The following is a 69,296-nucleotide window of genomic DNA, read 5'->3' as shown; positions in this document are numbered from 1 at the left end:
AACCTGGAGGAGACATCACACCCCTCCCACACACCCTCCCCACCGTCCCCAGACGCTCTGTGAGGCCCCCCCGCCGCCTGACCTGCGCTCACCGCTCCGGCCTCTAGGGACCCCCGAGGGCGCCCCCCATGCCGTAACGCCAGGAACTCCGGCCTTGAGCTGTACATGTCCAACGGACAAGCCCCGCCCCCTCGCTGTGAAGCAGGGGCCCCGGCCAGGAGCCCATCAGGAGGGAGCGTAACCTGCGTCCTCAGCTTAGACAGACATGCCTGGGGCAGGACGTCTCCCGCGGCCCATCGCTGGCCCACCCGGACCTCCAGGTGCCCACGGAGAACAAGCCACGGCGCTCAACCTCACGAAACCGCAAGAACACAAGCTCCAGAACCCGGCGGAGCTCAGCGTTTCACCTGCCACAGTTCCTACCACTGGCTGAGCCCCAGAGAGGGCGGCCCCAGCCGCTGGGCGGCCCTCTGCACGCACAGTGAGCGCCGTGTACACCGCTCCACCCTCTCTGCCCCTCCCACCTTTCCAGGTCCTCAGCCCCGACTCAGCCCCACGGTGCGCTGCTCCTCCAGGCGACCTCACGCCCGAAGTGCCGTGCTGCTGCATCTTATTTCTGAGAGGATCCAGTGTGGGAAGAGGCCTCAGCCTCCTCTCCATCCCACTGCAGTGGGACAATCTGGGAGACAGCTGCACCAGGCCGTTCCGCCCCACCCACGGGTGGCCAAGACACAGGTGTGTACGACCCCACGAGCCGAGGTCGGGGGCCCGCATGCCTGTCAGTCAGTCCCCCGGGTCCCTGCCCATCCCGGGTGTCTCATCACTGTGGTGCCTGGCCTGGAGTCTTCAGCTCAGCCTCAGCTCCTCCAGGCCCTTGGTTTCCATCCCAGTCTATAGAGTCAGCTGGTCCCCAGACACCTGCAGGGGTGGCCCCGAGTCTGCAGAAAACCATCCCGTCCACGTCCCCAGAGTTAACTTCTCTCAGCGACGTTCTTAGCGCTCAGCGTAGAGACAGTGTGCGGCCTTTGTTAGATTTATTCTGGAGGCACCTGAGGGGTTTTGGTGCTCTTACACGATCGGGACTATTCTTAAATTTTTATTTTCCAATCGTTGCTCCAACAGAGAAATACAGTTGATCTGTGTTGGTATATGCAGCAGCCTTACTAAACTCATTCCTTTCTAATTGTTTACTGAAAGACCACTCTGGCCTCCGCACGTGGACAATCAAGCCGTCCGAGACAGGTCACAGCTGTGTTTCTTCCGCTCCCGGCTTTCTTCCTCTGCTCCGTTCACTGCCACCGTGCGGAGGGGGTGCCCGCAGGGGCCCCTCCTGCAGATTCCACTCCCTCGGTTACTACGAGTAAAAGGCACCCAGCGGCAGAGAAAGAAAGTGCCCATCTAGTCCTCGTTCTCATTTTCATTAAATAACAGGCATGCCTCTTGTGTTTCCCCTCAACATTTTATTATGAAAGTTTCACACATTTCAGAAAAGCGGGAAGAGCTGTGTGCAGGGAGCCCCACACCCTGGCTGCCTGGGTCACACAATTTGCGATTGCTTTGTTCTGTTGCACAGCTGCGCAGCTATCACCTGTTCATCTCATTTTCAGATGCATCTGGACGTTGCAGACCTCAGTACCCTGCCCCCTAAACACTGCAGCCTGCAGATCAACTTCGATTTGTACTTAGTGCTTGTCTTTCCCTTGGGAGGAGGCATTTACCTGGGAAACGCACAGCATTTGATGAGCTTTGGCAAATGCGTGCTCCTGTGCCACCCCGATCCCGTGAGGACAGAGCGCGTCACCGCCACCTCACCTCCCGAGCGGCGGAACCACCGCACATGCTCCCTGCTCCTTGGGGTTCCCTGCACACGCATGACGCGGCTCGCTCTGGCTTCCTGCCCGGGCGCGTCCGTCGCAGCACGGACACACCTGGCCCGTCTCCAGTGTCCGTTACTGAACGCTGCACACGGGCCTTCCTGCGAGGGTCGGGTCACTTCTCGGGCAGGTTTGCTGGCTTGTGCTGCGCACGGAGCAGAAGTCCTGTCCGGGGCCAACAAGGCGAGGCGCCCTCCACGCCCCCCAGCCGCTTGTCCGTCTGCTTCTGGGAGGTGTCTGTTCAGATCTCTTGCCCAGTTTTAATCGCAGCACCTGTTTTTTTATTACTGACCAAGCTGTTGTCTTCTCCTGCGTCCTGGGTACCAGCACTTTGTCCAATGGTGCTCAGCAAATAGCACCTCCCAGTCTGTGGCTCGCCTACTCGCACTTTTTTTTTTTTTATTTAATTTTACTTATTTTTGACTGCTTTGGGTCTTCGTTGCTGTGTGCGGGCCTTCTCTAGTTGCAGTGAGCGGGGGCTACTCTTCGTTGCAGTGCCCGGGCTTCTCATTGCGGTGGCTTCTCTTGTTGCGGAGCTCGGGTTCTAGACACGCGGGCTTCAGTAGTTGTGGCACGTGGGCTCAGTAGTTGTGGTGCGAGGGCTTAGTTTCTCTGTGGCATGTGGGATCCTCCCGGACCAGGGCTCGAACCCGTGTCCCCTGCATTGGCAGGCGGATTCTTAACCACTGTGCCACCAGGAAAGTCCCCCTACTCGTGCTCTTAACATTTTTGGATATTTAAACTTTGATGATGTCTAACTGATCCTTTCTGGTAATTGGTCATCTTATTCTGTGTCTTGGTCAAGAAATCTCCTGTTTTGACTGTGCATGTGGGGAAGCCAAAGTCCTGGAGTCCAGCTGAGTTTAAGGTGAGAGTGTGTGTGTGCGCACGTGCACGCGGGCATCTGAAGTCTGGATTTACAGTTTCCCGGGGACCTCGGGTGCTCCAGGCTCTGAGCCTCACCCACAGCCAGCTCAGCAGTAGGTGTGAAAAGTGGGAGAGTCTGCAAGGCCTGACAGAGAACGCCTCCGGGGGGCCATGAGCAGAAGGGAGATGCCGGGGCTGCACAGGGCAGGAAGACGCTGGAGCCTCCACCATCCAGAGCACGGAGGCCGCCCTGAACTCCCCAGACATTTGGCTGAGAACCCAGAAAGCCCACACACTGGGAGGGGGCAACTCCAGCCCTTGAGTAATGCCTGCTCGCCACGCACCTTATCAAAGCTGAAAAAAACAGTCCCTGATGGGGTCAAGATGAGTCACCAGGATGAAGCATGATCCAGACCTCACGTGTGGCACCCACATTGTCCAACACACAATAAAACATCACTAGACATGTGAAAAAAGGAACAGCACTGCAAGAAGGAAAAACAGCGTCAAAGGCACCACAGACGCTGCATTTAAAATAGCTACTGCAAAAGGGAACGCTCCTACACTGTTGGTGGGAATGTAAATTGGTGCAGCCACTGTGGAAAACAGTATGGAGGTTCCTCAGAAAACTAAAAAGAGAATTACCATATGATCCAGCAATCCCACTCCTGGGCATATATCCAGACAAACCTCTAATCCAAAAAGATACATGAACCCCTGTGTTCATTAGCAGCATTATTTACAACAGTCAAGACATGGAAACAACCTAAATGTCCATCAACAGAGGAATGGAGAAAAAAGATGTGTACACACACACACACACACACACACACACACACACAGTGGAATACTACTCAGCCATAAAAAAGAATGAAATAATACCATTTGTGGCAACATGGATTGACCCAGAGATTAGCTCATTAAGTGAAGCAAGTCAGAAAGGGAAAGACAAACACCATATGATAGCACTTATATGTGGAGTCTATCTATGAAACAGAATCACAGACATACAGGACAGACTGGTGGTTGCCAAGGAGGAGGGGTTGGGGGAGGGATGGAGTGGGAGATTGGGGTTAGCAGATGTTAGCTAAGACATCAGCAGATACAACAAGGTCCTACTGTATCGTACAGAGAACTACATTCAGTATCCTATGATAAACCAATATGAAAAAGAATATTTAAAAAAGAATATATGTATAACTGAATCACTTTGCTATACAGCAGAAATTAATACAACATTGTAAATCAACTATACCTCAATTTAAAAAAAGCTGGGACTTCCCTGGTGATCCAGTGGTTAAGAATCTGCCTTCCAATGCAGGGGATGCGGGTTCGATCCCTGGTCAGGGAACTAAGATCCCACACGCCTCAACTAGACAGCCCATGCGCTCTGGAGCCTGCACGCCACAACTAGAGAGAAGCCCATGCGCCACAACTAGAGAGAAGCCCGTGCACTGCAACAAAGATCCCGCATGCCGCAACTAAGACCCAATGCAGCCAAAAATAAATAAGTAAAATAAATATATCTTTTTAAAAAGCTATTCCAAGTGTGTTCGAGGATTTTAAGGAAAAGATGGGCAAAATGAACAAGCAGATGGGAAATCTCAACAGAATAAGGAAATCAAATGGAAGTGAAAAATACCGTGTATCAAATGAAAAATTCAGTGGATGTATCAAATAATATATTGGACGCTGCAGAAAAAAAACAAGGGTGAGCTTACAATAAGGCAATAAAAACTATCCAGGCTGAAGAAAGAAAAGAGACTGAAAAAAAAACTGAGAGGAACCTGAGGGACCTGTGGGACAGCATCAAACACTCCTAATGTGTGACTGGAGTATGAGAATGAGAGACGAAACAGAGGCAGAAAGAACATTTGAGGTAATGATGGCAAAGTTTTTCCAAATTTAATAAAAGAGTGTTAATATACATATCCTAGAAGCGCAATGAACCCAAAGCAGGATAAACAGAAAACCACACCTAAATTAAGGCCGAATCAAAATCTGAACCCAGAGATAAAAAGAAAATCTTTGAAACAGGCACAAGACAAGACATACTATATACAGGAGAACAGTGGTCAACAGGAGTCATCAGGGAAATGCAAATAAACTCCACAGTGAGGCACCACTTCACACCCGCTAGCACGCTCCAAATGGAAAAGCCTGACAACTCCAAGTGTTGATGAGGATGTGGGATACTGAGAACCTTCACACGCTGCCCGCGGGAGTGTCAAGTGGTACGACTGCTTTGGAAACCAGCCTGGCAGTTTCTCAGAAGCACACGTGACCCAGCACTTTGATGAAAACACTTGTGCACGAGACTTGAAGAAGGGTGCTCAGGGCAATTTTATTCACAACACCCCAAATCTGGGCACAGTCAAATGTCCCTGAGCAGGAGAACGCACGAACAAAAGGGGGTGCAGTCATACAAATGGACAGAGTAACAAACAGAGACTAACTGCAGGCCCAGAAAACCACATGCACTGAGGAGGAGCCTGGCAGGAAAGAACACAGTTGCCCCTCGGCCTCCAGGGGAATGCTTCCAGGAGCCCCAGAGGATACCGAAATCTGCAGCTGCTCCAGCCCCTGACATGAAACCGCACAGCACAACCAATACAGTCAGCCCTCTGTACCGCGGGTTTCGCATACCGAGGTATGGAGCAACAACCAAACCTTGATTCTTAAAAAGCGTTTTAAGCCAAAAGCCGCTACCCCCGCAGTCCCCAGCACACGCTCCACCATCTGTTTACCCAGACCTGTGCTGTTCAGGCTGCGGCTCCCAGTGCCAAGGCCAGAACCCAGGACAGCCATCTGGGTCCCCAAAGCCACAAGGGGCACCCCCAGGCTGTAGGACAGGACTGGGCCGGGGGACGTGAGTGTGCGTGTGCCAGCCGGTGTGCGTATGCGCACACACACGTGCACACGCTAATGGGGCAGCAGGGTTGGGTCGCGGAAGCCCCATCAGGGGAAGCTGAAGAGTCGGCCACCGTGCAGCGCAGGTCGGGCTGGGCACGCGGGGCCCCGCACTCTGGGGAGGGCGCCCCGCACTCTGGGGAGGGCGCCCCTCTCTCCCACGCCTCCACCCTTCCCATGAGCAGTTTGGGCCCCCGCTGCTGACAGCCCACTGGCTCAGAAACCCAGAGCCCAGGGCAGTGAGGATCCGCTGCTGAGCCCCATCCCAGCGCCTCTGGCACGGCCAAGGTTCAGGCTCAGGACGGGCCTCTCCTCCCAGCCTTGCGGGGCCGCTGGGCGTCTCAGACACCAGCAACACCAGCTGACAGACAGACACGGACCACTAGACGGGGGCTGGGGGTCGCCCACCACTAAGCTCCAACCACTAAGTGCTGTGCAGGAGATGCCCCTGGACCCCCAGCTCCGCGTCGCCATCCTCCCGAGCTCTGTGGGCCTGGAGCCCCCGGCACGACCGCCCCACAGCTGTCGGGGTCCAGCCCTCTGCAGCGCCTCCTCGGGGGGCGGGGGACAGAAACCCACAAGCGCTTACCTGCGTTCCCAGCCCTCACGACCACCCCCGCCCCCGCGTCCCCGGAAGTGAACGAGCGGGGCTCACCTAGCCGGAGCTCCCCGAAGTTGCCACAGCCTATCTTCTTCCCGACCCGGAAGTTGGGGCCCACCATCAGGACCCCCGAGCTGGTCCCCGAGCTCCGGACGCCGTGGCTGCTCCGGCTGGCGGCCTTGGACATTCTCCGGCCCTCCTCCGACTCCCCTTTCCCTCCTTTCTTGTCAAAATCCATAAGTTTGTGGTACCCTGGCCTCTCCACGGTGACTCTGCTGCCGTGCAAATCCCGGCTCCACGGAGACCTGCGGTCGCGGTGGCTCTTCGGGGCTAGCGCCCCATGGCGCCCAGCGGGCTCCTGCTAGTGAGACACGGGCGCTTGCAAGGGCCCGGCCGCAGCGCTCATCTTGGTGGCCTCGGGGTCACGCATGAGGGGAGGACACATGCTGCTGACGGGTCCCGGGGGCTCAAATCTCGTGGCTCTCGGCTGCAGGAGAAACAGAGGCGCGGGTTAGAAGGCCACAATGCACGCGCCCGCCCGCCCACCCGCCACGCACCCCGGGGCCCAGAGCACAGCCTGGCCGGGGACCCGGGACTGGACGTTAAGTGGTGGCGGGACCGCGTTCTGGAAAGATCTCTGACATGCAGGTGCGACCTGTGACCTTCTGGGGGCAGAGGGGAGGGAGGCTCGTGCAACCTGTGACCTTCTGGGGGCAGAGGGGAGGGAGGCCCGGGCCTCCGAGAATTCCACGTGCCGCCTGCCGGCCCACCCCAGGCTAGAGGACGGCTGTGCTGGGAGAGGAGACGCCTAGTTGAGCAACAGAGGCCCCAGCCCTGCTCCTCAGAAGAGGACAGGTGCAGAGCAGAAAGTGCCCGAGGCTAGGAGACAGGCCCCTGCCACAGACCCGGGGGGCCTCCGAGCTGCCTCTCCCCCACCCCACCCCTGCCCAATATCCAGGTGACATCAACATCCCTGGGCCTCGTTCCAGGAGCCCGTGACCCTGTGGTCAGGTGGGTGACCGGCTGCTGCTGCGGGAGAGTGAGCAGGCAGGAGGGGCTGCGAGGGCCCCGAGGGCAGGCAGATGGGCTCTGAGCCTGACGGGGCTGGCTGGACACGTGCCCCCAAGGCGAGTCCGGCCTGGGCTCTCCAGCAGAAAGCTGCGCTGTGGCGGGAACGGCGGGCACCCCGATAGCCCTCCGGGTTACAGGGAGGGGCTGGCCACCCGAGCTGGGGGGTGCGGATACACCCCCAAGGTCTGTCTGTGGGGCCGGCTTCTCCCTCCTCCCACCCCCATGTGGAGTAGTCACCCTGCAGCTCAGACGGACGGGGCTCTCCCCTGCCAGCTGGCCGAGCCTCTCAAGCCGCCCCCTCCTCTCAGCGAGGGTCACAGGCCCTCCCACAGCGCGGCGCCCTCCTACAGGCCCTCGCCTCCTCCTGTCCCCTCTGGCCAATTCTCACGCCAAAGCCACAGAACCGCTTTAGAAAGAAAACGCTAACCTGCTCCTATAACGCCTCCCCATGCCCTCTGCCTGCCCAAGCTCCCCCCAGCCCAGAGTGGCCACTGCGAGGCTCACACCTGTGCTCCCCTCCCCACCAGGCACTCAAGGGCTGACACCTGGTGGAGGCCACGCCCCCCTGAACGTCTGCAGGGGCGAGGAGGGGTGAGGGGAGGTGAGGGCCCTGCCCACGGTCGTTGGCTCTTCACGCCAGGTAGGCGGACCAGCTGCAGCTCATCCACAGCCCATGAAGGCACCCGAGGGGCCCCCGGCGGGCTGTGGCAGGACCAGCACTGAGGCCTGGTGCCCTGGGGGGGCGATGAGGGGGTCGCCTCCCACCCCCGTGGGTGCCCGAGCCCCCAACTGGCCGCCCACATGGCCCCCAGCGTCCCCACCTACCACCAAGGGCCTGGCCGGCACAGATGGACGGAAGGGCCAGCCAGCCACCGTGTGTCACCGACAGCACAGGTGCCAAGAGTCGCAGGCCGAGGACAGGCCCGAATGAGGGGACCTCTGGCCATGTACCCAGAGGCAGGCCCACAGCCGGCAGGATGGGGTGGGGGGAAGCTCACACACGCGTGCACACGCCAGTCCGTGCTCGGCACCCACGCAGGTCATCGCTGCCTGGGGGGGGGACGTGCAGGGCCAGAGCAGCCAGAGCCCGGGAGCCCAGGAGATGCCCAGACAGGCAGGGGCCCAGGCTTCAGGACAAACCTCACCGTTTAAGGCCGGCAGCTTCCCAACCACATGGACGGTGTGTGTGGACAATCCGACCCCAATAAGAACTGCGCGCCCAGCTCCACCGCTGCCTGGGGTTCCCGCCAGCTGACACCCCAGCACCGCAGCCGCGCCACCCGAGCAAGGGGCCGGCCCGGGGCCGCGTGCGCACGGCTCCGACCGCCAGCAGCACGCCCCCGCCCAAGACCAGCGCTGTCCGCGCCTGTGGACGACACACTGGTCGCTGGCCAAGCGGTGCCCCTGCTCGGGTGGCCACCCGTCTGTCTCCACCTTCACTGGCTGCACTCACAGGAGATGGACCTGAGCCGAGGGGACGCCACAGGGGCACTGCAGGCCCAAAGGCAGGCAGGGAGGGGCGTGGCCGAGGAACCGGGCCCTGGACAGAGCAGGCCGCTCCCCACACTCTCGGCGTCTCAGGGCTTCCGACCCACGGGCCAGGCTGCTCCCCACCTGTAAGCGGTTAGTTCCCTGTGGGGGGCGGGCGGGGGGACAGCTGTTCACCATCAGGAATTTGGGAGTCGACTGGGAACAGCCATTACAAACTTACAAGGAAATAGCTACATTAACAACAAAGGAAATAGTGGGACCTCCCCGCTGGTCCAGTGGCTAAGACTCCACGCTCCCAATGCAGGGGCTCTGGGTTCGATCCCTGGTCAGAGAACTAGATCCCACATGCCGCGCGGCACGGCCAAAATAAATAAAGTGGACAGTTCAACGGTTCTTACTGAACCACGGCTTATGCTTGCAGAGTTGTGCTACAATCACCTCAAATTCTAGCACATTCCATCACCCCAACAAGAAGCCCCGTCCCCATCAGCAGTCACCTCCTCCCCCTCTCCCCAGCCCCTGACAACCAGGAACCCACTCTCTGTGTCTGTGGATCTGCCCGTTCTGGACGTTTCCCATCAGTGGAATCACACACCGTGGGTCCTTCTCCGTCTGGCTTCTCTGAGCATCGTGTTCTCAGGGTCCGTCCACGAGTGTCAGGGCTTCTGTCCTTCTCGTGGCGGAGGGATGCTGCTATGTGTGGAGGGCACGCTCAACCACGGGAGGACACCTGGGCTGTGCCCGCCTTCGGGCTGCAGTGAACTGTGCGGCCGGGGTGTTTGTGTGCAGCCCCCAGGAGACGAGTGCTGTCTCCCGGCTCAGACGCAGGCTGCAACTGCTGGGTCAGGTGGAAGCTCTATTTTAATTGCCGGAGGAGCTGCCCCCCTCCCGCGCCCACCCACGCCCTCTGCATCCCCCGGCATTGCTGCCGCCCGGCTTTGGGACAGCTGCCCGGGACGTGGGGGTCCCGCTTCACCTCCGGGCACACGTCGCTCCCAGTGCCCGTGCCAGCGCCGGACACGCGCTCATCTCACGGGTGCCTGTGGAAAAGGCACCTAGCAGCGGGGAAGGTGCACACAGGGACCAGGTGGAGCCAGGCTCGGAGCGGCCGGACGCCTGACCACACAGGAGACTGTGCACACGACTCACTTCTGGAGCTGCCGAGAGGCCAGATGGAGCAGGACCAGGCAGGGGGCAAACGCTCCCTGAGATGGGAACCAGCCAGCGTGGGATTCCTGCAGAAAACTGAAGCCACAGCTCCTGGTGCCCGGCCCCCTACGTCTGCTGTTTCGAGACCTACACACACGCAGCGAGCCCGTACCCTGTACTCCCTGGGCACCTTGTTCCCGGACCACACGCCTGGACACGCTACCCTCATTCCTCTGAAATCCTCCCGGATTCCATAGAGAGGGAACACCAAAATCTACAGGCCACCCTGCTGATGGACACTTAAGGGTGGTTTCCAGCCGGATTTTCTTTCCTGTCAGAAAGAAATTAAAAACACACGCCTGGGGACTTCCCTGGTGGCGCAGTGGTTAAGAATCCTCCTGCCAATGCAGGGGAAATGGGTTCGAGCCCTGGTCCGGGAAGATCCCACGTGCCGTGGAGCAAATAAGCCCGTGCGCACAGCTACTGAGCCTGTGCTCTGGAGCCCGCCACAACTACTGAGCCCACACACCGCAACTACTGAAGCCTGTGCGCCTAGAGCCCGTGCTCCGCAACAAGAGAAGCCACCGCAGTGAGAAGCCTGCACACCACAATGAAGAGTAGCCCCCGCTCGCCACAGCTAGAAAAAGCCCAATGCAACCAAAAATAAATCAAAAAAAAAAAAAAACACAGGCCTGTGCACACACATGCAGGCACGCCAGAGGCGGATGTAAAACCCACGGGAATTTCAAAGATTAAAAGGTGACCCCTGCGTTCTCCCAGCTCCTCGGCTCCACTCCCCGAGGACGCCCCGGGCACTCCCGCCAGGCACTCCCGCCTGCAAGCTGCAGAAGCAGCCAGTGTGCGGGGCAGGCGGACGCCAGCAGCAGGCCACCATGGGGCCGTGAGCTCAGGGGGACGCACACACAAGCGGGAGGGGACGAGCGCGGAGGTTCTTAGGGAGCCTCTGAGGGTGGTCTCCACGCAGACGAGGCCAGGAGGACTGGGCGCGCCGCGCCAGTGCGGGGCGGGTGGGCGGGCGCCTCGCAGTCCCGCGTCCCGCCACCGTGACCCACGCACCCCCGCGGGTAGGGATTCAGGTCTGGGTCCCGCTTTGTGCAAGCAGCTTTTATGGGGAAGGGGGCCCCGACACTGCCCAGCCCCACAGCACACACAAGCAACCCCTCCCAGGGCCCCACTCCTCTGTACTCCAAGCCCACCTGCCTGGGAGCCCTGGCCCGGCCACTGGCACCTGGCTCCCTAGCAGGCCTCCTTTCCGGGCTGCGACCCCCTCTTTCAGGCCATGTAGGACGTGCTCTCGGCCCCAGCCCGAGATCCACAGAGGCATGGCCTTCGCCTCCGCCTGGCCTCACATCCCCAGGTGCAAACCCTTCCGAGCCCACGGAACCTCTGACGGCCACAAAGCCACGAGACACGCCCCCTCGGGCTTGTTTGGAAGCGCCCCTACCCCCAGGTGCTCACTCCCAGGCCCTCGCTCCCAGCCCCTGCAGGACGCAAGACTCAGGGTCCGGCGACACTCCCCTTGGCAGACCCTTCTCCTCTGCCACCTCCTGGGATGGCTCGTGTTAGGTGAGCGCTTACGCCGCGCCCAGGGCTCGGGCAGCAGTGGGCTCCCAGCCACACCCCCAGCGGCAGGCCTGTTCTCCCGCTCACACGGTCCAGCAGGGGGCCCTCCAGCCAGCGCGGAGAGGCACGTTCGCGAGCACACCTGCGGCAGCCAGCGGGCCAAGGGTCCAGGAGGCGCTGTGCAGAGACGGGCATGACCGGGCACAGCAGGGAAGGGGCTCTGTGTGAGCCGCAAGCCTGAGCACAGCCCGCGTTGACAGGGGCTGCGGCGCTAGGCGCACCGTGTTGGCCCCCACGCCCCGACGTCCACGGGGCTCCCGGCGGGCAGCCAGGGGCAAAACCAGAGACCCTGGTGTGTGTACTCCCCACCCTGGCCCCCAGCCCACACGCGATGCCAGAGGCCCCACCGCAGCTCACCCGGCCGGGCCCACAGCAGCTGAGCAGGCGTGTGGCCACCGCGGGGAGGCGGGTGAGGAGTCCTAGACCCTGAGCCTCCCAGGGACAGGACGCCAGCCCTGCTCACCCCATGAACGAGAGCAGCCACCCCCAGCACGCACGGAGAGGTCGCCCCACCATCCACATGACGGTTATCCTGGGTCCCCTCCTGACCTCAGGGGGGACGGCAAGAGCGAGTCCCCCGCTGACCTGGGGGGAGCAGGGGTAACAGAGAGTGGACACAGGGCTAAAACCAGAGCCAAACGTTGCCAGGAGCCTGGGAGGCTGCAGGTGCCCCCCGGCACACCTGGGGGACTGGGAGGCAGGTGTGTGTGATGCCAGCCCTGATGCAAGCGCCGAAGCTAAAACTCATCATGGGTGGGGGGGTACTCAGTCCTTGACCCGATCCTAAAACAAAGCCAGTCTCGACCCAACCAACATGGCCCTCAGGTCCTCCCAGGGGCACCTGGACTCTCCTCCCACGCAGGGAAGGCCCTACAGGGGTGTGGGCTCTGCTCAGACCCTCATGGCCAACTTAAATTCCACAGGCCCCGCTGAGCCCCGACCCACCCCCCTCGCCGCCCCAGGCCAGTCCCCAGGCGGCCCCTGGCCTGCCTTCCAGCTCAGGTGAGTTACCTGCCGTGTTCTTTGGGGGGTCCTCCATCTCGTCAGGGCCCAGGCCAGGTCCCCCTCGCGGAGGCCCCGGGAACCCCCTTCTCTGAGCGCCTCCACCCAGTGATGTCACAGTCCCTGGCCGACATCACGGGCACAGCCCTGGCCCAGAGGCAGGGCCAGTCTGGGGCGGAGGTGGGCAGCCTCCCTCCTGGGGGCGGCCTCTCGGAGGCTGCCCGGCTCCACCGCACACGGCAGGCCCTGGTGGGTGCCGCCTGGAAAACGCCGGGACTCTGGTGGGATCGCGGCTGCGGCCCCCTTGAGGCATCTCCGGACACGTGTGTCCCTCCATCAGGCTGAGCCCCTTTCCGTCCCACGGGGCCTTGGTGACACGCGTAGGGAGGGCCTCCTCCCCAGGGTCACCTAGAGCCGGGGTTGGCGCCCCAGCAGCCGTGAGCACCCCGAGCGTCAAGTCTTGGTGCCTATGCACCGCTCCCCAAGAGGGACCCGGACCCTGGAGACGTGCCGGCCCTGGGGCCGCAGCCTAGAAGCTTGAGGTCACCGCAACATGGAGTTACAGCACAGAGTTAGGAAGTGGCCCTAAAACAGTGACCAGCCCCTGGGACGAGGTCGACACCGAAATGAATTAGGCAGAAATGGGTCACAACACACTGACCCATACAGACAGTGGAACACAACTCTGAGTAGACGGGGGAGGAAGCGGCACCCCCCCTGGTGGAGGCTGCAGGGAACCGCCACCGGCAACGCGGAGCACGCTGAGGCCGCGGCCCGGCGTCACCTTCTTAGCTACCACGAGGAAAAGTCCGTGTGCGGCACAAGCCAGCCCGCGGCCCCGAGAGGAGGCGCAGGGCTGCTGCCCAGACCCTGCGCCCCATGGAGAAAGGTGTGGAAGGGGGCCAGACCTCACGCTCGGGGGCAGCCGCAGGCTCGGGGTCATGAAGAGCAGGTGTGGGCAGAGATGCACAGGTGCAGCCAAGTTACAGACGAGCCCAGGAGGACTGGGGAACTGAGAGCGCTTTCCTTCAAACCTCCCCACAGACTTGAAACGTTCTCACGACAGACCCCGCAGCCTCGGCCCAGAAGTCACCGGGCGCTTCTGCGCAGGAGCGACTCGAGAACCTACCGGAGGAGCGCTCGGCAGTGACCCCTGGACACGGCACCTGGGACGAGCTGAGGTGCTGCGTCGTTCGCAATGCTGGGAATGGGTGGGCCTGGGCCACGGGGCCACAGGCTCACTGGACTGTTCTCCCTACGTCTGGGCATGTTTAAAAGTCCCCCAACAGAGAGCTAAAAGGAGGACAGGAGGGGATCGGGGAGGGACACAGAAGGCGTCCGATCACGGGGACGGCGGGCGTCCAAACCCCACATGATGCCAGGTGGAACACAAGACAACTGGAGGCGCAGAGACAGGGCCGGGCCGGCCGCACGGGCATAACTGACCATCCTGCCCCAGCACACGGGCCACCCATTAACAGAAGGCAAACACACAGAAGCGCACTCAGCGGCACCGGGCACGTGCCAGGAGCTCAGCACCGCCGGGGCTGCCGCACACTGTCCTGGACGAGCAGATCTGGAAGCTTCCATCACCGCGGAGGCTGGCCTCTCCCTGCAGCCCCTCTGCCAAGGCCTTGTCCACACCTTCGCGGTGAGCTAGCCGCCCGTGGAGGGGGCAGCAGCACCCCAGCCCACATGACGGGCCCTGCGTGACCCCTCGTCCTGGGTGCTCAGATCAGCTGTGCCTGCACTGCAGCCCCGCATCGGTCCCAGGAGGGGGCTGAGCTGTGTCCCCCAAAGACACGTCCCACCCCTGGAGTCTGGGACTGTGACCTTATTTGCAAATGAGGGTGGGCCTGAAGCTGTGATGGGTGCCCTGTGAGGAGAGGAGACAGAGACAGGGAGACGGCCATGCCCCCCACCCCAGGAGAGCGGGCGACACCGGCACAGCCCGGGGGCCTGGGGCAGAGAGGACGTGGGGCAGCGTGGACTCTGGCTGAGGACGACGTATGAACACGGGCCCATCAGCTGGGATGCGGGCGGTGCCGAGGGGCTGGTCGTGGGCACACGGGGACCCTCTGAACTGATTCACAGCCTCTCTGTAAATCTAAAACTGTTCTAAAACAAAGTCTATTTAGGGACGTCCCTGGCGGTCCAGTAGGTAAGAGTCCGCCTTCCGATGCTGGGGACGCGGGTTCGATCCCTGGTCGGGGAACTAAGATCCCACATGCCGCAGGGCAACTAAGCCTGCCCACCACAACTACTGAGCCCACACGCTCTGGAGCCCATGCGCCACAACTAGAGAGAAGCCCACACCGCAAGGAAAGATCCTGCGTGCCACAACTAAGGCCCAACACAGCCAAAAATAAATAAATAAATAAATTTAAAAAATAAATAAATTCTATTTAAAAAACAACCTCCACCTCCTCTAGCAGCTCCCCCAGTACCTGCCCAGCACCCACTCCGGGCCTCACTCCAATGTCACCCACCCAGCCCCTCGAAGAGCACCACGGCACTCACCGCCATCGACAGCAGCCCGTCCACCCAACGCGCTCCCCAGGGACACAGCAGGTCCCAGGGGGGAACATGGCGGCTACTCGCTGAAAGGGGTCCGAGAGCACAAGGGGCAGAGCAGGGAGGAAACGCGAAGGCCTCTGCGGGCCAGAACGTGGGGCGGGGACACGTGCGCCGATGGAAACGATGGAAACCTGGGCTCTCAGGCCAGGTGCCGAGAGAGGCACCTGAGGGCCCGCAGAAGCGGCCTCCGCGCTCCCACAGCAAGGAAGCCACACTGCAGCCCAGGGGCTCCTCCGTGCCTTCCCCGCCCCGGCGAGCACGTGCAAACTTTCCTGAGCTCAGGAGCAGGGGGGAAAAGGGTGGGGAAGAGGGTTCTCAGCACAGTGCCTCACGTGGAGCCCCGGCTGGGCGCGGAAGGGGGGTTGCGGGGGGTGGGGGGACACGCAGACGCAGGGGCCGGAGAGACACACGAGGGAGGACATCAAGGGGCGCCCAGAGCACCTGCAAACTCTCCAGAAAACCACACCCACCGGCCCACCCAGCCAGCCCCCCACCGGGTGAGGCGTCTGGGACAAAGACCCGGCCCCTCCCCTCAGGGCCGGGGGCAGCACGAGGCAGCTGCCTCTGGGAAGGAGGCCCAGCGCCTGCCCAATGGGCCGGGCTCCTGCATCCAGGCTGGAGCCTCCGCGGTCCTCCCTCCCCACCCCCCCACCCAGACCTGGTGCACTGGGAGCTCTCCTGAGGCCCACAGGCTGCAGCAGCGGGAGGGCCGGGCCTCGGGGACACGAGCACTACCTCCCGGGGAGGAGGGCTTCGTTTCCCGTGGCGCAGCCTGAGACGGTCTCTCTCCCCGACACGGAGGAAACCCGCAGCCAATCCCGAGGGGGGCCATCCACAGCGTGTGGCTGGACCCGCTTACAAACACGCCCGTGTTGTTCAGCGGTCTGGAAGGACTTCACCGACGCGTGGCTGGTGCCCACCTCCTAGATTCTGAGCGAGTTCTCAAGACATTCCCACGCTTCGTCGTAACGTCCATTCTCCTCAATGTGCGTGTGGCTTTTGCTACTGAAAACACCAACGAGAGGACAGTGGTTTTGTGGTATCACAACTGGGGGGGCCACCTGGCCCTGTGGGGCCTGCCGGTCACTCCAGGCACTGGACGCGCCTGCTCAGAGGAGAGCAGGCGAGGGCACCAGGACCGAAGTCCATGGGCCAGCCCGTTGTCTGTGATGTCAAAGGGCAGGACCAGCCCCAGCGCCCACATGCTCCAAAGGGCTGGCATTCTGGAAAGTGCAGGGCAGTGGGAGAACGGTCTTCCAAAAGCCGGCCAGGGTTCCCAGGCTCTGAGGAGACAAAGACACCACCACAAAGGACAGACCCCAACCCAGGACAGGAGAGATGCTGGGAGAGGCCAGGACACAGAACCTAGAGAGGAAGTTGGCGGGGACGTGGACAAACGGGACCCTCACCCATGGCAGGTGGGGCAGAAGGTGGTGCAGCCGCCACGGAAAACAAGCAGCGGTTCCTCAAAAGTTAATCATGCAGTCACCACTCGACCTACTCCGTGTCCACCTGGGGCAACTGAGAACACGTCCACGCAGACCTGTGTCCGCACATCCACAGCAGCATGACTCATGATGGCCAAGAGGTACACACGACCCAGACGTCCATCAACTGAGGAGTGAATAAATAATGTGGTCCCTCCACACACGGGAACATGACTCAGCCACGAAAAGGGGTGAAGCCCTGACACTCGCTACCACGTGGATGGACCCTGAGACCACGATGCTCAGTGAGAGAAGCCAGACACAGAAGGACACACGGGGTGCGACTCCATTGATGGGAAACGTCCAGAACAGGCCAATCCACAGACACAGAGAGTGGTGAGCGGTTGTCACGGGCTGGGGAGTGACTGCTCATGGGGACATGGTTCTTTTGGGGGTGATGGAATGTTCTGGAAATGATTCTAGTGACGGCTGCACAACTTGTGAATACACTAAAACCAGCGAGGTGTGCTCGCCAGCGAACTTCATGGTCTGGGAGTCGTACCTCAGCTAAAACCAGGGGCGTGTGTGGCATCTCCACAAAGCTGTCTGGAGGGGCACAGGGCGTGGGGCTTGGCAGGCAGCCCAGAGAACAGGGTTTGTCCAGCGCAGATCAAAGTCCGACGCACACACAGCTGCCAGAGCCACGCCTCCCACTCCCGCCAGTTGAAGCAGCTTCTGTGACAGACACGCAATAAATCCTTCAGAGGAATCGAGGGGTTCATGCCCACAGGAAGTAAGAGACGCAGACACCGGCGAGAAGGTGGGGAGAGGAGGAAGGGCTGACTCACGGCCTCGGTCCTTCCCAGCAGCCCTGGATAAGGCCCCAGGGGCACAGAGGTGTCCCCACGATGGCCCAGGATGGGCTCACGCTCACCTGGGCACACTCGGGAGCTCCCTTCTCACCCCAGAACCGCCCCGCTGGCCTCTGGCCCCGCTCAGCAAGCAAGCAGCACACCGACTTTGGTCCCCCAGATCGGCCACGAGCTGGAGCAGCCTCCACTGCCCAGAGGCTGCATCAGAGTCACCAGATGCCCAGCCCACCCCCAGATGCGGAGGCCGGGGCGGGGCCTGCAGCCGCCTGGGAGCACCACCACCTCATCGCGAAGGTTGCCCTCCACACCTCGCAGGCCGGCCACTGGCCCCAACCCATTGAGGCCAACACAGCCCTGAGCCCCAGATGGTAGGCTGCCACCAGCCCGGGGTGGCCAGACGTAGATAAAAACACAGGGCACCCAGCCGACACTGAAATTTAGATAAGCAACTAATAACTTCTACTACAAGTATGTCTAACGTGCTATTTGAGGCCTATTTATACTAAGCAATTTTCGGTGGTTTGTCTGAAACTAAAATTTCACTGGGCGCCCTGCACTTTTATCAGCTACATGTGCCCATGCCTGACAGCAGCGCAGACAGCCTCTGGCAGGACTCACATTCCCAAAGGCACTGATGTTTCCTACTCAAGTCCGTGCATTTGTTAAAACCAAGCGTTTCCGATGAAAACTTAGCTTCCAAATGGTGATGAGCCACGAGTATGAAACATATACCCAAATAGGAAGGACATAAACCGCCTCAACAGTAACTTCTCATACCAATTAACATTTCAATGATCATACCTCAGAAAACGAAATTAAATGACATACACGGAGCGTCACCTGTTGCTTTCTACTTTTCAACCAGGTACCGGCACACGGTCCACCATCCACACGGCTTACATCCTGTCTGTGTTGTGGACCGGGGCTGGGGACCCTGAGAGATACCTGGGCCTCCAAAATACTCCGCACCGCCCGCAAGCTGGGTACTGTCGTGACCATTTCAGACGGGGAAGCCTAGGCTGGGGTGTGAGAGGCGCCGGGCGCGCCCTGCAGCCTGCCTGGGCAAGGGGCACTACCCAGGGGCGTGTGGGGACTGGCCGTGCTGGAGCCCCAGCTTTGGAGGGAAGGCAGTGGAGCGTCCAGGGGAGACGATCTCCTGATCGGCTCTGCCCCCTTCATCCGGCCACAGAGGAAGCCCCAACTCCCCGGGCAGCAGCCTGGAGGCCAGGGGCGAAACCAGGAGGGAGCACGAGGGTCACCCTCGGACGAGCAGCAGGGCAGCCCGAGGTGAGGGGGCAGACACTGCCCCATGGGGGGACCTTGGCCGGCCACCACGTCCGGTCCACACGAGCCGCATCCCTCTGGGCCTCCCCTCTGCCGGTCCCCTCCCCACCTGCTTCCACAGACTTCCAGCTCCTGGGGGCAAAGGTGGGCCTGTGGAGGCCCAGAGACGCACTCAGGGAGCACCTGAAACGGGCACCCACCGGGCCCTCAGCTGCAGCTCACCGCAGGCTGCGGGGTGCAGGAAATACCCAGCTGGGGCGCTCGCCGGGCTGATCCTGCCGCCCTAACACCGGGCAGCACCTGGGATGTTTGCGGCCATCACGATGGGGCTGCCCTAGAGAACGACCCGGCCCCGACGCCCACAGTGCCGAGGGGAGAGACCTGGGTCTACAAAGAGTCCCTCACACAGGTTCCCGCTAGACCCACGGCTGCAGCTTCAAGAAACAAGCAGCTCATGACTGAGGGCCAGCAGGCCAAGGGAGGGCCCAGGCCAGGGCGGGAGCTCCCCAAACTGCCCCCGTGCAGGCGTGAGAGCAAAGGTGGAGGTGGGCGCTGGTGGGGCGACAGGCGCACAGGGTGCAATGAGGGGTCCTGGGAGCTATCGGCACTGACCTGGGTCCCCCCCCCCCGGCCCGCTCGGGTTAAGCTACGTGAGCAGCTGGCTTCAAGGCCAGCCCGTCTGTGTGGGTGATCCCCGAGACGGTGCAGCCTGGCACGCAGCACAGTCAAGTTTCTGTAAAGACACCAGTCTCCCAGCGTGGCCCCCTGAAATGACACCCAAGGCCTGTTCTAGAAGCAACGAGGAAGGGAGCCTGCACGTGTCCCCAGGCACCTCCCCCAACCTCAGCCCTCGCCACCCCACCGTCCCCCCATGAAAGCCCCTGGTCTTTCCGGAATTCTCTGCCTGGGATTCTTAATCTCAGCCTACTCCCCAGCCAGCTGCCCCGCTGTCCCGGCTGGGTCACCCACTGGGCGCCCAGCAGAGCTCTGCCACGTGCCCACCAGCCAAGCCCTGGAACCACAGCGAACAGAGCCCCCCATGACGGGCGTGGCCGTGAGGGAGCACCGCAAACGCTCACCGGGGCCCCACAATGAGCGACGCTGCCCTGCAACCCTACGTCCTGCAGGGGGCTGGCGGGGGAGTGGCCTGGCGCCCAACACCAGGCGGGGCTGTCCCCTCATTCAGGAGGGCGGAAGTTCCACTTTTGGCTGTATTAGGTCTTTGTTGCGGTGCGCGAGCTTCTCGTTGCGGTGGCTTCTCTTTGTTGCGGAGCACGGGCTCTAGGCTCGCGGGCTTCAGTAGTTGTGGCTCGCGGGCTCTAGAGCGCGGGCTCAGTAGTTGTGGCGCACGGGCTTAGTTGCTCCGCGGCATGTGGGATCTTCCCGGACCAGGGCTCGAACCCATGTCCCTGCATTGGCAGGTGGATTCTTAACCACTACGCCACCAGGGAAGTCCCCAACAACTTTTTAAGACTGAGGTGCATCACGGACCAACGTAAAGTTTTGACATATACCGTATATCTATTTCTACCTTTTTTTTTTCTTTTTCTTTTTTTTTTTAATTAATTAATTAATTTATTTATTTTTTATGGCTGAGTTGAGTCTTCGTTTCTGTGCAAGGGCTTTCTCCAGTTGTGGCAAGCGGGGGCCACTCTTCATCGCGGTGCGCGGGCCTCTCACTATCGCGGCCTCTCTTGTTGCGGAGCACAGGCTCCAGACGCTCAGGCTCAGCAACTGTGGCTCACGGGCCCAGCTGCTCCGCGGCATGTGGGATCTTCCCAGACCAGGGCTCGAACCCGTGTCCCCTGCATTGGCAGGCAGATTCCCAACCACTGCGCCACCAGGGAAGCCCTATTTCTACCTTTAAATAGCGATCCTACCATGACCCAGGATGACCCGGGACCAGATCTAGCACCTGGGTGCCCCTGCCCACCACCGGCAGGAGAGGCTCCGAGCAGCGGGAGGACGGCGGGCAGTTCTCCGCTCTCCGAAGGGCAGGCTGCTGGCGGGGGCACCGGGGAAGAGCAGTCCCACACCAGGGGTGCTCAGGCACCGCGACACCTGCACTTGCTGGGACCTCCTGGCGCCCCGCACTCACTCTGCACGGGCTCTGCAGGCTGGGTCTCCGCAGTGAGGGGAGGGGCTCGCCCTCTGGAATTTAAGCACCGCGGTCTGTCCCGAGCAACCTGGCTTCTGCCGCTCACTGAAAGGGACTCACAGGAAGGGCTGCGTGACAGCAGGGCGAGCCCACATCCGTGGACCGTGCCAGGTACCAGGGGACGCATGGGGTTTGGAGAAGGAAGTGCTGCCACCAGCCACTCTCCCGGAGAGTCCCACCGACCCTCTGCGTGGAGCCCCGCACTACAAAGGCAGGCATGGGCTTGGCCTGGGCCAGAAGCTCGTGTGGAAGATGGGGCAGGAGGGAGGGGCTGAGGCCAGGAGAGGAGACGGGTGCTCGCAGCCCCTGTGGGCCAGGGGAGCCCAGGGAGCCGGTCCTCCTGCCACCAGCCTCCTGCTCAGGCCGCAACCAGCGGGCACAGAGGTTCCCAAGGAGCACAGGTCTTCCTACTGGAGGTCACTCAGGCCTCACCTCCTCATCTGTAGGATGGGCACTTGGGCCGTCGCCCAGCACAGGCCCCCCAAAGCTCCCAAACGGGGACGGGCAGACATGGAGCTGCCCGAGGTAGGGCCTTCCACACCTACCAGGCCTCGGGCCCGGCGGACCCTTCCTCCACGGCGGAAAGATTCCCGACCCGACGGCCAGAGCTCTCCCGAGCACACCTCGCTGCCTAGATCATGACAGCAAGGCCCCCATTGGGCCTGACAGCCCCAGCTGGACCCCAGACACTGACCGCGACCCCAAGCCGCACGCACCACCCACGCTGACCCACCCAACGCCCCTGGCCATGACACCCCGCTGCCAGCTCCCTCCCCAGCCTGCAGCCTGGTAAGGCCTCCCGGTAAGGCCTCTGGGGGGGGGGTGCAGCAACCCAAACCCACAACAACCGTGAGGAGAAACCCTGCTGCTCTGAGGTGGCCGGGGCAGCACTGGGACGAGGCGTTCCTGGTGCCCCAAGACGTCCAGGGGACGTGCTACTTCCCCAGGTACAACCTTGCGGGGACTGGGCCCACCCTGAGTGCTCGCTCAGACCCACCAGTAAACCCCCAAGGACACAGGTTGGCCCTGCAGCTGTCCGGAACGCCTCTTGGCTGGCTGGCTTTCCCAGAGCTGGGACGAACAGATAGAAAGCTTTCAGTGTAAAAAAAAAAAAAAAAAAAAAAAAAAAAAACCTCACCTACTTCCTCTTGCAATCCAGAGGTAATTACTATGTAGTTGAAAGGAGGAGGTTAAGATGGAACCAGCAGCAGCAGTTCAGAGGAGTCTGTGTACACAGGGCTCTGCTGTCACAGCTCTGAGCCAGGGAATGAGACGCCTGTCCGCAACCCGCTTCAGAAAAATTAGAGGAACTCGAAATCAGACCAGAAAACCCGACTGGCAACTACACACGGAAAAACCAGAGCCCGGCTGGACGACCGCTGCAGACCCCGGGGTTTGGCCCACCCCTAGGTTGAGGGGTCCAGCCAGCTCCTTCCCGACCTCCCTCCCTCCACGGCCAAACGCAGCAGACACAACTGGCCCCCCATCCTGGGAGCTGCCCCCCACCAGCTGGACCCCCAGCCCACACCCACCACCCCCAAGTGGCCCTCCCATTCCACTCCTCAGAGGCAGGGCCACAGACACCACCGCAGCGGGGGAACTGAACACCTGGGGCCCTGGAGACAGTGAGGCGGGCCTGTCCAGGCCTGTGTGCGCTCCTGGGGGCGCTACAGTCAACCCCCCAACCCACCTGGCCACGTGCCTGCAGAGCCACAACTTGGTGGAGACGCAGCAGATAAAAACAAACTCCTGGCGAGGACCACAAACTTCCCCCTTTCAAACCAGCGGCCCAGCTCAGCCTGTTCTCCTCAAGGGCAGCCTCCACCCCCTTCCAATCAGAGCCATCCCCCAGTTCCCGGTCTTGCCCCCAGATCAGAGCCTTTGTGCTCTCCCACTGATCTCTCACATCCCTGAGCCACAGGAGCCCGTGGGGGCCCGGAAACGCCAACTGAGCCTGTCCGTGTCCCCTGGGGCAGGGACGGGGGCTCCCAGAAGCCCCTCGGGATGGATGTGTGAACAACCCTGGAGACCCAGATGCTGGCTGGGCCAGGGTCCCCCTGTGGAAGGGGTTGGGGAGAGAATGCTAGGCTCCACCTACGTGCACAGAGCTCTCCAGACCGTTTCCTGCAAACAATGCCATCCGGAGGCCAAGGGACTACCCCAGCTGCCCAAAGCCTGCCCAGGACGACGCCTCGGACGTCACAGCACGGCTTTCTCTCAGGCCCCCAGCCCGATCGTGAACACTTCCCCTGAGAAAACTGGGGCAGAGGAAACAGGGGAAGCACAGGGCAGGGAGGGGATGAGTGTGGCTGCTGGGCACGCAGACATCGCACCCCCCTCCCTGATCTGAAGTGTTTCCGGAAAACAAAGCCGGTGGCGAGGGCGGAAGGGGGAGGCGCAGCCAGGCGAGAGCCGGGAGTTCCTGAGCAGCCCACAACAGGTCCCCCAGACCAGACCCCTATTGCTGCTCCCCTTCCCTGCTCCCAGCTCCCCGCTAAAACCTGCAGGGCCACAGAGGGGCGAGTGTATGCGCCAGCGTGGGGAGGAGCGATGGGTCCAGTAGAGAGAGCTGGAGGGGTGGGAGGATGTGGGGAGCGGACCGTGGGCTTGAGCGCTGGGGGGTGGTGAAGGGGGGCGGTGGGGTGGGGCTGAGGGACAGTGGGGGACACTGAGGTCTGAAGTGAGGGAACAGTAGGGTCTGGAGTGAGGAATCGGGAGGGACAATGAGGTCTGCAGTATGGGGATTAGTGGGGGTGAGAGATGACAGGGCCTGAGTTCGGGGGTCGCTGGCGGCGGCAAGATCAGGGGTGCAGGGGAGAAGTGCTGAGCGGTTGGGGTCTAGTGTGTGGGGGTCAGTGAGCTGGAGGGGCAGTGGGGTCGCAGTGCAGGAGTCAGTGGGGCAGCAGAGTCGGGAGTGCAGGGGTCCACAGGAAAGGGTCCGGACTGTGGGGTCCGCGGGGTGCGGGACACGGGATGCAGGGGTCTGCGGGGGTCCGAAGTGCGGGTGTAGGGGCTGCGGGGTGACGGATCTGGGGGGTCCTCGGGATATAAGGGCGGCGGGGTCCGGGGGTCCGCGGGGGTGGGGCCGCAGGGCCGGGGCGCGTGGCCGCGGCCGCCGACAAGGGCGTCCGCGTCGTTACCTGACGGCCTCCGCCGTGGCCGTGGCCGTGGCCCCGCGGCCGGGCGGCCGGGCTGGGCGGCCCGGGCTCCCTCAGCAGCGCGGCGCGGGCCCCCGCTCCGGACCCCGTTCGCGCTCCGGCTCCGGCTCCGGCGCCCGCTCGGGCCCCCGCTCCCGCGCCGCTGCCGCCGCCGGCCTCCGCATGTTGGGCGCGGGCTGTCCCCGCCGCGCGGGCGCCCGGCTCGCCCCGGTCTCGCAGCGTCGCTCGCGGCCCGCGTTTACGCCGCCAGCGTCGCGGGGGAGGGCCCGGCGCCCACTGCGCAGCGGCCGGCGGCCTTGGGGCGCGCGCGTGACGTCACCGCGCGGGGCGGGGCCCGGCGGCGGGCCCGGCGGCGCGCCCGCCGCTTTGCGGCAGCGGGTGGCGCCGCGCGACGACCGCCGCGCTTTGCGGCTGCTCCAGCGCGGCCGGGCCGCAGCCCGCGGGACCACTGGAGGCGCGCGGCCGCGAGGGCGCGCACGGGCGCGGGGAAGGAACCGGGCCCCATCCACCCTCCCGGGAGGCGGGGCTCCCGCCGCCGGCCCTGGCCCGCCTTGCCGTTGCCATGGCGACGCGTGGCCGGTCGCCCGGACGCCGCCCCACCGCGCTTCTGTGACGTCAAGGTCTCGCCACTTGACGTCACGGCCGGGCGGTGCCGCGGGGCGTGGTCAGCGCGGGGCAGGCCGACTTCCGGAGCGGGCGGCGGGAGTCGGCTGGGTGGGGCCGGGAGGGGCGAGGACTTTAGGTCGACGGGTGAGCGGCTTGGCGGCGCTTTCTCCGCGTCCTAAGAAACAGTGACGTAAGCGAGGAGCCAAGGAGGGGGTCACCCAAGGCACTGGTCCAGCTGGGCCTTCCGGCCGAGCACGGACCCTGGCACGCAGCTGGCGCTCAACAAGTGTCGTCTGCAGAGTGCTGGCTCACGCACTGTCAGTCCACCCCGGACCGAGAGGAAGCTTGGGGAGGGGCGACTGGCAAGGGCCCCGCAGTGAGGCCCTGCTCCCCCCGGGACAGGGCCTCCTCCGGCGGGGCGTTTTTACCGTTGGAGGAGACTCACTCATTCTCGTCTTTATTAAGTGCCTGCCAGCGGCTCTGAAAATAGAATGGTGAGCTAGGCTCTTGGCATGGATTCCCAGCGAGTCCTAAGTCCTGAGCCGGGGGATGGACAGGACGGTGAATAAATGGACACGACGGTTTCAGATGGTGTTACAAGGTGGCTTGGGGCAAAGTGACCAAGGGCCAGGCCCTAAAGGCTAAGAGCTAGATGTGGCAGACGGGGAGAAGATTTCCATGGTCTCAGCAGCCAAAAACGGGGGGGGAGAATTAAACTGGAGGGGGGCGGCGGAATGACAACGGTTTAGGGCTTGTCCTGCCCCAGTCCTCCTCCTTCAGCCCCACTTGCAATGTCACCGCCTCCGGGAAGCCCAAGCCACGTTCCCCTGTTGTCCTTTCTCACTGCATCCTCACCGTCTCCAACCTGAGCCTTACCTTTGTTTGTTTCAAATCAAAGGCTTCCACCAGCCGTGGTAGAACGGGGACTGAATCTGTTTTGCTCACTACTGTGCCTGTATACAGTAGGCACCTACTCTTGACGTTCAAAAAAAATCTGCCCTCAGGTGCTCAACTCCCAGGGGAGCAGGAGGCATGGTGGCCTCTCCTCCAGATGTATTTGAACCTTAAACCCGAGCTCCAGCCTTGCCCCTGTAAAAGGCAGGGGGGCTTGTGCAAAGGAAAGAATGCAGAAAGGCCACGGGACTGAGGTTGTGCCAGCCAAAGGCTCTGTGACTATGAGTAGGTCACTAACCCCCTCTGGTCCTCTGCATCTTCGTTTGTAAGTTGTAACTAACGATAGCCCCCTCGGGTACATCATGAGAATCCATGAATTAGTGAATAAAGAACTGCCAGCATAGGACCTTCTGCCTCAAATGGACATATTTCTCTCTAATCACTTGGGATCTTTGAAAAAGCAAACAGCCTTTCATGCTCCCTCTTTTTTAACCCACTTCAAAGGTGCTCCACATGTTCCTGCTTCCTTTTGGCTTTGATCATGGGGACACCATTTGGGGAAGCTGGGGTAGGAAACAGCCCATTTGGGGCTCTCGATAAAATAATAAGAACATTGCAAAGAGGATGAGCTAGTCTCCACATTGCCCCCTCCCGCCACCCCTACCCATCCACCAGGGAAAGTCAAACAACATCCCCAGCCTCCCAATAAATCCCAAACAGCTGTAGATTTCGGGGAAGAGACAAGCAGGAAGCACCCCCTTCTGTTCCTTTACCCTTATAAGAGGCAGGTGCATGGAGAGACCCCAGGACAGAATCAGGGCTGCGTCCTGGTGTCCAGCACCAGCCCACAGACACAAGCGGGTGCCCCGGCTAGCTTTTGTTGAATTGAATGGAATTAGCCCTCCCTGCAGCCAGGCCTCTGCCCCAGTGGGGCAGGTACTTGGACACGTACATTTCCATTTTCGAGCTGTGGAAACTGAGGATTACAGAGGCCAAGTGACGTGCCCAGTGTCTCCCAGCTTCAAACCTCCAATGCTGCTGCCTTCCACCAGTGGGTAGAGGGTGGGCCCAGCACCACCCCCCCTCAATCCCAGTGGCTGCAGGCGAGGCCTGGCACCATAAGCTCACCAGTGATTGGGACAAATCAAATTTCTCTCTTTGGTCATTGTGAGCTATGGAGGGAAAACTGAGGCCAGAAGACACATACAGGGCAGTGAGGGGCGGCCATGAAGAAATCAAGGCCTTGAGGATGCAGAAGCTCCCCGGGGCAAAGTGTTCACCCCAGGGGCCTCCCCATCCTCTGAGAACAGCCCCCAGCAACCAGGTCTGTACCATGTGACTTCCCAGCCATCTCTGATTGGCCCAGCATGAGCCAATCAGATCCTCCTCTAGGACTGCTCAGCGGATGGAGACCAAGGTACATGACTTGTGTGAGATGTGACCCAGATGGTGGCCTTCTGCCATTGTGTGGTTTCTCTGGCATCCACCACCCCCCATTGTTGAGACACAGTGTAGGGTGACCAAGCACCCCAATATACCCGGGTCTCCTGGGACCCGGACCTTTCATTGCTAAAATCCCGAAAATCCCACCAAACCAGGAAGGCTTAGTCACCCAAGCATGGGGCATATAATGTCCTACCTGTCCCCAGGGAGCCCCCACAAGGAGCTCCTTCACCCCACTCCTGGGGGCCAAGGCCTGGGCAAGGTAGAGGGTTGGATAGCATCCGCCCAAATTCACATCCACCTGGAACCTCAGAATGTGACCCTTCTTGGAAATAGGGTGTTTGCTGATGTAATTAGTTAAGATGAGGTCATGCTGAATTAAGGTGGTCCTAAATCCAATGCCTTGCATCCTTATAAGAAGAGGGACACATAGAGAAAACAGCCACATGAAAACGGAGGCAGAGACTGGAGGGATATGTCCACAAACCAAGGATACCTGGAGCCCCCAGAAGCTGGAAGAGGCAGGAAGGACCCTCAGAGGATAAATAGCTGATTTGAGCCACCCAGTTTGTGGTACTTTGTTACGGCCACCCCAGGAAACGCATACAGATGTGCACCCAGATTTAGCCACTGTTATGAATTGTGGTCCCCAAAAGGTACGTTGAAGTCCTGAGCCCTGGGACCTGGGATGCAACCTTATTTGGAAATTGGGTCTTTGCAGTCGTGATCAAGTTAAGATGAGATCGCACTGGTTTAGGGCGGCCCTGATGCAATGGCTGGTGTCCTTGTAAGAAGAGGGACATTTGGACACAGACACACAGGGAGAGGCCACATAACCACAGAGGCAGAGATTGGAGTGATGTGTCTACAAGCCAAGCAATGACAAGGATTTCTGGAGCCACTAGAAGCCGGGAAAGACATGGAAAAGATTCTCCCTGGTGGCTTCAGAAGGAACCAGCCCAGCTGACACCCTGATTTCAGACTTCCAGCCTCTAGAAACGGAAGGGAATAAATTTCTCCTCTTTTCTTTTTTTTTTTTTTTTAGGCCACGCCACATGACTTGCAGGATCTTAGTTCCCCAACCAGGGATCAAACCCAGGCCCCCAGCAGTGGAAGCGCAGAGTCCTAACCACTGGACCACCAGGGAATTCCCAAATTTCTGCTCTTTTAAAAAAAAAAAATTATTTATTTATTTATGTGGTTGCACTGGGTCTTAGTTGTGGCAGGCAGGCTCCTTAGTTGCAGCACATGGGCTCCTTAGTTGCAGCACATGGGCTCAGTTGCTTCATGGCACGTGGGATCTTCGCAGACCAGGGATCAAACCCATGCCCCCTGCATTGGCAGGCAGATTCTTTATCCACTGTGCCACCAGGGAAGTCCAGGTCTGCTCTTTTAAACCACGCTGTTTGTGTTAATTTGTTACAGCAGCCCCAGGAGACTAAAACAGCCACTGAACAGTCCTGTTCGGGATTTGGAGCCTGGAGCCAGCTCACACCAGCTCACTCCAGGGGCGAGGCCGTGGTCCTACCCTCTCACCACGCAGGATGCTTTAGAAGACGATGTTCTATTAGCATCTCTTGGTCCTCACAGCCACCTTCGCTCCTGGTCCGGGGTCTGATTCAGGGTCCCCAGCCACCCACCAATTCCTTGGGCATCTGCTAAGTTCCTATAAATCAATTTACTCTGAAAAATCAATTCCAATGAATTCCTGGGCCGTCTCGAGACAGCCAGAGTTGGTTTCTGATGCTTGAGGCGAGATGCCCGGCTTACCTGATGGGTGAACAGAAGTCACGAGGCAGTGGGGAGACATTCTGGGTTGTGGATGAAGGACCTGGTTGATGACGGCTGGGGTCACAGGAGCAGAGATAAAGACTGGCCAGGCGACAGGACAACCCGTCTGTGTGTGTGTCTGGGGACGGCTGTAACAAAGCATCCAGACTGGGTGGCTTCAACAACAGAGATTTATTCTCTCCTGGTTCTGGAGACCGGTAGTCCAAGGTTGAGGTGTCCCTCTGAAGGGGAGAGGGGAGGCCCTTCTCTGAGCTTCTGGTGGTTCCTTGGCTGTGGCAGCATCACTTCAACCACCCCCGGTGTTCTCTCTGCCTGCGTGTCTGTGTCCAAACTCCCCCTTGGATAAGGACACCAGCCATACTGTGTTTGGACCACCCCATTCCACTATAGTCTCATTTTAACTAATTCCACATGCAATGACCCTATTTCCAAATATGCTCCCAGTGAGGTCCTAGGGTTTAGGACTTAAACATACAAATTTGGGGGGGGGGTGACGGGGAGAAACAATTCAACTCGTAACAAGACACACACGCATGTGCACACACACAGACGCAGACACACAGACCAGCACTCTCCACCTGAGGGCAGAGTCAAGGCTCCCCGGCCCCCAGCCCAGGTGTGTGAGCTGGAGGATGAACGCCCCCAGCACCGCCCCCCCACCGTGGGCAGACAACCTGAGGCAGGGTCCTCGAGGGACTGAGCCCTCCTGACTGCCCACGGCTGTGACCTGCTCATTTATGCCTTCCGCCTCCCGGGTAAACCTTTCACCCTCAATCTGTGTCTCGGGTCCAAAACATCCTGCTGCAAAGGAGCCGACGGGAGAATCTAGCTCCTCCTCTCTGAAGCCACAAGTCAGAGATTCGAAAAATGAAAGCAATGTCACTCATCCTTTTATTTTTATTTTTGGAAAATGTGGTTTTTAAAAACGTTAAAATGCAGGCATAGAAAACAAACTTATGGTTACCAAAGGGGGAAGGGGGGGGATAAATTAGGAATTTGGGATTAACATATACACACTACAGTATATAAAATAAACAACAAGGACCTACTGTATAGCACAGGGAACTATAGTCAATACCTTTTAATAACCTATAATGGAACACACCACTGTAAAGCAATTACACTCCAATAAAGATGTTAAAAAAAAAAACCTATAACGGAAAAGAATCTGAAAAAGAATAGATATATATGTATGTATACCTGTATCGCTTTGCTATATACCTGAAACTAACATAACATTGTAAACCAACTATACTTCAAAAAAAAAAAAGTTCAAATGTAATGAGTTTATTTTTTAAATGACATTAACAAATGTTTCAAAATTTTCTGTCTTCAATCCTAATATAGTAAATAACAGTACTGAGCTGGGAGAGGCAGGAAGGGTCCCCCCAAAGGTCTCAGAGGGAGCAGGGCCCTGTGACACCTCAGCCTTGCGCTCAGGCCTCCAGAACGTGGGCGTCAATTCCTGCCGTGTTAAGCCACCCAATCTGTGGTCGTCTGTTACGTGGACCTTGCCACCTGCCCCCTGGCCCCTGGGTCTTTGTTGATGAAGGCACAGCATCTAAACCCAGATTCCCTGCCCCCCAACTGATGAGCTTTCTTTGAGAGAGTAGGTTCGGAGTAAACTCGATGAATCAAATGTAATCTTGATCAATCATTCATTTTCTCCGTAGCAAAGTTAAATCGCTTCCACTTACCTTTTTTTTTTTTTTTTTTTGGCCACGCTGTGCAGCATGTGGGATCTAGTTCCCTGACCAGGGGTCAAACCTGGGCCCCCTGTATTGGGAGCGCGGAGTCTCAACCACTAGACGCCCAGGCAAGTCCCCTTTTAAAAACTTTCTGGTGTTTTTTGTTTCATGTTCTTACTCCTGGAAGTGACTTCCATCAGCATCGATGCTTTGGGATGAAACTGAGGGTACCTGATCCCTCAATCACATTAAAAAAAAAACCCAAAAAACCTTCATCAAGTTTTCTAGTTCAGTTGCTGCTCTTGACTTCCACTGAGAACAGATTTGCCAGGTCAAATCTTGCAGCTAAAGCAGGGATCTCACCCAGGTGGTCCTGCCCCCAGGGGACATGGGGCCATGTTTGGGGACGTCTGTGGCCATCACGACTGGGGGGCTACTGGCATCAAGGGGGTGGGGCCAGCAAGGCTGCTCCACACCCCGCAGCACCCCGGACAGTCCTCAGAAGATGCTCCAGTCCGTGTCCGCAGTGCCCAGGGGACCCCGAGCTAGAGGACAGGTGGCGAGAAGCTGTCAGCTATCAACTACTCACCATTGGCAGGACCCGCCTGGTCCGCCGGCCTCCTGTCACCAGAAGTGACCTGTCCCTGCTCCTGACCAAGGTCAGCCCCTCCCCTCGGATCCCACTAAGGATGCTCTCAGCCCAGCCTCCCCTGCAGGAAGGCTCCCACGGGCGTCTCCAGGTGCCCTGCCCCCACCCTCACCTGCGCCCCTTCCCCCATGAATGATGCTCTCGTCCATCCCGGGGACCCATCCCCACAGCCAAGCCCCTCGGTGCAGCCTCGGTTCTCTTTCCCTGGACGGGCTGAGCGGTGGCCCGGAACCCATGACCTTACTTGGGAACAGGGTCTTTTCAGATGTACTAAAGGTAAGGATCCAGCTGAGATCATGCTGGACGTGGGGTGGGCCCCAAATCCAAGGATGGTTTCCTCGTAAGAGACAGAAGAGAAGGCTGTGAGGACAGAGGCAGAGCCTGGAGCGCCCTGAGGGTGAGAGAGGCAAGAAGGACCCTCCCCTGGAGTCTGGAGGGAGCGCGGTCCGGCCACACCTGGATCCAGAACCGGGAGGGATAAATCCTTCGTTTAGGTCCCAGGTCAGTGGTCCCGTCACGGCAGCCCCAGCAGACAGCCCCCTTCTTGACCTGGCTTTGGTCCCCTCACCTCCACCCTGTCCTGTGTCCCCCACGTCACCTCTGAGCCGAGGACGCAGATGCCCTTCCCCAGACCCGCATCCACCGTCCGGTGTCCGCCTGACCCGTGTCCCCCACGCCGACAGGCGAGCCCTACAGCGCAGTGCCCACGGCCTCCTTGCCTGCTCACCTCCCCGATATTCGCAGGGCGCCCGCGACCCAGCACCGCAGACTGCGCGGCTCACACACGTGTATCCCCTCAGCTCGGCAGGGCAGAGCCCGAGATCCGGGGTCCCAGGCTGGCTCCTGCCGAGGGACCACCTGCCCACCCCCGCCCCCGCTCTCCCCCGTCTTCCGGGGGTCCCCGCAACCCTGGGCTCGGAGCGGCCTCACCCCGTCTCTGCCTCCGCCTTCACACGGCCCCTCCCCGTGTGTGTCCAAACGGCCCCCTCTTAAGGACACCAGTCCTGCTGCGTTAGGACCACCTGTTCCCATGTGACCTCCCCTTAACTAACTACTCCCGCAAAGACCCCGTTCCCACACAGGTCCCACTCTGAGGTGCCGGGTCAGGACTTCACGTGAATTTGGGGGGATGCAAGGAAACCCACACCACTTGCTCTGGGTTCCATCTGCCTCCTCTCTGCGGACTTCATTTCCTTCCCCTGGTGTCCGTGGGGTAACAGACCCACCGCTGCTCTCCCGTGTCCACGCAGGGTGTCCACTCCACCACCAGGGCCCCCCGTGAGCTGGGCTGGGGCCCCTGCAGACCCGCACCGCTCCTAGCCCAGCCACTTCAGCCCTCATGTCTCCTTCACGGCAAGTGGCGCTGGTGTCTCACTTTCTGCAAATTTTTTCAGATGAAAGCTGTTGAGCATGAAGAAAATATGACTGAAAGCAAGAACACGAAGGGACATGGCTTGCGGGTGAGGCTGCCGGCTCCTCCGCGGTGGGTGGGGCAGGGTCCCGGGCAGGGGTGGCCAGCAGCGTGAACAGGACTCGGCCCAGCGCACAGCCTGGTCCTGGTTTATCCCGCCAGAGGCCGTGGGCGCTGGGATCCAGGGGAGGAAGGCCCCGGAGGTGATACCACGTGGCGCCAGAAACAGCCCCCGCGGAGGCTCCTCTGATGCAGAAAGGATGTCTTTATTTCCTGGATATTCTCACGTAACAAAAACCACAACGCACAGCGAGGAGCGGGGTGGGAGTGGGTGCTGTGGGCGATCCCGGGCTGGCTGACGCCTGCTCATCGCCCGTCACTGGCGGCGCCCCGCTCACGCGAGACTCGGCCCCACGGGGAGCGCGGCGCACGCCTCCGTCACGGGAGGTGGCCTTGGGGACGCGACGGGACCCAGGTTTCCCATCTCAGGGGCCCATCAGGGTCCCAGACCCGGGCGCTTTCTCGCGGCCGCCTTCGGGCACTGCGGGGCGGTCAGCACGAGTAGCCAAGCAAGCAGGCGGGGGGCTCGGGGGCAGCCCAGCTGGTGCGACAGGAAGGGTGTCCTGCCCCGAGGGCCGGGCGGCTAGGAGCTGAGGGGCAGCGTCCAGGGCGCCCGGGAGCCTGGACGGGGGCCCGTCCACTCACACAGGTGCAGGCTGCTTGTCTGGGAAGGAGCTGGAAGGACTGCAGGGCAGAGCGAAGGGGCGGGTTCAGATTCCTAATAAGGCACAGACTTGTCACTCTCCTCTGTCCCCTCGGGGACTCCAACTCCTGTCCCCGCGGCCCGGGGAGGGCTGCGTGGATGGCAGCCCACGAGCCTCGGGCCCAGCGCTCGGCCTGGGGCACGCGCTCCGCGGAGATGCGTCTGGTTTCCCGTCTGCTTCCATCGGGGACTGACCGGCGGTTCCCCTCCCCCGCAGAGTGAGTTGGTCCCAGGTTTCAGATCTGACGAGGTCCTGCCTGAGGGTCTCAGCTCTAAGACCCCTCCGGGGGGGATGACAGCATCTCAGAATGAGCGTGGCCATGGGCAAGGGGACTGGAGGCAAGCTGCCAATGGACAGATGGACAGCCAGCCAGCCAGCCAGACGGAGTGAAGCTCAGATCGTGGCACTGAGGCAGCGAGTCCACAAGAGGACAAACATATGGAGGACCCGGCTACCGTCGAGCCCCTCCGTCTCCCACCAGGGACCGGAACCTGGTGCTGGGAAGGCCTCCCTCTTTCCCTCTTACTGGAAGCTGGGTCAAGGGCCACCACCCGGATGGAGGCCGGGAAGGGTGGACGCAGGCCGGGGCCCTTCTCGGCGTCAGCAGCTCTGGAAAGGGGGCAGCCGGCCCACCTCTGACCTGCAAGGCCCGGGTCAGCCCCCCGAGACCCTGAGGGGAGAGGGTGTGGCTGCAGCACAGTGGACATCATGGTGACTAAACGCATTCAGGACCACAGCGGGTGTCCTTCTGCTGGACAGCGGCGGCCGGACAGCTTCTGGGCAGAGCTCGCAGGGAGCCCTGCTCTCGGGAGTGAGGTGAATGCGGGGGCGGGTCCCCGAGAGCCCCCGGGTCTGCCGTCCCCGCTGGCGGAGGGGCCTCACCAAACCCAGGGCGGCAGGAGTGGATGGCGAGGGGCAGGTGGGCCGGTGGAGGGCGGGCAGCGGGGCTGCCGGGCTCCCCCTAAGGCCACTGGCTGCCGCTGGCCGGGTAGCTGGGCACGGTGGGGTACTCGGGCAGGCTGTTCCCCGAGAAGTTGTTGTACTGGGCCTCCCGGGATGGCGGATTCCGCCAGGCGCCTGTGCTCCACTCCGTCTGCGCCTTCTGGAAGCTCCCGCCAGCCCCGCGGTAGATGCTGTGCACCTGCGGGGGTGGAAGAAAGGACAGTGGAGGGACCCACTTGGGTTCGAGGCGGGGCTTTTCTTAAACGGATGACAAACTGCGGGAACTTTAGAAAACGCGCAGAAGCTGAGACGGGGGCTCTGAAGGCCGTGCCTGCGCTGTGACCACTGCCTGCCCGTCCGAGGGTCTCCGCCGCCCCAGCAAAAAGGGGCTCGTCCAGGACAGGTCTGCGGCCTGGCGACCACCCGGTGACTCACCCCCCGGGGCACATCAGGCCCCAGGCCCCCGTGTTGCCAAGGGCATCTCTGCAATGACTTCCTCAGCAGAGACCTCTGGGGACGGACCACTGCCTCCTCCCCACCGTCCAGGAAGGCTGGGCCCCTCGGACACGGGGCTGGGCTATTTCTGGAAGTCCCGGCAAATCCACTAACTGAGAAGATGGCGTTTGTTTTAACTTGAGGCTCTTGAGCAACGAAGCTGACGCTTTTGTTCTTTGTCTTTCTCCTGTGCAATGGCCTCCCGGCAAACCCCCAAACCGGGGCGGTGCTGGGGACCCCGATGGGGCAGCTCTGCTCTGGAAGACTCGCTCAGCTCGGAACCCCTCCCGTCTGCTGCTGAGATGTTCCTGGTGGAACCGCAGCTGTCCCTGCGTGGCCTTCATCCCAGCATCTCCCCAAGCCTCCCGGGGCCTTTCTTTCTGGTTCCTCCTGCCCCCTTTCTGCTGGTTCCTCCTGCCCCCTTCGGGTCATCCATAGAGCCAGGGGACTTCAGGGGCAAACACGGAGGAGCAGGCACCCCTCTGTCCTTCCAGATGACCCAGGGCTCCGACGGAACAGTGCAGGCCTCAAAACCTGACAAAACAGCTGAGATCCCACGGCACGGAGGCTGGAAGGAACTCAAAACCCAGCTTTCAGGGACTTCCCCAGCGGTCCAGTGGTCAGGACTCCGCATTTTCACTGCCGAGGGTGCGGGTTCGATCCCCGGTCGGGGAGCTAAGATCCCACAAGCCCCACGGCATGGAGAAAAAAAAAAAAAACAGTCGTGGGTAGGGCTGGCTTCCCTGAGCAGCGGTACTGGGCGCACGGGAGGGGCACGGCCGAGAGGGTCACCTCCGGGAAGGCCAGGCAGACGCACCGTCAGCCTCGTCACCCGTCGGTTTCCACGTGGCCCCAGGACAACCCTCGTGCAGCCGATGCCCCCAGACTATAGGGCTCACGTTCCCGCTGGAAGCCTCCAACGCCTGGAGTGGGGCTGTCCAGGGAGAGCCCGCACGGTGGAGCTGGTCGGCGCCGGCCCCTCACGGCCTGAGCGCTCAGGAGGAGGTGGGTGCGATGGACACAAGAAATTTTTAGTTTTAGTTAACTTTACTCAATTTGGATTTAACTGTAAACAGCGATTAGTGGCCGGTGGTGGCTGAACTGGCAGTGTGGACCACCCTCTGGGACACGCGTGCTAGGGGCTCTGGCAGGCAGTGGTCACCATTGGCCACAGGGCTTTGTCTCCCCAAGTCCCTCCTCCCTGGAAAGCCATGTGGGCGGGAAGGCAGGGCCCTGAGCAGTCGAGGGTCCGGACCACGGAGGGTGTGCCCTGCTGACAGCGCTCACTTCACCTCCCGACGCTCGGTCTCCTGCTCCCGAAACAGGGTAAGATGAGCCCCCGGGGCTGGGAGGTCAGGACACAGGATGCGAGAGAGGAAGCGGGATGTCTCGGGACCTAGAGGAGTTACCTTCATGATCGTGATGGCCATCATGCTGGCCGACATGGAGAACATGATGGCCGGAAGCAGCATGACCACGGCGGCCCCGACACTGGTCTGGAAGAACCCGATCGCGGCCAGCCAACCACTGCAAAGGGCGAGAGGGCGTGTGGGAGCCAGCATGACCGCCAGACAAGGGCCCACCATCCCTCATATGTAAAGAGCTCCAATAAATCAACAAGAAAAAGGTAAATGACCGGCAGAGAAAATGGGCAATTCGCAAGGAGCAACAAACTTAGGAAGCGATGCTCGAACCCACCAACAAAGATGTGCAAGTTAGAAAAAGTCTCGTTCTCACACCATTGTCTCGGCAAACATCGTGAGGGAATGAAGAAACAAACACTACTTTGTCAGTGTGGGGTGCACCCTCCCTGGAGGGCAATGGGGTGTGACCTAGAACAAGACTTAAGTGCTCATTCCTTTTCCCCCAACTATTTCACTTGTAAAAATTTATGCCACAGCCATTGTTTGTAAGAAGAAAAAGCTGAGGGTAACCTGTAAACGCCCACTGGCTGGGAACGACTGGAACATCAGTTTACTAAGGAGACAGCAAAACAAGAGAAAGCTGGTGGTCACTGGGTGCGTCCCGAGTCCACAAGCGGAAGAACACCCATCTGGTCTCTGGGAGGGAGAGGCAGGAAATAGGGTGTTTTTGAGAATGTTTCTTCTTAGCAAGTAATGACACCTCACGGTTCAAGATTCAGGAAATTTAAAAAAATACACAATAGACAGTCTCTCTCCTGCCGACCCCCTCCCCAGCCCAGAGGGAACCAGTGTAGCTCATCTACTATGTATCCTTCCTGAGAGAGTTTGTAAGATGTAGGCAACCCGCTGCAGGCACACATGAACAGGCCTCGCCCCTCTGTGAAACCAGGAGGGACGTCCTTGTGTACAAACAAGGACAGCAGAACACGCTGCTTTGCACTTTGAGGGCTATGAGCACAGCCGGGCGGCTGGGGGGCTCAGGTGGGTAGACAGGCAGCTAGGGCTGGGCCAGTGGGGGGCTGGATGCTGTCCTGTGGGCTCCTGGGAGGGGAGGAGGGGCTGGCTCTGCTGAGGGAAGGGCCACTCTGGGGACCAATGATCTCACATCGGATCTGGGGCCATGGATCCTGGCCACTGGGGAGGGTGGAGCTGTAGGATGGGGACCTGCTCCACGGCCCAGCCTCCCAGAGGGACCGGCAGCCGGAGCTTCCAGAGAACAATCTCACCAACAGCCCAGGGTGACCCACTCAGGACAGTGGGTGATAAACCGGCCTCGACCAGCTACGCACGGACGTGCAGAGCCTGCTGCACCCACCAGGCGGGGCAGCCAAGGCAAGCGGCAGTGGGGGGAGGGCAGGGAGGATGACAGGCCTGGAGACAAGGCGGCGGGGACACGAGGGTGCCAGGTGCTCCCCCAAGGCCACTCGGCCAGGAGCTCGAGGGGACAGAGCCAGGGAGATGGGGACAGAAGGTGCAAAAGGACAGCACAGGGATGCAGCCTGCAAAAGCTATGGGAGGGCCTGGCAGCTCCTCAGACGGCTAAACAGTTACTGCGTCGCCCAGCAATTCCACAATCAGGTGGAACAGAAACGAGAACACACATTCACACGGATACCTGTAGAAACTGCACAGCAGAACGACTATCAATAAGACAGGCACAGACAACCCAAGCGTCCACCCATGTGTCCGTGAATGGACACACATACCGCGTCCCTCCACACACGGGAGCATCACGCAGCCATGAAAAGGGGTGAAGCCCCGACACTTGCTACCACGTGGACGGACCCTGAGAACACGATGCTCAGTGAGAGAAGCAAGACACAGAAGGACACACAGTGTGTGATTCCATTGATGGGAAATGTTCAGAACAGGCAAATCCACAGACACATAGAGTGGATGCGTGGTTGTCAGGGGCTGGCGAGGGGGTGGGGGTGACTGCTGATGGGGACGGGTTTCTTTTTGGGGTGACGGAATGTTCTGGAATTGGATAGAGGTGATGAACCTCTATCCTTGTAAATACACTGAAAACCACTGAATCGTGCGCTTAAAAGGCTGCCTTTCTGGCTGTGAAGGCACCTAGATAAAGCCCCTACCGTAGAGACTACAGACGGTCGAGCTCCCGGATCAGAGAGGCGTGCACACCTCACCCGGAGTCTGATGTGAACCAACCGCAAAGGCCAAACGTTAACAACCCACAGGGATCCCCGAGGGGAAAGACCTGTCACGGAAACGCTGTGGAAACCCGTGACACCTGCAGGTGGGTAAGAGCACTGCACCCGCCACGTCTGGTCGTCTGGTCGAGGAGAGGACGTCAGACGTGGGCGGGGAGTTGGCTGAGTGGTGGGCGGCGTGCTCTGCCCCGGGTCCGTGAACCTCTAAGGAGCCCCACGTGAGAAGGTCACGAGAGGGCAGGAAAGACACGTCTGAGCATCTGAGGTGCTGGGGTCACTGTTGGTTTCTTGGTGCAAAGCAGCATCGCGGCCTTTTACGTATAAGATGTCTCAGAGGTTTTAAAAGTCCACCTCCTGCACGGGCTCACAGGGAAGCATCTAGGGTGGGCGGGGAGGGACAGACCTGCAGGCCTGGGACTGGCTGGGAGCCGGTGCCCCCCGAAGGCATCCCCGAGGCTCCACACGCTGACCCCAGAGTGGTCCACTCGCTCCCTGGAGGTGACCTGCGGGACTGCGGCCACCTGGGCAGGAGGGTGAGACCCCGGGAACAGGGAGACCCCAGCCAGCCAGGAGGAGACCCCCGGAGTGGGCAGACCCCGGGCGGGGAGGCTCAGCAGCGGGGCAGACCCCAGGCTGGCCCGTCAGGGTGAACGCAGACGGGCAGAGCTGGAGCTCCTCGGCCTCAGCCCCAGCACTGAGCCCCGAGGAGGCCCCCGGGCCAGGCGCCATCTACTCCACCACGTCTGCGGAGCCCGGGGGTACCCGTACGGGACCAGAGCCAGGACAGCTGCCCACACTGGCAGGAAGGGGAGGGCCTTGGGTACCAGGTACCGAGCCTAACCCTGACCCTAACCCCTGCCCCCATCCACGCCCGTCCCCCTGTCTGCAGACTAGGAAGTCAGGAGACTCCTTCAAGGGGAGCAAATGAGCCAGCCCTTGGGAGGTGCCCAGGCCAGCCTGCACACCCAGGAGCACTGTCACCATCACTGTCACCGTTGTTATTACTACCCCCCTCCCCCTCCCCACGACTTCCCAGACAAGGGCAACATCTCGGGGCAGCCCCTGGGCGAGGTGAGGTCACCAGCTGGGGAGGCACCCATGGGAGGTGGGAAGGTCGGCTCCGATGTTCCCTTTCTGCAGGCTGGGCCCCAAGGAAGGTGTGTGCCCTGCCCGTCCGCGTAGAAACCACGGCGATGGGGGCCAGGCAGAAGGCGGCTGGGTGCCGGCGTGAGGCTGCGTCTGGAACCGGACCTCGGGGGCTTCCTGTCCTAACACCGGCTGTGCAAACGTGGGGTCCACCCGGGCACCTACTCTCCCGCTGGATCTGGGGTCTTGGCCATGCCTGGGGGTCGCCCAGTGAATCCCTGCACCTGGGGTGGTCCTGGGGACCCCAGACCCACATCTGGGAAGGCATCGGCCAAGAGGAGGCCCAGCATTCAGGGTCTGCTCACCACGCGGGGAGGGAGCGATGTCAGGAACCCTGGAAATGACCCTGGGTGACAGGCTCCATGCTGGGGAGGGGTGAAGGCCCGGCAGCAAATGGACACCGAGAGGCCGTGCAACCTCAGGGGGGCCTCAAGAACAAAAGGAGCACGCACAGCTCACCACTGCCAAGGGCACGTGGCGCCCATCCCCGCGGACACGGCAGAGTGACGGGGACAGACACCTTGAAGGCAATGGCGACAGGCACCCCCCACCCAGGAGCCAGAAGATCCACCAGAGGGCGTGACCCAGAAGACTCCCCGCCGCTCACACGGGCAAGGTCCCGACACGCCGAGAAATCGTACCAAGAGACGTGGGGACACGCCCGGCGGCACATGAGGCAGGAAGAGCAACCGCCAGTGCCACCTCCGGGCACTGCCTGCCGCAGACGGACCCGCTGCCCCGACAGTGCCACGTCCTGCTCCAGGGCCCGGAGGATGTGGCACCTTAGGTGGCAAAAGGGACTTTCCAGGTGGGATTAAGTTAAAGCCCCTGAGACAGGGATGACCCCGTATTCCCCAGGGGGCCTAGCGTCATCCCAGGGTCCCTATAAGAGGGAAGCGGGAGGGTCAGAGGCAGAGAGAGACGGGAGATGCGGCACTGCTGGATACGATAGAGATACGAGGATAGAGAACGGGGCCGCGAGCCAGGGAGGCGGCGCCTCTAGAAGCTGGAAAAGGCAGGAACCGATGCTCCCCTGGAGCCTCCAGAAGGACCAGCCCTGCCCACTCACAGGTTAAGTGAGTTCTGACCTCCAGAACGTGACGTAAGTTTCTTTCATTTCAAGTCATTAAATCTGGAGTAATTTGTTACAGTAGCCACAGAAACCTCATATGATACCCCAAAAGCAAACAAATGGAAAACGGCTCACCCCCTTAGATGGTAGGCCTAGGCACAGGTGGCCGCTCAGGGCAGGCCCTCGAGCTGCTCTCCCACCCCCCAGACACACCAGGGACCACACCTCCCAGGTCCTCCTGGGGCCGGGTGGCCACGCACGACGCGGCAGAAGGCGGGCAGATCCACCGCACCCAGCCCCCTGAGCCGGCACCTCCCTGGAGGGTTGACAAGAGCAAGGAGCAAACGTCAGGCCTCTCCCAGCTGTCGGAGTTTTGGGGTCCTCGTCACAGAGCTCGGCCTGCACTAACGGTATGAGCAAGTGACTCGTGGCCCCAGAGCTGAGGCCGCTCGTCGCGGGCTCTCGGGGGCCCTGCTTACCACGCGCCCCATCCCGAGAGGCCGACAGCCTGGATGACGGTCAGGACAAACTGGGCTCCGAAGATGAAGAAAAACGCCATGAAATTGAAGGAGCTGTCAGATCTGGAGGGAAGGAAAACAGCCATTACTGAGTCCGGAGAGGAAGAGGCAGAGGCTGCGGGAGTGGGACGGCCCCTCCCCTGCAGTTCCCATCAGGAGGGGCCCAGCGCTGCCCTTCCCAGAGGACGTCACCCAGACACACTCCTCCTGGGAAGGGAATTTAAGAGCCTCCTGCGTCCTAAGGACATGCCCGCACCGGCGTGGCCCGAGGGAGGTTCATCGTGGATTTGAGGTGCTCTGCGTGCTGGACCCATGCCTGCTGCCCCGGACAAGGGAGGCTGCACGGGGCTCACCCAGGCCACTTCCGGCTAATGAAAGGAGGGCACGCGCCGGGGAACCCACAGCAGAGGAAGGGCGGGGGAGGCAGGGATGCTCGCGTAGCTCAGGGCTGTTCCCAGGCAGTCCCCGAAGCCCTCGGGGGTCCCCATTCCTGCGCACAGTCGCACCAGCCAGCCTGGGGCCTCAAGCAACAGGCCCCTTTTGCTTCAGCACATGTGAGCGGGTTTCTGGTTCTTGCCTCCAAGAGGGCACCAGGGGCCCTGTATGACTCCCACTGAGTCTTGGATTCAGGGACCCTCCAGGGGCAAACATGGCACACACCTGAGTAGCAGGGGGCTGGCTGGGGGCGCACATTCACAGAGCAAGATTCACAGCACCCAAAAGGTGGCAACAACTCAAACGCCCATCAACGGATGATGGATAAACAACTGTGGGGGGACTTCCCTGGTGGCGCAGTGGTTAAGAATCCGCCTGCCAATGCAGGGGACGCGGGTTTGAGCCCTGGTCCAGGAAGATCCCACATGCAACAAAGCCCACGCGCCACAACTACTGAGCCTGCGCTCTAGAGCCTGTGAGCCACAACTACTGAGCCCTTGTGTCTCAACTACTGAAGCCCGCGCGCCTAGAGCCCGTGCTCAGCAACAAGAGAAGCCACCGCGATGAGAAGCCCTCGCACTGCAACAAAGAGTAGCCCCTGCTCTCTGCAACTAAGGAAAGCCTGCACACAGCAACGAAGACCCAACACAGCCAAAAAAAACCCCACGATATTATTTTAAAAAAAAAAAACAAAAAAAACCTGTTGTTCCTCCACACATGGGAGCACCACTCAGCCACGAAAAGGGGTGAAGCCCTGACACTCGCTACAGCGTGGACGGACCCTGAGAACACGATGTTCAGTGAGAGAAGCCAGACACAGAAGGACACACAGTGTGTGATTCCACTGACAGGAAACGTCCAGAACAGGCAGATCCACAGACACAGAGAGCAGGTTCATGGTTGTCAGGGGCTGGGGAGGGGGATGGGGGAATGCTAACGGGCACGAGGTTTCTCTTTGGGGTGACGGAATGTTCTGGAATTAGACAGTGGTGATGGTTGTCCAACCTTGTGAAGATACTAGAAACACTGAACTGTTAAGCAGGTGAGCTGGATAATATGTAAAATGTTATCTCGATAAAATTAAGAAAAATGAACAAAACAGGCAACAGCTGGTTTTGGCCCGTGGGCCGCTGTCTGCAGAGCCGATAGAAAGTGCCATCCCAACTGGACAAGAGGAAGGGGTGGCGTTCACGCCCGGGCCCGGCAGCAGATGCAGCCCAGGATGCAGCCCACGCGGGGCTGGGCACGGAGGGGAGCGCACGCGGTGAGGTATCCTGTTCCCCTCAGTTTGGGGCTGTCAGCACCAGACACTCCCCGAGGGCCCCTGGAGGGTGCGGGCTGCCCGCCCCACTCACCGGAAGGCCTTGTATGCGGGCCGGAACCAGCACACGTAGCTGCAGGGGGAGAACAGCAGCAGCCAGACCAGGGCCAGGCCGAAGTTGGCTCCCGAGCCGCCGGCGATCCACCAGGCCAGGCAGGCGACGAGGTTGACGCCCAGGGTGGTGCAGTAGACTGGGGGGAGGGGGCGAGGGGGGAGAGAGGGGCTGAGCTGGGACACCCCCCACCCCTGGACTGAGGCTCCCATGAGTGCAGGGACCGCGAGGCCAGAGAAGGGTCCAGGGGGCCCAGCCCCCCACCTGTTCCATGCACACCGGACAGGAGCTCATCAGAAAGGAGCTTTATTACCAAACCCTCAGGCTCTCACCGCCCGGGCGCAGAGTGGCCTCCTAGCCTGTCCCTGTCCCGGGCTTGGGTCTCTGGGTGGTGCAGCTGGCCCTCCCATTCCTGCCCTGTCCACTCACACAGCCACAGGTGGTAGATCCTCTTCACCAGGACCTGGTGCTCGATAGGGATCTCGTCAGAGAAGTTCTGGTAGAAGCAGGGCTTCAGGGGGATGAACTTGGGCAGCGGGGGGAAGTTGTTCTCCTTTCCTGCAGGGACAGAGGGGCCAGAACAAAACCCACACTGCAATCAGCTCGTAGCGGTCCCAAAGATGCGCCCATCTGGTCCCAGAACCTGTGGACATGTCACCCCACGGCGCAGAGGGCACTTTGCAGGTGGGACTAAGTTAAGGCCCCTGGGATGGGGAGGACCCTGGATTCCCCGAGGGGCCCAGCATCATCACAAGGGTCCTTATAAGAGGGAGGCGGGAGGGTCAGATGCAGAGAGAGACGGGAGATGCTGCGCTGCTGGCTGTGAGGATGCAGGAGGGGCCGCGAGCCAGGGATGCGGCGCCTCTAGAAGCTGGAAAAGGCAGGAACTGATGCTCCCCTGGAGCCTCCAGAAGGACCAGCCCTGCCCAGGCCTGGATTTAGCCCCGTGAGACCCCAGTCAGACTCCTGACCTCAGGACTGTCAGAGAACAAATTTTATTTAAATCACTGAGTTTGTGGTGATTTCTCAGAAGTCACAGGAACGAACACACACAGACTCGATGGCGGGGCCCACGTGCCATTCACACCTTTGACTCCAGGGAAGGTTCTGGCACTCGGGACATATGAACTTCCCGGGGCGGCTGTAACAAACGACCACAGACTGGGGGGCTTAACACAACAGAGATTTATCCATCTCCATTCTGGACACCAGATGACTGAGATCCAGGTGTGACAGGGCCGCGCTCCCTCCACACGCTCCAGGGGAGGGTCCTTCCTGCCCTTTCCAGCTTCTGGGGGCTCCAGGCGTCCTGGGCTTGTGGACCTGTCCCTCCAGTGTCCGCCCCCATCTTCCATGGTTTCTGTGTGTCTGTGCCCACATTTCTTCCTTCTTAGGACGTCTGCCATGAGACATCAGGGCCACCCTATTCCACTGGGACCTCAAATTAAGTCACATCTGCAATAGGGTCCTGTTCCAGGGTCCCGGGGTCCGGACTTCATGGTTTTCAACACAAAACTTTTCCGGTCTCACGTGTTCCCCCGCGCACGGGCCGTGCTCATCTCTGTATGGCTCCATTTTAGCGCACGCACTGCCGTGTCAGGCACTGCACGGGCCTCAAGGGGGACGTGATCCTGCCCGCAGCACAGCGTCCAGCGCCCGAGCGCTTCCCAGAGGGGTGGAGAAGCTGGAACCCTCGCTGCGCGACACGGCCAGGACTCACCTGACATTTCCGCTGTGAAGACAGGGCAGGGGTGGAAGCCTGCAGCCACCTGGAGGGGAGACAGTCACAGTCAGGGGGTCCCCATGGCTGCTGGGCGACCCCAACGCCAGCTGCAGACCAAGGGGGCCACCGCGGGCACCATCCTAACCACCAAACCGTCCACAGGGGTATCTGGGCTCTTGGCCCAAAGGCTGGCCCAGCCCCGAACGTGCGATCCCGGTCACCACCTCTCCTCAGAGCCCCCCGGGCAGCCTGGCACTTATGCGAGGGGAGGCATCAGGCCAGAGGATCCCGGCAACCCACCCCCACTGCCCTCCTGCCTTATCCCCCCCACCCCCCAAACTTCCCCTTTATCCACGGATGGCTCTGAGCACCTCCTATGGCCACAAAGAGTCTCTGAATCACCAATAAATGGGTCCATGCTCATTGCTGTGTGACCTCAGGCAAACCACACAACCTCTCTGGTCTGTGGTTTTTGCCCCTGTGAGCCTTGCAAGGCCAAGGACCCCATTGCAATCCAAGTAAAATGCCAGGGGACAGGCCCGGCACCCAGCGGCCCTGCCCAGAAGGAGCCCAGGAGCCAGTGTCACAGAGCAGCCCCTCACAGGAGACACCACCGAGGCGCGTAACTGAGCTGAATTCACCTGTTCCACAAGGGCCCTGCGGGCAGATGGTGCCATCTTCAGGAAACGGGCCAGGCAATGTGGCCACGCCTGGTGCCCACCTGGCCCTCACGGTACAGCTGGGCCTGCACTGCCCCCTGCGCCTGGCACCAGAGTGGGTGGGGGAGCCCTGCCTGGAGGTGGTCCAGGTGGGAAGGATCCAGTGACCGAGAGTTCCCTGGGTCCACCCCCCGGCCCCCTGCTCAGCGAGGGACCCACCGGGACCCTCAGCCCAGCCCGGCCCTGCCCTCCTGCCTGCAGGCCCCACTGTCTGTCCACTGCTCCGGCTCTGGCCGAGCCCCCCTGCCCTGTCCCCACGGGCTGGGCGCATCCCCGGGCTGGGGGCTGGAGCGGGCGCTCAGGGCAGGGACGTCTCAGGGCCCTGTGACACCGTGCGGTCAGTCAACGCGTGTCTGCTGGATGGACAAACAGGCTGCTCTGAGCCCCACGCACACGGGTCCTAGTGCTAACCCGCCTTGGAAGAGCCCAACGGCCCCTCTGGGGACCCGGTGGGCACCTGCGAAGGACGGGAAATTGATGTGGTCAGCTGAGTCCAGCCTGGCGGGGCTTCTCCCCAGAGTCCAGCCACAGCCGTCCAGACTCCGGGGGTCCCGCCCTGCCCATGCGTGGCTCAGAAGCTCGCCGACCACCCCCCCCACCCCAGTACAAGCCCAGGTGTCGGCGGAAGCAGCCACCCCGACCGAGGGACCCTCGCTCCTCTGTCAACAGACAACGACCTGGTTTCTTTTTTTCTCTTGGCCGCACCGCGTGATACGTGGGATCTTATCGAACCTGCGCCCCCTGCACTGGAAGCGCAGAGCCCTAACTACTGAACCGCCAGGGAAGTCCCAGACACCGACCTGGTTTTCAGTTGTTTATTTTCACACGTCAGAGCTGTTTCCTGACACCTGAGAAAAGGAGACACAATCCCGGTGGCCCCAAAGGCTCAGGTCTGAAGCTGCCTGGCTACTCGGCCCGGCTGGAGCCCCGCTACACCCAAGCCCGGGGAAGAGCTCACCCAGACAGGCATGCACCCCACGCGCCGGCAGCAACAGCGCGAGTGTCCCCATGCCGAGATGGGGCGGCAGCCCCTGGCAACATGAGGGAGGCCGAGGAAGGTCCGGGCCGGGCCTATGCGTCGGGGTCCAGCCGGCGGCACTGGGCCTCCAGCACGCCACAGAAGGCCTGGAAGCGGTGGTTGAGGTCCGGCTGGGTGTGGAGGCGGAAGCGGGTGCCCAGCGCGCCGTCAGGCGAGGGTGCCCCGTAGAAGACGCGCCGCACGCGGGAGTGGACCAGGGCCATGGCGCACATGGCGCAGGGCTCGCGGGTGACGTACAGGTCGTAGCCGGTGCACACGTAGGGCAGGTCATCGGCGTCCTCGTCCAGCTTGCGCACGGAGCCCGCGCGGACGCCCGGGGGGGCGGTGGCTGGGGCGAAGGAGCAGGCGGGGTGGGGTGCGAGGTCATAGGCGCCGCGGCCCTGGCCCCGGGCCACCAGGTCGATGCACACCATGGTGGCGTGCAGCAGGGGGCCGGCCGCGCTGCTGCAGTCGTGGCCCGTGGCCAGCACGCGGCCCGAGGCCGGCTCCACCACCACCGCCCCCACGGCCCGCAGGCCCCGCGAGGCTGCCTGCTGCGCGGCCCACACGGCCCGCTCCATGTGGCTCTGCATCGCTGCCCGCTCCTGCGCCGAGAAGAGCTGCCCGGCCAGGGCTCGGGTCACCTGCCGGTCCTCGTGAAAGGTGGTGGGCCAGTGGGCGCGTGCCTCCTCGAACTGGCCCCTGGTCAGGGGCGGCCGCGCGGGCACGGGCACCAGGAAGGGCTGCCCCAGGCCGCGGGGGTCCACGGCCGGCGGCGGGAGGAGCTCGGCCAGTGATCGCATGCCCGCGGCCGGCCCCGCCAGGCACAGCAGCATCTCCAGCGCGTGTGGGCAGCTGGGGCGGGGGCTGGGTCGCACCCTCTTGAGGTGAGGCTGTGCGGGCAGCGGGTGGACGGCTGACACCTCCTTGAGGAGGCGTGAGGTCTGGCGCTTGTCCAGGACCGGCGCGGCGTAGGCCAGCACCAGCTCCACAGCGCCAGACTGCTGCTCAGACAGGATCGGGAGGGCCTGCCACGCCGGCTCTCGCTCGGGGCTCCCGACCTTCGCGTCTCTGTGTGGCTCCACGGCGCCCGGGGGGGGGTCCATCCTCGGCGGGGCTCCGACTGCGGGGACAGACACCGGAGCAGGGCATCATCCTCAGCTGCGGGAGGCCTGCTGGGCCGGACGAGGGGTCGGTCCCAGGAGCGTGCCGAATCTGGAGGCTCGTCCAACCGAGCGAGACGCATCAGCGGTCGTGCTCTCACTTACGGCCTACTAACGCTTGCTTTGCACAGAGTTTAAACCGCCCTCGTCACGGTGTCTTTTTTCCCCCTTTTGCTTTGAGATGTCTCATGTTGGGAGAATGCACACCGGACCTCAGAGACTTAATACAAAAGAAAGAACGTAAACTGTCTCAGTTTTTTCTGTATTCTACAGATACCGAGGACCGTCTGCACTATACCGTTTTATATAAGGGCCTTGAGCATCCTCGGATTTTGTTATCCTTGGGGGTCCTGGAACCAGTTCCGCATGGATACCGGGGAACGACTGTGTTGGCTACATGCTGAAGTGGGAATACTCTGCGTGTCTCAGGTTAAAGAAACGTACTACTAACGTTAAGTTCACCTGTTTCTTCGTACTTTTCAAAAACATGGCTTCTAAACGCTTCATCTCACATACATGCCCTGCATTACATTCCTACTGGTCAGAGCTGCCTTGGATGACGTTAGAGATGCACTACAGATGACCTTCGCGGGACCCCAGAGGATCTCGGTGCCATGCCCGCAGTGCCCTGCACCCTGGCGGCGTCTCGGAGTGGGCCAGCCCCTTCCGCCTCTCCCCCCGGACGAGGCTTTTGCTCCTGTGATGCGCCCCGGCTCACAGGCCCCCCAGAGGACACGGTAGGTCCTCGCCCACCACCGCCTGTCCGAAGCTCACGATACGAGCTCGGCAAACGCACAGGACCGGGGTGCAGGTGGCAGCTCTGAGAAGCGGCCAGCGTGGACGGGCCCCTCGGGTGCCCGTGACACCCGTGCCAGGCGGGGCCCTCAGGAGGGTCCGGAGCACTGGCTCTGAATCCGCTCCCAGCACACACCGTGCCCAGGATGCCAGGGCCCGCACAGCCTGCCCCAGGCCACAAAAGCTCCCACTGTCTCCCGGGCAAGACAGACACAGTCCCGTTTGTGTCTCCAAGAATGCAAGCTCTGTCTGATCAAAATAAAGCAAGCGACAAATACAGGGGGCTGCCATTGGGACACTGCTGGCCAGGCTGCTGGCTCCCAGGGAGGATGCCTAAAAACCACAGCAGGCCACCATCCGCTCCTAGGTGTGTGTCCAGGAGAACTGAGACACACATCCACACAGGCACCTGCACATGCATGTTTGCAGCAGCAGGATTCACAGCAGCAAAAGGTGGACACAACCCAAATGTCCACAGAAAGATGGACAGATAAACACAACGTGGTCCCTCCACGCACGGGAGCATCACTCAGCCATGAAAAGGGGTGAAGCCCTGACACTCACTACCACGTGGATGGACCCTGAGAACACGATGCTCAGTGAGAGAAGCCAGACACAGAAGGACACACAGTGTGTGATTCCACTGATGGGAAACGTCCAGGACAGGCAAATCCACAGACACAGAGAGTGGCTTTGTGGTTGTCAGGGGCTGGTGGAGGGGATGGGGAATGACTGCTGATGGGGACAGAGTTCCTGTTGGGGGGATGGAATGTTCTGGAATTAGACAGACGTGATGATCACACAACATAGTAAATACACTAAAAAACACTCAAACATACACCTTAAGTGGGTGAACCACACAGTGTGTGAATCGTATCTCAGTAAAGCTGCTGCTCCTTGGGGGTGGTGGGGGACATCTGGTGGTCGCCAGGGCAGCCGGCCCCAAACGAGGCCCAGCACCTCATGACCGCTGCTGGTGCTGGAACCACTGCACGTTCTCACACTGCCGTGAACAGGCTCCCCGACTCCTTCCTATGACCCGGGACAGAGACTGTGGGGCTGTTCCCTTTCTAGAGGCCAAGGAACTTGCCTGGGGCCACGTGGCTGTGAGGACAGAGCCAGGACCTGACGCTGAGGCCAGGTGGCCAGGAGCTCCCCGACTCTGCCTTCTGAGCCCCGGACGATGGGGGTCCTGAGCCCCTTCTACAGATGAGAAACAGGGTCCGCAGAGGGTGACCCGCCCAGCGACTTGCTTCATTGTCCCCGGGGACCTAAGAGCTCGCGCTCAGAGGCTGACCTGTTCCTCTTTTCGTCCTCGAAGCCCCGCATCCACCCCCAGCTCTGGGCGCCCCACTGTGCCCCACCCTCCCCGCTGTGCTCTTTGCTGCTCCCGCCAAGCTCAGGCCCTTCCCTGGGTGCGTCCACGTCCCTCTGCCTACAGCAAGGGCACCTCCTAAAGGTGCCTGTGCTCCAATGGGGCGGGCAGCCCCTTTCACAACTGTTTACATTTACGGTTGTAGCCTCTGCGGCGGGCACCAGCTGCCAGGCTCAGGGAGGGCTCAACTGCGTGGGGCAGGCCCTGGAGGGTCTGCGGAACCAGGGAGCCAGGACACCTAACAGCCAGTCCCCTCACTGGGTGCCCTGGAACTCCTGTGGCGCCCGCGGGCTGTGGGTCTGGGGTCCCAGGAGGCAACGGGGCTTATTCAGCAAGCTGAGTCAGGCTCTGAAGGTGACACCCAACCAGAGGAAGGGGCCTTATCTCACCCCTGGGTGTGTCCCGGCCCTGCCCGAAGCCCTCACCCAGCCCACATTTTCCTGGCTGAGACCTGGTGTTACCTGTCCTAACCCCACCCCCAGCTTCCCCCTCTGTGAAATGGGATCCACTGCCGCCATGCACGGCTGCCTGGGGCAGAAAGTGAGAAAATCCACAGGAGGCTCAGGGGCCCAGTGCCCTGTGATGGGCAGACTCCAGGAGGGCTCTTCGGAGGCGGTGACCCAGAGCTGGGCCTAGAAGGAGGGTGGGGAGCCCTGAGCAGAAAGAACAGCCAGGGCTGGAGTCTCCGACGCTCACACCGCTCACACAGTCCGGGTGGGCGCTGGTTTGAAATACGGTTTCCAGGACTCCGCCCCACAGAAGGGGGAGGGCCCCGAAATCTGCATTTCTGACAAGCTCCCCAACAGAGTGGGGTCTGCAGATAACATGCAGGACGCCTCGCTAAATTCGAATTCCAGATGAGCAGATAAATTTTTAGCGTAAGTGTTGTGTCCCATGCAATCACTGGGATATACGTATTCTAAAATATATATGTATGTGTTGTTTACACAAAATTCCAATTTAAGGGGGCAACCTGCGTGTTTATTTGCAGAACCTGGCCACCCTATAAGTGGGCCTTCGTGCATGAAAATTCGAGAACCTCGTGCATGCGGGGTATGGGAGAGACCCGAGGTCACAATTTTAAAAGGTCTTGAAAACTCACACTTTGCTTAAGTATCAGGAAGGATTATCAATGTTTAGGACGTACAGAAAGATTGGGGCCTTTCCCCCAAAGCGGGCGGGAAGCTGTTAAGTGGACAGTCCAGTGGACAGCCGGGAGGCAGAGGTCTGGCCGCGATGACCCCAGGGCAAGGCACGCCAGAAACAGCTGGGGCACGGGCTGTCCACCACGGACGGCAGGGGCGCGCGCACGCGCAGAAGGGCGATGGCGCGGAGAGCTGGGTCCCGCGGCCCGGCAGCCCCGCGCGCATGCGCACGCGCACACGCGCCGCTCCCCGCGCCCGCCCGAGACGCGCACGAGCCCGGCCCAGTTTGCTTCCTAGCTCCCCGCGCGGCTGGCGTCCGCCGCAGCCGAAACCCCCGCCCCAGCTTCCGCTCGCCCTCCGCGGGAGCCTGGGCCGCAAGATCCCGAGACCCCGGGGCCGTGCGCTTACCTGAGGAGACGGGCGGAAGCGCTGCGCTTCACCAAGTCTTAGCAACCGGCCCGCCCGCCCCGCCTCCGCCACCGCCTGGCGCCGCGGGGCACGACGGGAGCGTAGTTCCAGGGGCGGAGTCAGCGCGAGGCGGAGGCGGAGCCGGGACTACAATCCCCACAAGGCCGCGCGCGCGCGCCGCCTCACTCCGCCCCTTTCTTGAGCGCTGCTCCGGTGACCGGCAGGAGAGAGGGGCGAGCTCTGAGTCGAGGGTTCGAGACCCATCAGGGCGGCGGGAAAAGTCCGATCTTGGGGGCCCTTTGGGAAATCAGCAGAGTGAAGAGACTGAGGCGGAGGGGTACACGCCACCCGCTGCAGTCACTCCCCGAGTCCAGTTTGCTGCTGCCACGTGGCACCGGAGAGCCTGTTCCCAGAGACCAGGATGCGGTCTGGTTCCAGTTCTGCTCTGGGGCCCCAGCCGACTCCGGCCTCACTTTCCCATCTCTACAGTAGGCGAAAGGGACCTCTTGACTCTCCCAGGCAAAACATGCTAATTTTTTAAACATGCTAATGAGCAAATCCGGTTATTAATTCTGGTTAAAGAGGTTAAACCCAGAGGGTCTCAACCAGGGGCAATTTGTCCCCCCACTCCCAGGGGACACTGGGCGATGTCTGGGGACATTTGTGGTTGTTACGCCTGGGGTTCCTCCTGGCATCAAAACCTGGGATGCTGCCAAACACCCCACAATGCATAGGATGCCCCCAAAACAACATCCCCAATTGTCCACAGTGCGGGGGGGGGGTTGGAAGACCGTGGTTTAACCCCACTGCTAAGCAAGGAGAAAGATTTAGGTCTAGAAGGACCCTGAAGGGGGAAAATTTTCAATCTTTCCATTTTCTCCCTGCTCCCCTCCTGCAAGAACCAAGGAATCCTCTGCCAAGATCCGTTCAACGTCTACCCTTGGAAGGCGGTGGCTGGAGGGGAGAACCCACCTCCTGGGGTTCCCACCGCAGCCCAGCTCCTCAACCTTGCAGGACCCTGAGAGTCCAACCCCCTGTGTTTCTCCTCTTAATTTGCAAAGCGTCTCCTGGTATCCCAATCTATTCCTATGTGAAACCGCACTCCGGGAAACCATCCTGCTGGAAGCTAATCACTCTTTTCTTTTCTAAATACTCAGATTAATGTGTGCTTTAGTTTAACTTTTTTTTTTTTTTAGAGACATCTTTTCATCCCTGTATGTCCCACTCAAGCTAGCCAAGCTAGCCAAGAGTCCCTGTTTTGCTAATTTTTTTTTTTTTTTTTAATTTTTGACCCTGCCGCACAGCTTGTTGGATCTTAGTTCCCCAACCAGGGATTGAACCTGGGCCCTTGGCAGTTGTGAAAGCACGGAGTCCTAACCACTGAACCGCCAGGGAATTCCCTGCTGATTTTTTTTTAATGCTCTTTAATTGGTATGTTGTTAAAAGCAATGCCTAGATTATTTGCATCTAAAAAATGAATCTCTTCAGTGTATCTTTCTGCTTATTTTTAATTTCTCAAAATGCAAAAACACATACAGGTATGGATGTAAAATGGTGCAGCTGCTGTGCAAAACATTGTGGTTGTTCTTCAAAAAGTTAAACAAAAAATTACCCAAAAATCCAGCAATTCCACTTCTGGGTATATACAGAAGAGAGTGGACAGCAGGGACTTGAATGGATACTTGTACACCCACGTTCACAGCAGCATTATCCACAATAGACAAAGGGTGGAAACAACTCAAATATCCATCATCAGATGAATGGATGAACACAATGTGGTCCATCCATACAGCGGAATATTACTCAGCCATGAAAAGGAAGAAGATTCTGACACCTGCTATGACATGGATGAACCTTGAGGACGTGACGCTCAGTGAGAGAAGCCAGACACAGAAGGACAAATACTGTCTGATTCTGCTCACAGGGCATCCCTGGAGGAGTCACATCCATAGAGACAGGAAGCAGATGGTGGGGTCAGGGGCTGGGGGAGGGGATGGGGAGTGCCTGATAATGGGCATGGAGTTTCCTTTGGGGTGATAAATATGTTCCACAGTTAGATAGGACTGATGGTTATACAACATCGTGGATGTACTCTCTATCCCACCAAATTGTACTGTCGAAACAGTTAATTTTGTGTTGTGTGAAATTCTCCTGAAAACAAGAAAGACATAAAAGAGAGAAAAGAAATGATCCCTGTCTTCCTGCCTCTTGTTTGCATGCTGCCTTCATTTCCTTACCGGACAGGGACAGACAGGATTTCTGCAATCCTCTGGCTGCAACCTGACAGCTGCTGGCTGGCCTCCAACCCACCTGTCTACCAGTGGGGTCCCCTTGTCCAGGGACTCTGCTGTCAGGCTGTCCATGCAGACAAATGTCCGCCTACAACATGCATCCTCTGTGTCAACACAAAGAACTCCACTTTGGGGAGAAAAACCAACAAAGGCTCACTGAATCTTTCTTTTTTCTTTCTTTTCTTTTTTTTTTTCTTTTGGTTGCACTGCACAGCAGCAGAATTTCGGGATCGAACCCGGGCCCGGCAGTGAAAGCGCCGAGTCCTAACCACTGGACCGCCAGGGAATTTCCCCCCCATGCCCGCCACTGAATCTTTCTAATGGAAGTCACGCACCAAGTCTGTGCGTCCACAGGGCACCGCTAAGGTGGGGAGGGAGAGGCAGTGTGGCGGGGTGGGCAGAACAGGGTGCACACACATAACAGCTTGGTCCAGGGGTGTCTCTTCCACTTGGGTACTGCCTGGTCATCGGCATGGAGACAGCAGAGGGGGTGAGAGAGGGGGTGAGACTGGAGTCAGCGCATTGACTCCCAGGTGCACACCCCAGAGAATTAAAAACAGGGACTCAAATACTAGTACATGAGTGCTCCTAGCAGCTCTACTCGCAATAGCCCAGACCTGGAAGCAACCCAAGTGTCCATCGATGGACGCGAGTGGATAAACAGAACAGGGGACTTCCGTACACTAGCGTATTATTCGACATTGGTCCTGGATCAGGAAGATGGGGGAGCTGCCTGTGCTTATGTTTCCAGGACTAGGATGGGGTGGCAATGGAAATGGGTTGGCATCTCCTTACTGGAAACCCCATCAAGGCCGGGCACTTGTAAGTGGTGTCTGTGTTCTATTCTCTTAGGATCCAGCATACCTTTCTGGACATGGCACTCCAATGTTTGGGGGGGACTGTCCCTCTCACATGCTCATGTGGTTCTACAGATCCATTATCAACTTAGCCCCATCAATCAGAGAATTTCCATCCACAGAGATTCCATCCACAGTGATTGGTTCGGGGAATGAACATGTGACTCAAGTGGGACCAATGAGTGTCATCCCAGGCACTTTGTCTGAAATATAAGCAGTGTCGCTCATGGTGCCATACAGTGGAAGCCTGGAGCTGCCAGGAGTCATTTTTTGCCACCCAACAGCTCTGAGATCTGGAGGGCCTGACCATGTCCCACATAGACTCTGACCCTAGATACTGGCCACTCTGCTGTTCCTCTTTTGTGCATTCACCCCCACCTATCAGCTGGGCTTAAGCCTTCTGGGAGCATCATTGTGGTTGTTTTGTATCTCTGGACCATGAGCCTCAGTTAAAAAAAAATTTTTTTTAATGAGAATGAAGACAAAACAGAAGAGGGCAGATCTTAGAGAGAAAGAGAAGTTGAGGAGTCCATGCCTTCACAACATTGTTTAAGCACCTTTTTTTTTTTTTTTTGGCTGTGCCACATGGCATATGGGATCTTAGTTCCCAGAGCAAGGATCAAACACGTGCCCCCTGCATTGTAAGCATGGAGTCTTAACCTCTTGACCACCAGGAAAGTCCCTGTGTAAGCACCTAGATCCAGCCATACCTGAAGCAGGTAGCCCTTAGCCATTCCTGTGTATTTTGTTTTGGTTTTTTGGTTTAAGCTAATTTGAGTCATGACTTCAGTCTTTTGTAAACCAAGAGTTTCAACTGATAGTGTCCCTTTTTTTTTTTTTAATTTTGCATTTATTTATTTATTTATTTTTATTTTTTGGCGCGTCAGGTCTTAGTTGCGGCACTCATGCGGGCTCTCTAGTTGTGGCGTGCTGGCTCAGTAGTTGTGGCATGCGGGCTTAGTTGCCCTGCGGCGTGTGGGATCTTAGTTCCCCGACCAGGGATCGAACCAGCGTCCCCTTCATTGCAAGACAGATTCTCAACCACTGGACCACCACAGAAGTCCCATGTCCCTTTTGTTTTGACGTGATTCATCATCCAGCACCTCTCACAAGTAACGTGACCCTCAAAACTCACGGTGGTAGGTTAGTGTCTGCCACCAAAATGTGGCAAAACCATGGAATCGGTTCCCCAATTGTAAGCTCAACAGCAGCAGAAAGCACCCTGAAGTCAGTCAGAAGCCTGTGTCAGCTTCAGAGGTAGGACTTCCACCTCTGCAGGGCAGTCAGTCAACAGATGAGTCCAGGGGGAAGAGAGGCTTCCCCCCAAGCCACCCCTATCTCCATGCGGCTGGGGCCAAAGTCAACATTTCTTCAGCCAAGTTGTGTGGCTTGTGTTTATCTGGCTTTTCATCCTGTTGACTTTCTGAGGTTGCTATGGGCAGCTGTATAGGCCCCAGGTGTTTCCCGCCTCTCTGGGGATCTTCCTGGAAATGGGTTGCAGGGGGCTTCCTTCAACTGCCCAGGAAAGGCAGATTAAAGGCTGTGAGAGCCTGACAAGGAGGGGAAGGTTGCCATCTCCTGTTTCCCAGAGGTTACAGGACACTTTCAATAAATGAATCCCTGCCTACCTACCCAGACTCTAACACACACACACACACACACACACACACACACACACACACACAGCTCATCTGGCCATTCCCCCAGGCCGGAAAACATTAGTTTCCAAAAAGCAAACTCAAGTGTTGTAAAATTCTAAAACACAACCTCTTTTCTCATAGCCCTTTAACGCTTAGTTTACACACCATTAAAACCTACAGCGTTCTCTGCGTTCCCAGGTCTCAGATGCTGAAAGTAATGATAATAATTAACAGAGGTTAGGGACTTCCCTGGTGGCGCAGTGGTTAAGAATCTGCTTGCCAATGCAGGGGACATGGGTTCGATCCCTGGCCCAGGAAGATCCCACATGCCACAGGGCAACAAAGCCCGTGCGCCACAACTACTGAGCCTGCATGCCGCAACTACTGAAGGCCGCATGCCACAACTACTGAGCTCATGTGCTGCAACTACTGAAGCCTGTGTGCCTAGAGGCTGTGCTCCGCAACAAGAGAAGCCACCGCAATGAGAAGCCCGTGCACCGCAACGAAGAGTAGCCCCCACCTGCCACAACTACAGAAAGCCCGTGCACAGCAACGAAGACCCAATGCAGCCAAAAACTAAATAAAATTAAAAAAAAAAAAGTGATTAATATTGAGACTTCCCTGGCGGTCCAGCGGTTAGGGCACCATGCTTCCTCTGCAGGGGGCATGGGTTTGATCCCTGGTTGAGGAACCAAGACCCCGCAAACCGTGTGATGTGGGAAAAAAAAAAAAAGTGGCTAATATTTACTAAGTGCTTATTTGGAAACAGACACCATTCTCAACACTTTATATCATCTCATTTAGTCTTTTCAATAACTCTGTAAGACAGCAGTGTAACCTGTTTTAAACATGAGGAAACAGAGATGCAATCTCCTAACCACCCAGCTATCTTTCATTGAATCTGTGTCCTTTTGATTATTTTACATTTATGCTTACATTTATGTGTGCACCTCCCCAACTAACATCCCAAGGTCTGCCTAGCTGTCCACTGTGGTTCTAGCTTAGCCAAAAACAGGGCCTGGCACAGCTAGGAAGACCACAAACCTTCGTCTCTGAGTTTTGCGGCCGCGGAATGACCCCTTCTCATGTCAGGGGGCTGGAATGCACCCCACCAGGCACACATTCCAAATGATCCTCCCCAAACCCCTGGCCACGTGGGAGTGGGGTGTCAGAGAGGAACCTCCATCTCTAGTACTCCCTATTCTTTCCCGGCCAGCTCTTTATTGTATTGTCTTTCCAGCATTTATATTAGCTGGTGATATTTACCTAGAATGTCTGCTCCAGGATGACTGGACATGTTGTCTACGGAGGTATCCCCATTGTCCAGAGTGAGAGCGCAATTCATGCGAAGGGACCACGTTATTATTGTTATTATTGTTATTATGTTGGCAAGTCAGTCGCTCACGCATCCCGCCCCGCCACCCCCCTACCCCCGCATCCCTGCACCCCCCACCCCCCGCATCCCTGCACCCCTTCCCCGACCTCCAGGATCAAGCGGGCACTGTCGCCACCTAGCGACGAAAGGCACCATGGTCCGAATCCCTGGCTTCAGGCCACATCTGGAGATGCAGTCATTTGAGCGCTTCCCCCGAAATATCCACCTACCACCACACCCCTACCCCGCCCCCGCCCCCCGCCTCTGGCTCCTCCCGGTCAGAAGGAGGCAGCACCTGGCTCCGAGTGGCTCTCAGTCTGGCAGGGGCGGCGTTACAGCAGTGGGTCTCCAAGAGGGATTCCCCACCACCAGCAGCACCTGCAGCACCTGAGGGCCTTTACAAATGCAGATTCTTGGGCCCCACCTCAAACCTGCGGAATCAGAGACTTGGAGCGAGGCTGGGCCTTCTGTGCTTCAGCGGGGCCCCCGGGGGATACCCCTCCAGCCCTGAGCAGCAGTCTTCAACCACGTTTGCTCCGCGACATTTTCCACAACTGGGGAGTCCTCCAGGCATCGTGCAGGTGGGGACCAGGGATGCTGTTCAACACCCTACAGTGCCCAGAAGGGCCCCAACTCAGAGAACGATTTGGCCCCAAATATCAGCAGTGCCGAGGTTTAAAAGCCTCACACTATTTGGGGGAAAAAATGGAATCTGACTCAACTGAGTCCCTGCTCACACTACGCACCAGGATAAATCCCCGATGGTCAGACAGGGTAAACCAGGGTGACCCCCAGTGTCTGTGTCTCCTCCTCTCCCTCCCCCTCAGGTGTGTATTTAAATGTGTGCAGCATCCCAGGACCTCAGAGGTCAGATGGTCATGGAGTACATTGTCCTGGGGGGGTCCATGAAATCCCCTAATCCAGTGAATCTCAGCCATGGTGATCCTGCCAACCCCCCAGGGGACACTGGGAGATGTCTGGGGACATTTCTTATTGTCATGACCGGGGGGCGGGGGTCCTGGCATCCAGTGGGTGGGGGCCAAGGATGCTCTCCACACCCCGACGTGCCCAGGATGGCCCCCCCGCACCAAGAATCATCCACCCAGTCTACTGTCTAGACTGAAATTCCTGCCCCAGAGCCAAGCAGATATGCTAATCATAGTGGGGGACCTTGGGCAAGGGTCTTGGGGCTCCGAGCCTCCAAGCCCCAACTTTTGCAAGTTGGGAATGATGACAGGACCTATCCGCCTAAGGATGTTGCAAAGACAACGACGAGCATGGACAAGGAAAGACCCAGTCCCTGGGTCTGGGAGGAATCTATGGGGCGGCAGACCCCTCCCCTTTAAAACGGAGGCCCGTATGGGACTTCGGGAGACCTACTTAAGGAAATGGGGGCCTTTCTGCAGAAGCCCGTGCCACTGTGCCAGGGACTGGGGGAGCCCCCTTGTCCTTCCGCCTCCTGCTCTATCCTGCAGGTACAAATGCCTGGCGGCGTCTCTTCCGCGAGAAATGCGGAGACATACTGGCTGCCCATCCCGCCTCCGCCAGGAAAGACCGCTTTCTATTGGTCTCGGGGCAGCAGTGGCGAGGGCCGATTGGCCGAGAGGCGGGCCGTGGCGAGTGATGGACAGACCGGGGGGCGGGGCCTCGGGGCCCTGAGAGCTTTCAGCGCGCGTAGGCTGGTTCTGGCCGCTGGAATGGGGGGTGAGGAGGGGGCGGACAGAGCGCCCCAGCCCCCGCGGAATTGCCCATGGGCCGATTCGTAGGGGTGGAACCGCAGCCGCGGGGAGATTGCCTGTCTTGCTCCCACTCTCTCTTTTCCTTTCTCAGACGGGGAAACTGAGTGTTTATTCAAAATTTTATTTCCTCCACCATGGCTTTTTTGAATTAATTTTTTTTAAAAAAAATTTTTATTGAAGTATTTGATTTACAATGTTGTGTTAATTTCTGGTATACAGCAAAGTGATTCAGTTATACATATATATACATATCCTTTTTCATGTTTGTTTCCATTATGATTTATTACAGGATATTGGATATAGTTCCTTGTGCTATACAGTAGGACCTTGTTGTTTACTTATTTTATATAAAGTAGTTTGTATCTGCTAATCCCAAACTCCTACTTTATCCCTCCCCCACCCCCTTTTACCCTTTGGTAACCATAAGTTTGTTTTCTGCATTAATTATGATTTTTAAAATATATTGCAATAAAATGGTATTTACCTCTATGACTGAGTTTTTCTGGCGTGACCCAAGTCCACCTCTGCAGAGGAGGGTCCAGGCAAGTGAGCCCAGGGGATCTGCTGCTGCTTCTTGGGCCTCCAGCTGCTGGGGTCAAATCATCACTCCCAGATCTGACCTTTGAGGGGGGAGACGGAGGGACCCTGGCTCCTTTGGCCTTACATTTTAAAATTGATTAATTAATTAGGTACAATGACTAAGTTTTGTAACATGTGTATTGAGACATAATTTTCATGCCTTACAATTCACTCATTTAAATTGTACTATTCAGTGGTTTTCACAAGGTTGTGCAACCAGCACCACGATCTATTTTAGAGATTTTCATCACCCCAAAAGGAACCCTGCCCCCCTCATTTGCAGTCACTCCCCACTCCCTTCCCCAGCCCCTGGCAACCACTAATCCACTTTCTGTCTCCGTGGATTTGCCTGTTCTGGAATGTTATATAAATGGATCATACAGCATTTGTCCTTTGGTAACTGGCTTCTTTCTCTGAGCATCATGTTTTCAAGGTTCATCCACATTCTAGTGTCAGTGCTTCATTACTTTTTACTGCTGAGTAATAGTGTGTGGACAGACCACACTGGTTTATTCATTTGTCAAGTTATGGACATTTGGGTTGTGTCCACTTCTTGGTGATTATGAATCATGCTGCTGTGAGTATGTGTGCACACATTTTTATGGGGCATACATTTTCATTTCTTGTGGGCATGTACCAAGGAGCGGAATTGCTGGATCATATGGCAATTCTGTGTCTAACCTTTTGAGGAGCTGCCAGACCGTTGTCCACAGGGGCTGCTCCATCTTACATTCCCACTTGCCACGTGTGAAGTTCTGATTTCTCCACACCCTCACCAACATTTGTTATCATCTACCTTTTTGAATGCAGCTGTCCTAGTGGGCATGTGGTACCATCTCACCATGGTTCGGATTTGCATTTCCCTGATGGCTTATGATGTTGGAATGCCTGCTGTGTGCCAGGCTCTTTCCTGGGCTCTGGACATAGAGCGTGGACAGCAAACTTGGTCCCTGTTCCAGGAGCACTCACGAGCAGTGGAAGGAGACAGGTAATAACCAAGTAAGATAAAATTGGGACTTCACAAGCAGTTCAGTGGTTAGGACTCCGAGCTTCCACTTCAGGGGACCCAGGTTCAATCCCTGGTCGGGGGACTAAGATCCCGCGTGCCACGTTGTGCAGCCAAAAAGAAAAAAAAAAAAGAAAGAAAGGTGAGGTCACAGGAAGTGCTCTACGGAGAATGGAAAGTAGTTGCTGCCTTCAGGATGACCATGTGGCCATGGTAAATGGAGTGGTCAAGAAGGCATCTCCGCAGAGTGACACTTTCCCTGAATCCTGAATGATGAGACATCTTCTGTCAGAAAAGCATTCCAGGCAGGACCTGGCTCTGCACATTGAAACCAGGAAGATTCCCTGGGATTTGAGTTTGGGGAAAACAGGGGCAGGTGGAGGAGATGCAGCCAGGGAGCCAGAGACCCCGGCTACTCTGAAAAACCATTTGGCATTTTGGACAAAATCTAAACTCACGGGTATTCCGTGACCCAGCAAATCAGCTCCTGAAGGCGTAGGTGTCTGTTAGGGACTAAATTTTTTCTCCCTAGATGCACACATTGAAGCCCTAATTGCCTGGACCTCAGAATGTGGCTGTATTTGCAGACAGGGTCTTTACAGAGTTAATTAGGGTAAAATGGGTCTAGACCCTAATCCCATCTGACTGGTGCCCTTGTAAGAAGAGGAGATTAGGACACAGGCTTGAACAGAGGGATGACCATGAGAGGACATGGGGATAAGATGGCTGTCAAGGAGAGAGGCCTCAGAGGGAACCAGCCCTGCCCACACGTCAATCTTTGGAGCCTCCAGAACTGGGAGAGAATCAATGTCTGTTGTTTAAGCCCCCAGACTGTGGTACTGTGTTATGGCGGCCCAGGCAAACGAATACAGTGCCCAGTAAAATATGAGTGCGGGCTTCCCTCGTGGCTCAGTGGTTAAGAATCCTCCTGCCAATGCAGGGGACATGGGTTCGAGCCCTGGTCCGGGAAGATCCCATATGCCGCGGGGCAACTAAGCCCGCGTGCCACAACTACTGAGCCTGCGCTCTAGAGCCCGCGAGCCACAACTACTGAGCCCACGTGCCACAACTACGGAAGCCCGCACACCTAGAGACCGTGCTCCACAGCAAGAGAAGCCACTGCAATGAGAAGCCCACGCACTGCAACGAAGAGTAGCCCCCGCTCACCGCAACTAAAGAAAGCCCGTGCGCAGCAGCGAGGACCCAACTCAGCCAAAAGTAAAAAAAAAAAAAAATATATATATATATATATATACACAGCCAGGAAAAGACTCATAGCAGCTGTGTTCATGATAGCCCCAAAGTGGAAACCACCCAAGTGTCCATTTGCAAGAGATGGGTCATGAAATGGTGGTACGTAATAAACAATGATAAACCATAGTGAAAAAGAATATATATTTAACAAAAAAGAATGTAAGGACTTCCCTGGCAGTCCAGTGGTTAAGACTCCATGCTTCCACTGCAGGGGGCACAGGTTCGATCCCTGGTCAGGGAACTAAGATCTCGCGTGCTACACAGTGCGGCCGAAGAAAAAAAGTATATATATGTATAACGGAATCACTTTGCTGTACAGCAGTAACACAACATTGTAAATCAAGTATACTTCAAAAAAAAAAAAGAGAGAAATCACAATTCTCAGGTCAGTGCATCAGAAGAACAAGAATGCTTCTGAATTCTTGTAATCTGTATTTTGACTTAGGATCATACAGTGCATTGTGAAAGACTTCATTTAGACTATTTGTGAATTTAATATATGTAAATTAATAAAATTGAACGGTTTTTTAAAATAAATTCATTTATTTATGTATATATGTATTTATTTATTTATTTATTTTTGGCTGCGTTGGGTCTTTGTTGCTGTGCGCGGGCTTTCTCTAGTTGCGGTGAGCAGGGGCTACTCTTCGTTGCAGTGCAGGGGCTTCTCATTGTGGTGGCTTCTCTTGTTGCGGAGCACGGGCTCTAGGTGCGCGGGCTTCAGTTGTTGTGGCACTCGGGCTCAGTAGTTGTGGCACGTGGGCTCTAGAGCGCAGGCTCAGTAGTTGTGGTGCACGGGCTTAGCTGTTCCGTGGCATGTGGGATCTTCCCGGACCAGGGCTCAAACCCGTGTCCCCTGCATTGGCGGGTGATTCTTAACCACTGTGCCACCAGGGAAGTCCCAAATTGAACGGTTTTTAACATGTTCTTTAAAAAAGAAATGGTGGTATGTTTACACAATGGAATACTATGCAGCAAGGAAAAAGGTGAGTGCCCTCTGCATGCAACCTTGTCCTGCATTCCCTGACACAGTGTGGAGTGGATGAAGCTGGTCTGGAGAGAACAAACTGTAAGACTCCTTTTACAGAAGGTACAAAATTGGACAAAACATATCAATGGTGATGAAAGTTAACCAGTGGTGACCTCTGGTAGGGGAGGGACTGGGACAGGGCAGGAGGGGCCTCTGGGGAGGGGGTCCGAGGTTGGGGCTGGCAGTGGGTCACATGCACAGGCTTGTAGATATTTGCGTGCAGCTTTTTTTGTTTTTGTTTTTGTTTTTTTAAGGTATTCTTTTTGCTGTTGTTGTTGTTGCACTTGGTTTTAGTTGCGCCTCGAGGGCTCCTTAGTTGCGGCTTGCTGGCTCCTTATTTGTGGCATGCGAACTCTTAGTTGCGGCACACATGTGGGATCTAGTTCCCTGACCAGGGATTGAACCTGGGCCCTCTCCATTGGAGCACAGAGTCTTAAACATTGCGCCACCAGGGAAGTCCCTTGTGTGCAGTTTTTTTTTTTTTAATTTATTTATTTTTGGCTGCGTTGGGTCTTTGTTGCTGCGCGAGGGCTTTCTCTAGTTGCGGCAAGCGGGGGCTACTCTTCGTTGCAGTGCGCGGGCTTCTCATTGCGGTGGTTTCTCTTGTTGCGGAGCACGGGATCTAGGCGCATGGGCTTCAGTAATTGTGGCTCGCGGGCTCAGTAGTTGTGGCGCACGGGCTTAGTTCCTCTGCGGCATGTGGGATCTTCCCGGACCAGGGCTCGAACCCATGTCCCCTGCATTGGCAGGCAGATTCTTAACCACTGCACCACCGAGGAAGTCCCCCTTGTGTGCAGTTTTTAAAGACAATTTCTCAGAGCAGTTTTAGGTTCCCAGCAAAATTGAGCAGAAGGTATAGAGATTTCCCACTTCCCCCCCCCCACGCATAGCCTCCCCCGTTATCAACATCCCCCACCAGATGGGACATTTGTGACAAGGATGAACCTACACTGACAGGTCATTATCAGCCATTGTCTGCAGTTGACACTCGGATTCACTCTTCCTGGTGAACATTCTACGGGTTTGGACAAATGCATAATGAGAGGCATCTATCATTATGGCATCACACAGAGTATTTTCACTGCCCTGAAACCCCTCCGTGCTTCACCTAGTCATCCCCTCTATCCCCCAACCCCTGGCCACCACGGATCTTTTTACCGTCGCAACATTTGCCTGTATGTGTGTAATTTCATTAAGTCGTGTCACATTACGCTCTGTAAGATACATCTTTTTCTTTTTTTTTTGTCCTCACCACCGTGGCTTGCAGAATCTTAGTCCCCCAACCAGCGATTGAACCCACGCCCTCTGCAGTGGAAGCTTCGAGTCCTAACCACTGGACCGCCAGGGAATTCCCAATATATCTTCATTTTTTAAACTTGATTTCTGGGTGTGTCTGTGCAGGGCTTTCCGGATGAGGTGGTCCTTTGAATTGGTGGACCCCGTAAAGCAGATGGCCCTCGCCTAAGTGGGCATCAACCAGTCCATTGTGGACATGAATAACAAGCAAGGCAAAAGAAGGGAGAATCTGTCCCTTCTGCCTGACAGCTGGCAGGACCATCCATCACCTCCTGCCTTTGGCCTTACAGCACCAGGTCTCCTGGGTGTCCAGCTTGTAGACGGTAGATCCAGATAGAGGGACTTCTCAGCCTCCATAATCCTGATTATACATCTCTTTCTGGGTAGCAATATATCTATATCTATATACTATTAAATTTTCTTTCTTTATTTTCTTGGCCGCGCGGCATGTGGGATCTTAGTTCCCTGACCAGGGATCGAACCCACCCCCTGCATTGGAAGCGCAGAGTCTTAACCACCGGACCGCCAGGGAAGCCGCCACAATGTATCTATATTTGTATCCTTATATATTCTATTGGTTCTGCTTCTCTTGAGAACCCTCATCCAAGCTCTTAGGGTGGTCCTCCTGCACCTCTTTGCTTTGAAACCCAATTCCTGAGGCTGGGCTGGTAGGGCCGTGGTGCAAGGTCTGGCTGTGTCCAGGGAAGGAGTGGGGCTGGGTTCCGGGAAGGGGGCTTCCTCAGAAAAGTCCCATTCAAGCTCCTCTCTCCGTCCCCACCCGCAATCAGCTGGGTGAGCAGTGCTATTTTCAGACCCTCCCCCCCACTTCCTTCCGTGCCCTGTCAGAAGCCCACTTCCTGACTGGGTCTCATCCTCTCCCCTCAGGGTGGGGCAAAGACAAACTTGCATATTGCGGCGTTTCTCCACCGACTCCAGGGTCCCAGACCCCGACCTTGAGTCCTTTCCCTGAACCAAGACTGGCCACATAATGTACAGATCCCAGTGCAGAATGAAAATGAAGATGCCCTTGTTCAAATACTATGAGGAATTTCAAGACACAAGCCACAGAGCAGTAAATCATGGGTGCGGCCCTTCTGAGCGCGAGGTCCTGGGTGACTCCACGGGTCTCAGCCCAGGAGGCTGGCACTGCCCCCAACCACCTGCAGCCCTCCCTCCACTTCCTGGTTTCATAAAGATTTATTTATTTTATTGTGTTAAAATACACATACTATAAATTTTCCATCTTAAACATTTTTAAGCACACAGCTCAGTGGCATTAAGCACATTCACATTGCCGGGCAACCATCCCCGCCATCATCTCCAGAACTTTCTCATTTTCCCAAACTGAAGCTCTGTCCCCATGAAACACTGACTCCCCAGCCCCTCCCCCAGCCCCTGGCCCCCACCATCTACTTCCTGTCTCTGTGGATGTGACTCCTCTTGGGACCTCACATGAGTGGAATCAGACAATATTTGTCCTTCTGTGTCTGGCTTCTCTCACTGAGCATCATGTCCTCAAGGTTCATTCATATGGTAGCAGGTGTCAGAATCTCCTTCCTTTATAAGGCTGAATAACATTCCACTGTGTGGATGGACCACGTTTTGTTCATCCATCGATCCACGCATGTTGCTTCTACCTTTGGCTGCTGAGAACCATGCTGCTGTGAACATTCCTGTACAGGTATCTGTTTGAGTACCTGCTTTCAGTTCTTTTGGGTCTGTACCCAGAAGCACAAACATTAATTTTTAAAAGTTAATCAATTAATTAATTAATTTTTGGCTGCGTTGGGTCTTCATTGTTGCACGTGGGCTTTCTTTAGTTGCGGCGAGTGGGTGCTAACCTTCTTTGCGGTGAGTGGGCTTCTCACTGCGGTGGCTTCTCTCTGTTGCAGAGCACAGGCTCTACGCGCGTGGGCTTCAGTAGTTGCGGCACGCGGGCTCAGTAGTTGTGGCTCGTGGGCTCTAGAGCACAGGCTCAATAGCTGTGATGCACCGGCTTAGTTGCTCCGTGGCATGTGGCATCTTCCCAGACCAGGGCTCGAACCCATGTCCCCTGCATTGGCAGGTGGATTCTTAGCCACTGCGCCACCAGGGAAGTCCCACAAACATTAATTTTTAATAGCCAGCCTTCCCTTAGGCATCTAGTTTTATCTCAGCTTCTGGCTGATCCTAACAGTGAAACACTCCCTTTGCCTGGCAAAACCAACAAAAACTCAGAAGACACATCAAAGAGTGAAGAAGAGAAAAAAAAATCTCCTGTAACCTCATCTCCCAGCGTCCCCCCGTTCCCACTGTGGCGTGTGTTTGGGGGCGGTGGCGTCGGCTACAGTTACGCTGGTTGCACTGTTTGCTGGATGTGGCCCGTGAATCTTCTCATTAGAATCCTCTGCTTCCAGGAATCTTCCCCGCAAGTCCCGCCCACAAGTGGGAAATGCCCCAAGTGCTGTTTTTGTCCTGCCCACAGCGGAAACAACCTAAGTGTCCAGCAAGAGCGGACTGTGTACACAAACAGTGGGCCAGCCCTAGGGGTTGCACGAGAGGATCGCAAGTGCAGTGTTGCTGAAAGCTACTATATGTGTCAAAAAATAATAATAAGAATGGGGATTGTGTCTTTACACCTGCTCACAGGTGAACACAGATGCCTGGGTTTCTCGGCACTGAATCGGTTGCAACTGGGAATATTGGCCGCCTTAAGATGGGGTCATCTGTTTCCTGCGCAACAGGATTGGGGGAGAGATGTTTTCTGCACAGCCTTTTAAACCCTTTGAATTTTGAACCATGTAAATATATTTCCCATAAAAACATAAATCAAAGTAAAACTTTTTTAAAAAAATTTATTTATTTTTGGCTGCGTTGGGTCTTCGTTGCTGTGCGCAGGCTTTCTCTACTTGCGGTGAGCGGGGGCTACTCTTCGTTATGGTGCGCGGGCTTCTCATTGCAGTGGCTTCTCTTGTTGCGGAGCACGGGCTCTAGGCGCGCGGGCTTCAGTAGTTGCAGCACGTGGGCTCAGTAGTTATGGCTCGTGGGCTCTAGAGCACAGGCTCAGGAGTTGTGGCGCTCGGGCTTAGTTGCTCTGCGGCATGTGGGATCTTCCCGGACCAGGGCTTGAACCCGTGTCCCCTGCATTGGCAGGCGGATTCTTAACCACTGCACCACCAGGGAAGTCCCCCAAAACTGTTTTTTTAAAAAAAAGACCGACAGCCTAGTATGGGTCCGCATACCTCAGGGCTGCAGTTTTTTTCATCAAGGGTTGACCATAATCTTTTTACTTAATTTCCTCTCTTCACTTTGAGGATGTTTTTCTGTTTTCTTTTATATTTTCTTTTATTTTTTTATTGGAGTATAGTTGCTTTACAATGTTGTGTTAGTTTCTGCTGCACAGCAAAGTGAATCAGTCATACATGTACATACATCCCCTCTTCTTTAGATTTCCTTCCCATTTAGGTCACCACAGAGCACTGAGTAGAGTTCCCTGTGCCAGCATTCCCAAACTTTTTGGCACCAGAGATTGGTTTCACGGAAGAAAATTTTTCCACGGACCGGGGGCAGGGGGTGGGGGCCGGGGGTGAGGGGGTGGGAGGGATGATTCAGGCAGTAATGCGAGCGATGGGGAGAGGCAGATGAAGCTTCCCTCGCTCGCCCACCGCTAACTTCGTGCTGTGCAGCTGGTTCCTAACAGGCCAGGGATGGGTACCTGTCCGCGGCCCGGGGGTTGGGGACCCCTGCCCTGTGCTATAAAGTAGGTTCTCATTAGTTACCTATTTTATACACTGTAGTGTATATATGTCAATCCCAACCTCCCAGTTCGTCTCACCCCCCCCTTCCCTTCTTGGTAACCATAAGTTTGTTCTCTACATCTGTGACTCTATTTCTGCTTTGCCAATAAGTTCATCTGTACCATTTTTCTAGATTCCACATATAAGCGATATTATACGACATTTGTTTTTCTCTTTCTGACTTACTTCACTCTCTGTGACAATCTCTAGGTCCATCCACGTCTCGGCAAATGGCATTATTTTGTTCTTTTTTATGGTTGAGTAATATTCCATTGTATATACGTACCACATCTTCTTTATGCATTCCTCTGTCGATGGACACTTTTCACTATTGTAAATAATGCAGGGATGGACATCTATGGATAGAACTTGCTATCTTCATCAGATTATTTACTTTGATTCCTACAAGGAGAATTCCTTCTTTCCTCCCTCCCTCCTTCAAACATTCATTGAGCACTGACTGAATGCTAAGCCCCAAGGTAGGCACCAGAGACACAACAGGAAACCAAACGGATACCGATGCAGATGCCTTTCCTCTTGGAGCTCAGGGGCTAGACCGGTGCTTCTAGAACTTTCCAGGTGATGGACTTGTTCTCCATCTGTGCCATCCAAAATGGGAGCCCCCAGCGCCAGGTGGCTCTTGAGCACTTGAAAATGAGCCCATAGCGACTGGAGAAGTGAAATTTAAATTTTATTTACTTCTAATCAAGTCATTTCAATTTAAATAGTGGCTTGGGGCTGATGGCTTCCATATTGGATAGTGCGGGGCTGGAACTCATGGCTCCAGGTGGGATTGATCTCGGAGAGAGACAGCAGTGAGCGGGGGCTTGAAGTGAGATCTTAGTTCCCCACCCAGGAATTGGACCTGGGCAGCCTGGATGAAAACCAGGAATCCTAGCCGCTGGTCCACCAGGGGCTAGTGGCTAGAAGCAAGGTTCCCCTGGCTCTTGCTCCCATTGAAAAATGCATTTCTCAAGGAGGCAAAAACTGTAAAAAACAGGTACAAAGTCTGTTATTAGAGATACAGCACAACAAGTGGCAGAGCACACAGAAAAACAATTTGTTTAGTTAAGACAGAAGCAAGGCAGAGATGCACCCCTGGACGGAAAGGATATGGGCGTCCCCCCTAATGAGGAGGAGTGCAGTGAAGAGGCGGTTAAGTCATTCCTATAGGGCAGTTCTTCCGGGTCTTTGTTTTCC

The 69,296-nt window shown here is 58.0% G+C and overlaps 3 protein-coding genes across 7 annotated transcripts in view; all 3 read right to left on the bottom strand.

Annotated features, from left to right (window-relative positions):
- Positions 1-24,337, bottom strand: part of CSNK1G2 (casein kinase 1 gamma 2) — a 28,002-nt gene extending 3,665 nt beyond the window's left edge. The window contains exons 1-2 of one of the 5 annotated variants that reach the window (XM_061190821.1): positions 24,068-24,337; positions 6,307-6,739 (exon numbers count right to left, since the gene is read on the bottom strand). In XM_061190821.1, the coding sequence (XP_061046804.1) occupies positions 6,307-6,490 (184 nt within the window). In that variant the 5' untranslated portion in view covers positions 6,491-6,739; positions 24,068-24,337. Of the gene's footprint in view, positions 1-6,306; positions 6,740-24,067 lie in introns of those variants that run through there. The other 4 variants (XM_061190822.1, XM_061190826.1, XM_061190824.1 and 1 more) reach the window with 4 other exon arrangements.
- An 8,477-nt stretch (positions 24,338-32,814) lies between these two features.
- On the bottom strand, positions 32,815-51,334 carry SCAMP4 (secretory carrier membrane protein 4). The gene is made up of 7 exons (XM_061190820.1): positions 51,254-51,334; positions 44,628-44,676; positions 43,337-43,465; positions 42,890-43,046; positions 41,061-41,162; positions 36,178-36,295; positions 32,815-34,472 (listed from the first exon to the last, which is right to left on the bottom strand). The coding sequence occupies exons 2-7, from the start codon at positions 44,632-44,634 to the stop codon at positions 34,293-34,295; spliced, it is 693 nt and encodes a 230-aa protein (XP_061046803.1). The 5' UTR covers positions 44,635-44,676; positions 51,254-51,334; the 3' UTR covers positions 32,815-34,292.
- Positions 46,149-51,331, bottom strand: ADAT3 (adenosine deaminase tRNA specific 3). The gene is made up of 2 exons (XM_061190819.1): positions 51,254-51,331; positions 46,149-47,490 (listed from the first exon to the last, which is right to left on the bottom strand). The coding sequence occupies exon 2, from the start codon at positions 47,471-47,473 to the stop codon at positions 46,421-46,423; it is 1,053 nt and encodes a 350-aa protein (XP_061046802.1). The 5' UTR covers positions 47,474-47,490; positions 51,254-51,331; the 3' UTR covers positions 46,149-46,420.
- Positions 51,335-69,296: the final 17,962 nt, after the last annotated feature.

This window comes from Eubalaena glacialis, chromosome 4 (assembly GCF_028564815.1).
Source record: "Eubalaena glacialis isolate mEubGla1 chromosome 4, mEubGla1.1.hap2.+ XY, whole genome shotgun sequence".
Classification (NCBI taxonomy): Eukaryota; Metazoa; Chordata; class Mammalia; order Artiodactyla; family Balaenidae; genus Eubalaena; species Eubalaena glacialis.
This window is presented reverse-complemented; position numbering and strand designations above follow the sequence as displayed.

What these genes read in the sequence shown, in the direction of transcription:
- SCAMP4 (XM_061190820.1), bottom strand. An exon ending in GATCTACCACCTGTGGCTGT is followed by an intron (nt 43,047 to 43,336) that starts GTGAGTGGACAG and finishes CCCTCCCCCCAG; the next exon opens with TCTACTGCACCACCCTGGGC. An exon ending in CCCGCATACAAGGCCTTCCG is followed by an intron (nt 41,163 to 42,889) that starts GTGAGTGGGGCG and finishes CCTTCCCTCCAG; the next exon opens with ATCTGACAGCTCCTTCAATT.
- ADAT3 (XM_061190819.1), bottom strand. Translation starts at nt 47,473, where the DNA reads ATGGACCCCCCCCCGGGCGCCGTGGAGCCACACAGAGACGCGAAGGTC.